This window comes from Candoia aspera, chromosome 1 (genome assembly GCF_035149785.1).
Source record: "Candoia aspera isolate rCanAsp1 chromosome 1, rCanAsp1.hap2, whole genome shotgun sequence".
NCBI lineage: Eukaryota > Metazoa > Chordata > Lepidosauria > Squamata > Boidae > Candoia > Candoia aspera.
In genome coordinates, this window is record NC_086153.1 from 312,898,732 (window position 1) to 312,970,820 (window position 72,089).

The 72,089-nt window shown below is 38.4% G+C and overlaps 3 protein-coding genes across 6 annotated transcripts in view; 1 reads left to right on the top strand and 2 right to left on the bottom strand.

The window, feature by feature from the left end:
* Positions 1–207: 207 nt before the first annotated feature.
* CINP (cyclin dependent kinase 2 interacting protein) lies at positions 208–7,225 on the bottom strand. Of its 2 annotated transcripts, none has more exons than XM_063290353.1 (5): positions 7,088–7,225; positions 4,458–4,617; positions 4,127–4,250; positions 3,595–3,721; positions 208–560 (listed from the first exon to the last, which is right to left on the bottom strand). In XM_063290353.1, the coding sequence occupies exons 1-5, from the start codon at positions 7,125–7,127 to the stop codon at positions 358–360; spliced, it is 654 nt and encodes a 217-aa protein (XP_063146423.1). In that variant the 5' UTR covers positions 7,128–7,225; the 3' UTR covers positions 208–357. The 2 variants fall into 2 exon arrangements, with proteins under 2 accessions (XP_063146423.1, XP_063146424.1); XM_063290354.1 differs by lacking the exon at positions 7,088–7,225 and adding an exon at positions 4,799–4,858.
* A 171-nt stretch (positions 7,226–7,396) lies between these two features.
* TECPR2 (tectonin beta-propeller repeat containing 2) lies at positions 7,397–56,752 on the top strand. The gene is made up of 20 exons (XM_063290351.1): positions 7,397–7,494; positions 10,761–11,005; positions 13,451–13,579; positions 13,923–14,054; positions 14,548–14,705; positions 17,751–18,063; positions 19,851–19,983; positions 21,168–21,647; positions 22,904–23,862; positions 25,131–25,314; positions 26,781–26,954; positions 28,894–29,074; positions 30,304–30,445; positions 32,979–33,219; positions 35,005–35,094; positions 36,126–36,359; positions 43,368–43,516; positions 51,089–51,230; positions 52,465–52,614; positions 53,289–56,752. The coding sequence occupies exons 2-20, from the start codon at positions 10,787–10,789 to the stop codon at positions 53,444–53,446; spliced, it is 4,368 nt and encodes a 1,455-aa protein (XP_063146421.1). The 5' UTR covers positions 7,397–7,494; positions 10,761–10,786; the 3' UTR covers positions 53,447–56,752.
* Positions 56,753–68,662: 11,910 nt separating this feature from the next.
* Positions 68,663–72,089, bottom strand: part of ANKRD9 (ankyrin repeat domain 9) — a 6,321-nt gene continuing 2,894 nt past the window's right edge. The window contains exons 1-2 of one of the 3 annotated variants that reach the window (XM_063290357.1): positions 70,963–71,714; positions 68,663–70,844 (exon numbers count right to left, since the gene is read on the bottom strand). In XM_063290357.1, the coding sequence (XP_063146427.1) occupies positions 69,879–70,766 (888 nt within the window). In that variant the 5' untranslated portion in view covers positions 70,767–70,844; positions 70,963–71,714 and the 3' untranslated portion in view covers positions 68,663–69,878. Of the gene's footprint in view, positions 71,715–72,089 lie in introns of those variants that run through there. The other 2 variants (XM_063290355.1, XM_063290356.1) reach the window with 2 other exon arrangements.

Below are 72,089 nucleotides of genomic sequence, written 5' to 3' on the forward strand. Positions count from 1 at the left end.
TTGACACATTAGAAATGTTAGGCAAGGATTAAACTAGTTAGTTATTACTAATATTCTGACAGCCCAGTTACACACCCAGAGAGACTATAAATATTAAAGAATCTTCTTCTGAAAATAACCATGTACTATGTTGCTCATAATATACTTCAAAACACAGTAAAAGGAAATTGTGCTTTATGCTATAATATGGAACAAAAATAAGCTGTATAAATCATAAAAATGCAAGAATTTTATTAAAAATAAGATGCAAGTAAATACAGAGTAATAAAAATCACAAATCTGTAACCTTATTAGGACTGTTTCTCTTGCTACTTAAAGGAAGGTTTAAGATTAAGATGATATTTCAAATAGGTAAGATTAGAGCTGCCTGTGCCCTGTTTCTAACAACATACTTTCTAACAGGACTATGTTGCTGTTGTCAATGTAGGGCTGATACAACCATGATGATAAATAGACCATCAGTAGATCCTGGTCAGCAGTATGAGCAATTTCTTCCACAATGGTTTGCTTGAGTTTTAGTTCTTGTGAATACATGTCTAAGAGCTTGACAGACACATCATCTGAAAAAGAAACCAAAACAAATCGTCCTGCATTCTCTTTTACATCCTATTTTTGCAAACATTTCTCAGCATGTTGCAACATACCACTTGCATAAAATTTGGCTGATCTTATACATCAGACCTGATTAGCACTTGAATCTTATTGCTGCCAGGAAAACAAAAGGGATATTCCTATGAAATCACTAGAAACTGAGCTCAGTTCAAAAAAGGCTTTAGTTTTAAATCTTTCAATATTGTTATTGGATAGAAAAATTGTAAATTTCAAAGTTTTGTGCAAGGTTTCATACAACTGATATTTTGGCTGAAGTTGTAAGATATATCTATCCTAATTTTTGAACTGAGCTCAGTTTCTAGTGATTTCATGGGTATATCCCTTTTGTTTTCTTTGCAGCAATAAGATTCAAGTGCTAATCAGGTCTGATGTATAAGATCAGCAGTTTTCAAAACTGCAATTATATATCAGGTGAAATATCCCACAGAGAACCATAATTCTCTTTACAGAACTGCAGTTCAACCAATCTGAGATGCATTTAATTGCTCAACAGAAGTTGGCAAATCGTTTAGCCTAGCCACAGTTGGGCTATTAGATAACTAAGAAGGGGAAGCTCAAGAAGGATGTGATGATAGCAGAAAAACTGAATGAATTCTTTGCCTTTAAGTGACTTTACTCCAAAAGGTGTAGGATAGATAACTGAGTCTGAATTGACTTTCTCAGTGAGGGAAAAAGAATGACTAAACAAATTGAGGTGACATGAGCAGACAAATCACTGAGTTCTGATAGCAACAACTAGGGAGTTCTTAATTCAAAAATGAAATTTCAGATCTCCAAGCAAGAATATGTAATTTGCCCCCTCAGATCAGACTTGGAGTAATAGGAGTAGAAAGTAGTCAATGGGTATCAGCCATTCAAAGTAGGCCAGGCAACAGAGTCCACAAGTTTCACTGGAACTGTATTTTATTGATATAGGCTACAGTAAAATTATCTCAAAAGCCTGACTGTGTTTTTCCTTCCAACCCTCTTATACCTAGGTGAACTAGCATGGAACCAGTCCAAGTTTCTCTCTCATGCTTTCTCTTTCCTGGGCTTAATGCATGCTTTTGTTTTCATACGTTTCTGCATATTTTCTCCAAGGTCCTCTCTGTGGCTGTCTACAGTGGGATACCAATTTTTAAAAAGGGACCCAAAGAACATCTGGAATAATATGCATTGGTCAGAAAATCAGCATGGATTCCATAGAGCTAAATCCTGCTTCACCACCACTCCAGAATTTTCTGAGTGTCAAAAAGTAGGTAGATGGAACCTGTTGATGCTGCTTACTTGGATTTTCAAAAACCTTTGGTGAAGTTCCTCATCAAAAGCTCTTAAATAAACTGAACAGTTATGGGATAAAACCTTTTTTAAAACAGATTGCTACCTAGTTAAAAAACAGAAGTAAAAATAAGAATAAATGGACAATTTTCTCAATGGATAGAAACAAGAATTATAACCCCTTGGTGAACTGTGCTGACACCAGTATTTCTTAACTTGATTATGGACAGTTTATGGTATAAGCTGTTTAGGGTGGTAAAAACTGAAAATGATTGTGAACAGTTCCAGAAGGAACAATAGTCAACCAAATAGTTAAATCTAAGTAAGCGTAAAGTGATGTGCACTGGGACAAAACACAGATGGATCTAAGCTGTCAGTAGTTGTAAAAAAATTAAATTCTACTCTAAGGATAATTAGAAAAGGAACTGAAATTTAAAATGCCAACGCTGTAAGGCTCTTATACAAATCCATGGTATGCCTGATTCTGGAATACAGAGCTGGTCAGCACAGTTGGAAAAAAAAGATATTCAACATCTTCATAAATGACTTGGATGAGAAAATAGAAGGGATACTCATAAAATGTGCAGATGACACAAAGCTGGGGGGATTGCTAATACTCTAGAAGACAGGCTGAAGATTCAAAAGGATCTTGATAGCTCTGAACACTAAGCCCTACCTAAGAAAATGTTGTTCAGTAGTGAGAAATGTAAGGTTCTGCACATTTACAAGACAGGCAGTACCTGGCTTATCAGTAGTAGTGTGCAAGAAGGATCTGTGAGTCTTGATAGACCACAGATTAAGCATGAGCCAGCAATGTGCCACAGCTGCCAAAAGAACCAGAGCAGTTTTGGGCTGCATCAACAAAGGTGTAGCGCCAAGATCATGGGAAGTGATAATACCACTCTATGCTGCACTTGTCAGACCATACCTGGAATTCTATGTCCAGTTCTGGTTGCCACAATATAAAAAGGATGCTGAGGAACTGGTAAGACTGCAAAGAACAAAGATGGTCCTACAAAGCACAATTAAAGGAACTGGATTTATTCTTCTTAGCACTTGAGGTAAGACAAGAGCCAATAGGCGGAACCTTAACAGAGAGTTCACCAGTTGAAATAAGGAGGAATTTCCTGATTGTGAGAGCTATAGTAGCAGAACAACCTGCTTCCTGAAGCCATGGGTGCTCCATCACTGGAGGCTTTCAAGAAAAGATTGAACAGCCATTTGTCTGGGATGGTGTAAGAATTCCTGCATTGGGCAGAGTGCTGGACTAGATGACCTCCAGGATCCCTTCCAACTCTATGATGATGATATATTAAAACCGAAAAAAGTGAAGAGAGCAAAATGAATAAGGTATAGAACATTTTTCCTAGGGAAAGGGCTAGAAAGTTTCAGACTCTTCAGCTTGGAACAAAGCAACTGAGAGGGAGGAGACATGATCAAGGGATATAAAATTGCCCATGATGTGAACAAGTCAGCAGGGAGAGATTTTTTTTCCACCTCTTCCAAAATACAACCAAGAATCATCCAATGAAGCTAACTGGGAGGAGATTTGGACAAGTAATTTTTTTGCATAGAGCATAAAGAATCTGTGGATTTCATTACTAGATGACTAAAGAGGACATTTGATAAATGTATGAAGGGCTATTAGTCTTGAAAACTCAGTTATCATGTAGTTATGTTCATTTTCAAATAAATCATCCTCAATGAAAAGACAGATTTACTTACAGAAATAGGAAACAGGCCACGTGTGAAATAATGGTCCCTTGTGTTCTCTTGCATTATGGTATGTTTCTAAGTCACAGACCCCTTTAGTTGTTGAACACAGTTTTTCCATTTTCTCATGTATTTTGGCCTAGCAAAGTTGAGAACAAATAAGATTCAACATTTAAGAAGCTAAAATTCAGTAAACATTTTGCACAAAATTGTTTGATCACTACTTTTAGCAGCCAAGACATTTTGAAAACTGGACCATAGACAAGATAAACAATACTGACAAAGCATAATGCTTCCCTAAGGACATTTTTAACAGCCAGAACTAAACATGGTTTAATAGTTTTGTTTGGTATTTCCGAGTTAATATGCATAGTACACATTCATTTGAAATCTGGCTTATATACTTATAAAGGTTGCTGTCTTGATTAGGCTTGTAAAATAATTACTTAAAGGGTAACATGACAATTGCTGCAAAGATATGCCTCTCTTGTCTGGTGAAGAGTAGAAACAAATGTTTTTCAGCACAGATGTTTTTAAGAAGTACCAAATTTTTAAAAGTCCCAAGTAGTTCTGTACAACGCTGCTCCAGTTCCATATTACAGTCATGTGGCAGTCTTTCACAGTCAGAGGGATCATCGTGTTCTATCTCCAATTTGCTGTCATTAAACCTAATAAATAATTTAAAAAATCATTTAGTCTTTAAGAAAAATGCCTTCACTACCTCATCTTGTTGTCTAACCGTAACAAATCATCTTCGTTTAACACAGTCTCTTTAAACGTCTATCATATGAATGTGTTTTTTAAAAGTCCAGTTTAAATGAAATAAAAATGAGCTTTGCATCAGGACTATTGACAAATTATTTCAATATATTTACCGTGTAGCATTTTTGATGTTCACAATCTTGGTGGCAATAGAAAATCCATTATCATTCAAGGTTTCCCATCTCATCATTAGGTTGTGCCAGTCTGCTGCATTATCTTTAATTTTTCTTGCACTTATGGACAGTACAGGTGTCCTCGGAGTAGAACTACTGGCTAATCGAAACACAACATTAAAATAATTTAAATCACAAATTCAGGTGTTTTTATTACTAATATGTTTTAAAGAATGACTCTTTCCTGTCATATATGGACCATGCCACACCAAGAGAGTGCCAATAGCATACATTGTCTGGACAAAATAAATATGTGAGACCTGGAGAAAGCAGATACCCACTTTTTCCACATTAGGCATGATTTCTATCTGATCCTCACCTATTACTTGTCCCCAAATGTAAGGCATAATTCTGGTTTAAGAAAGCACAATTGCTCCATTTACATAATGTTATACCTAAACAAACAGCCCATAGTGGTTCCCACAATTTAATACAATGGGTGGGCTCCCACCACAGGATGAGCTACAAACCCAAAAGATAAAAAATCTCCTTTAAGTTCTATTCTTGTGGATTTTAAGGATATATCCACTCAGTTTTCTCAGCAACGATATGCTAGTAGAGGCATTTTTCCAATGCTAGTATTTCTGGTGGTTTCCTATCCAAGTAATACTGTAAGCAAGTCCCGCCCAGCTTTGCCTTTCCAGGTATACATTTATATCTGTATAAATTAGAAACATCGGAGGTAAATTCCAGGCAACAATGAGTATGATCAAAAACAAAGATGGCAAGGACCTAAGAGAAGAAGAAGAGATCAAGAAAAGGTGGCAAGAATATACAGAAGACCTGTATAGGAAGGATAACAATATCGGGGATAATTTTGACGGTGTAGTCAGTGAGCTAGAGCCAGACATCCTGAAGAGTGAGGTTGAGTGGGCCTTAAGAAGCATTGCTAATAACAAGGCAGCAGGAGACGACGGCATCCCAGCTGAACTGTTCAAAATCTTGCGAGGTGATGCTGTCAAGGTAATGCATGCTATATGCCAGCAAATTTGGAAAACACAAGAATGGCCATCAGACTGGAAAAAATCAACTTAGATCCCCATACCAAAAAAGGGAAACACTAAAGAATGTTCAAACTATCGAACAGTGGCACTCATTTCACATGCCAGTAAGGTAATGCTCAAGATCCTGCAAGGTAGACTTCAGCAATTCATGGGGCGAGAATTGCCAGATGTACAAGCTGGGTTTAGAAAAGGCAGAGGAACTAGGGACCAAATTGCCAATATCTGCTGGATAATGGAACAAGCCAGGGAGTTTCAGAAAAACATCTATTTCTGTTTTATTGACTATTCTAAAGCCTTTGACTGTGTGGACCATAACAAATTGTGGCAAGTTCTTAGCGGTATGGGGATACCAAGTCATCTTGTCTGCCTCCTGAAGAATCTGTATAATGACCAAGTAGCAACAGTAAGAACAGACCATGGAATAATAGACTGGTTTAAGATTGGGAAAGGAGTACGGCAGGGCTGTATACTCTCACCCTACCTATTCAACTTGTACGCAGAACACATCATGCGACATGCTGGGCTTGAGGAATCCAAGGCTGGAGTTAAAAGCACTGGAAGAAACATGAACAATCTCAGATATGCAGATGATACCACTTTGATGGCTGAAAGCGAAGAGGAACTGAGGAGCCTTATGATGAAGGTGAAAGAAGAAAGTGCAAAAGCTGGCTTGCAGCTAAACCTCAAAAAAACCAAGATTATGGCAACCAGCCTGATTGATAACTGGCAAAGAGAGGGAGAAAATGTAGAAGCAGTGAAAGACTTTGTATTTCTAGGTGTGAAGATTACTGCAGATGCTGACTGCAGTCAGGAAACCAGAAGACGCTTAATCCTTGTGAGAAGAGCAATGACAAATCTCAATAAAATAGTTAAGAGCAGAGACATCACACTGACAAGAAAGGCCCGCATAGTTAAAGCAATGGGGAAGGCTGAGAGAAGGAAGATCGATGCTTTTGAACTGTGGTGTTGGAGGAAAATTCTGAGAGTGCCTTGGACTGCAAGAAGATCAAACCAATCCATCCTCCAGGAAAGAAAGCCAGACTGCTCCTTGGGGGAATGATATTAAAGGCAAAACTGAAATACTTTGGCCACATAATGAGCAGACAGGACAGCCTGGAGAAGATGCTGATGCTAGGGAGAGTGGAAGGCAAAGGGAAGAGGGGCCGACCAAGGGCAAGGTGGATGGATGATATTCTAGAGGTGACGGACTCATCCCTGGGGGAGCTGGGGGTGTTGACGACCGACAGGAAGCTCTGGCGTGGGCTGGTCCATGAAGTCACGAAGAGTCGGAAGCGACTAAACGAATAAACAACAAGTATTTCTGGTGGTTTCCTATCCAAGTAATACTGTAAGCAAGTCCCGTCCAGCTTTGCCTTTCCAGGTACCTTCAGTTACATGCTGCCGTGTAGCTGGGCAGCCACAAACGACACAACTTCATTTTAGTCTCGTCTGGCACGTTGTGAGAAACCATCCTAAGAATCTCCAGTGCTGGACCATGCCTTCCCTGCATGTTCATTCAACTGCCGTCGCATCACAAAGACAGACTGAAAGCGGCGCCTGACTCACTAGACTTTCTTTTCAGTGGATTACAGGCGGCAGTTTTCATCGCGCAGAAAGATCACCATCGGTACTCGCCATCCGGCCATTTGCCAGTCCGTTCAGCCGCCCGCCACCCGACAGCAGGAAGCACGCATTGCCCAAGAATACGGCGGCCTTAACCCCGGCCCAGCGAAAAGACTAGAAATCTCCAACCCCGCCCCCGCGAAAACTCACCAGCCATGCGCCCCTCTCCACGTCCAGCGACCGTCCTCCTACGCCCCTCCTCTCGGAAGTGCGCTCACGTCCGGCCCCGCCCGACTAAGATGCTTCGCCGCTGCCGCGGGCGCTGGGTTTGTTTTCCCAGCGTCGCCAGGCCTGGGAGGGAGCGGCCGCTGTTCCCCCGTTGATCATGAGGGTCTCTGGGGCCTACTGAGGTGAGGTAGGGAGCTTGCGGCCTAATCAGGCGAGGCGGTCAGAGGAGCGCTAGGTCTCCAAGGGCCGCGTTGCTGCGTTCTGGGGGCCAATGTCCCGAAAGAGCTGCTGCCTCGGCTCCCTTCTCTGCCCTCTTTAGTGGCGGAGGGGGGTGAGTTACCAGTCTCTTTCCCTCTCGGTATTTAACCTCCAACAAAAGAGGTGCTGGGGCCGAAGCTAGCTGGTGCAAGACTGCCTCCCCTTTAAATGGCTTGTATGCTTGCTGGGGGTGTTGATAGACGCCCTGCTCTTGCTCAACAGAACCTTTATGTGTTCGCCTGCTGTTAGAGGCTTGACACTGAAAATGCGTTGAAACCAGCTTTGGCTAAAACTAAAGTGTGTTTTACTATCCTTCTGTGGAAATGCCCCTCAAATGATATGCACAGGTGCTTGTGAAAATGGGGGGGTTTGAGTTTCAGTTTAAAAGGATGGATGGGGTTTCTCTTTCATTTTTAGTATAGCTCCTGCCTTTCAAAACAGACACTTCATCTATTTCTTATGTTTGCCAATACATTATTGTCTCCTTGTAGACCATTTTCCACTCACCTGAAGTTCTGGAAGGATACAGCTCCCTGTCATACTAAGATCTTGCACTCCAAATTATGTGAAAAATCTGTACAACCGAAGTACTGCTTGTATTAAAAGTAAATAGGAACTAAAATATTGAAAAACTCTATTGATAGTGTGTTCCTTTTTTACAAACTGGCCCTAACTTGTTATCAAAATTGCACTCTTAAATGTAAAAAAGCCCAAAGTATTAATATTAAAACTCCTCTTTTGCACAAAAAATGGACAAATTGTGTACGTCATTAGTGCTGTCCTCCTACATGTCTGCCTTGCTTGTGAATCAGTATTGTAATTTAATCAGTTCTCTGGGAAAACTACAGTTGTGGGCCTTCTTGTTCCTGAACACTCTGGCAAATACTTAAGGAGGGGGCACACTTAAATATTTTGGATCCATTAAAAACACTGTCTATTTGGGGGAAGCTGAATAGAGTGTCTCTGCTGGAGAGAAGTATTGTACATTAGAGTAAGGGACTGGACTTAGGAGATCAGAGTATATATTTATATGAGGCATGTAATAGATGCCTTATTTTATTTATTTATTTATTAGATTTTTCATCCTGCCTTTATTATTTTTTTATAAATAACTCAAGGCGGCAAACATATCAAATACTCCTTCTTCCTCCTATTTTCCCCACAACAACAACCCTGTGAGGTGAGTTGGGCTGAGAGAGAGTGACTGGCCCAAGGTCACCCAGCCGGCTTTCACACCTAAGGTGGGACTAGAACTCACAGTCTCTTGGTTTCTAGCCTTAACCACTAGACCAAACTGGCTCTCTAAAAACAAGAAAACAAAACTTACACAGTTTTAAGACTAGTAAGTTAACATAAAACATTCTAGAATTACATGTAAACAATCAATATAATTATAATGGATCTTTCTAAAAAAGATTCAAAGATGGAATAATCTTTTTTAAAAAAAAAGTGAAGTTGCTTTCTTTTGATACAGGATAAATATATGTCTCAGGAAAAATCATGATAAAAGCTTTAGTTACATTGAGTACAGTTGTTTGAAAGAAGACCTGTGTATAAACTACCAGAAATGTTAATTATATTGAAATGTGTCTTTAATTATTCCATCTTTGAATTTTTTTTAGAAAGATCCATTATAATTATATTGATTGTTATCTAGTCTTAAAACTGTATAAGGTAGCTCTATTAATTACAGTAGAGTCCTCTTAAATTCATCTGTTTTCATAATGATAAATACTGAAATACTTTTAATTCCTAAACCGGGAGAGGATTAAACCATCTTTTATTAAACCTTATGATCCATATTGCATAAAGTGACTGTCATATGAAAATGCATGACTTCCTGACTTATGTTAGCATGTAAATAAGTGGAATGAGATATGCCTTCTTTTCAGCAAGGGACAGAATTTAGAACTTTCACTTTCATATTTTTATAAATATATATCTGGCTCTAAAACATGCTGTCACTCTTTGAAAATGCAGCTGTTCCAGGAAGTGGGTTTGCAGTTTTCAGAAGTAAATCCGTTGAACCAAAAGCAGTTTGAACTGCCCCAAACATAATTTTCTGGATGAAGTTTTTCATACCTGGGATGGCATGGTCTAGAGGAAGTTCATCATGGTCCAAAGGACAAACATGACATTCTGGAGTTCTCCACAAAGTTTCATTCCCAAATTGATAGTTTTTCACATCCCTAGAATTCCATAGTATGAGTTCTACAAACAGAGGTACCTTTTTCCGTCTACCTCACTGCAAGCCATACACACAATGAAGTCTTTTGCCTAGATACTCATATTGTTCTGTGTAGGTAGAGTTGATAACTGTGGTTATTTCTTGAATAAACAGAATGGCTTATTTAGTACACAATTCATTAAATGTTCCATCTTTGTAATGGGGCAACAGTTTGGTCAACTCTGGACAAATATATTGTGCAGTTTTGTGCAGGAAAAGTTATGTCATTGTTTAAATTTGTTTACATACATGTACTTCAGGTCATACATTTCTTTCGTTGTGCTTCTGAGGTGAAATTCAAAAAACTTCTTCTGTTTCCAATTAATTTCAGTTTAGCATTACATTCAAATTATAAACTATGATAAATATCTATGGTTTACTGAAACAAGCCAGTCATAATAGTTATGATTAAATGTGCTTGACATAATAACTAAATGTGAAAGCATCTCATCTTCTCCTAGGGATTGTGCGAGGAGAAGAAAAGGCTGATCATTCATATAATGCTCAACAATATCCAAGTAGAACAACTATATATAAACCATATAGTTTATATAGTTAATAAGATTAATATTATACCAAAAACCAAGGTTTAAAAACTATAATGGTTGGTTTCATACATTTTACTCAGCAGTGATATAGTATGTCTGATGTATGAATAAATAAGCAAAGACAAACAATTATAATTTTGAATCTTCTGGACCATAAATTGTCCTACATTAAAAAGAAAGAAAAATATCTTAGTATTACTCTGTCTACACTATAGAAAACAAAATGTTGCATGAGCATTATGCTCTGCCAATTAGTTCCTAATCATTTATGTAGTAATTTACATTTTTAATTGGAAGGTGCATTCTATTTGTTTTTTTACTATGGCTGAATTTTGGAAACGGAATGTTGCCCTTAACAAAAAAATTGTCTGCTTTATTATGGGCTGCAGGAGTATATGAAATGTATCTTTTCTAGTCTATAGGTAGTGCATCGTGTTTGCTATGGCATCAGTGATACCATCATTTACTTTCAAGGAGTTTTGCCCCTTGTACTACCTTCTCAATGCCATTCCTACAAAAATCCAAAAAGGATTTCGTTCCATTGTCGTCTACTTGACTGCACTTGACACCAATGAGGACTACATAGCTGTAGGCAGCAGTATTGGCATGCTGTATTTATACTGCAGGCATTTGAATCAGATGAAAAAATACAATTTTGAGGTAAGGACAAATCTTAATGTTGGCATGGCTCTGTCTTGTAGGATATTTGGTTAACATAGCATCTCAAAAATAGGTAAACACATAAGGTTCAGAGTTCTTTTAAGAAAGTTGCTGTGGTTTTAAAATGAGATAAAAGTTATCTGTATTGTGGCTATTTAACTCAATCTCTTTTTAACTTACGTGTTTGATTTACATCCTGGCAAGTACTTAAGGCAAACTTTTTCTTTACAGTATAAATTTACTTTTTCATTCATAAGCTATATTGTTCATCACCATCACTTCACCCATATACTATTTTTCTCATAAGCAATTACGTCCAAAGTAAAATGCAATATATTAGAAAATGACAGCATTGGAGTATATTCTGTATTTGGCTTTCTAAACTCAACTGGAGGGGGATGATTGGAGGAGGGTGAGTTATATTTGTTCTCTTGTCCTGGATATGTGACATAATGGTGGCTGAGTCTTCCAGTGGTGTTACCCTTTTTGAGAGCTGTGGGGATATTAAAATGATTCCTTAGCCCATCAAGATTAATACATGTTCTGTGATTCTTTAGGACTCTGTAGCGTTTGCTGCCTGGGAAAGCTGATGCTCCCAGAAAATCCTACTTGCTCTTTTAAGTGGAAAGATAATTAAGGTGGTTTTCATGATTGTCTCAGAGCATTGTTGTATTGCTGTGCAGAGTATCTATAGCTGTCTATTACGTAGCTGAGGACAGTGAAGTATATTGAAAACAACTGGGAAAGTGGCTCTGTTTGTACACAAGTTGGAGACAGTCTTTGCCACTGTTGAAGGCAAAGACATATTTTTCCTTGTATTGCATCTTATCTTTGTAGGGTATGGGATTTCTCATAATGTAAGAATAAAATCTTCAGTAGCCCTAATAAATTTTCAAGACACTTAGAAGGTAACATTGTTTGCATTCATTCCGAGTTGTGCCAGGCAGTGAAAAAGGCACTCTTAGCAGAATATGTAACTGATCAAAACTTGTAAGATTTTTCATTACGTTATTAGAACCTGAAGTTGAAGATGACCAACTCCTTATGTACAGGTATTTGATACTTGATTACTGTGTCTTATTAAATCTAGGAATGAAAAGATTTACACGTAGGATCACAATATTGTAATTTTCTCCGTAAGAGAGGGAGGAGTCCCAGCTCTTTTGAAATACATGTAATCCAGCTTTTCCTCAAGAAGCCTAACATGATTGTAAAAAGTATAAGCTAATGTCCAAATATCCCTTTTTGAGTAAAATACTCAAAAAAAGTTAGTGACTGGTTGACTTTAAATGCTCTTTAATAAAACTGTTTCTAGATGATTACGTTTGCAAACCTGATTTAAGGAAAGACACTTCCTTGGTCACTCTAGAAGAAGACTTTTGTCACAGACACTTGTGGGAGAATGACCCTTTGGATTTTATGGAACTTTCAGCGGTGTTCTTTATAATCAACCATAGTATATTTCTAAATGATTCAGAAAGTTGTTTTGCCTCTGTTTTTACCAATTATCCTGCTTTTGTTTGGATGACCATTCTGAATGATAGAACTGGGGAATCTATATTTGACCTTTTAGTTGTAGTTTAGTTGTAGTCACAGGATTCTGACCTTTTCTCCCATGCTGTTCAGCATTAGCATGTAGATGCTGAGAGAACTCATTTAGAGATTTGGGTTGCACTGTCACCAATATGGAGATGAGTTTGTTAGAGTCTTCAAAATGTTATTGTAAATTGTAATAACTGTACAGGTTCATAACAAAGGAGATGCTTGCTTGTAAAACTGCATAAAGATTTAAAGATAAAAATCAACACCTGGAATTGAGTTGAGACAGCAGTTGGCAACAAAAACAATCCTTTCATTGTTGGTATAATATGCTCATAATACTGTGCTAATTGAAAACAGATGGTAATAGCAATAAGGCAAAGCAAAATCTATGTCAACATTCAACAGTAACACATTTCAAACTTAGTAATATTATAATAACTAATGCAATCATTCGTCTATAAGGTGTTAAAAAATACATCTATTGCTGCAGAAATGGAGGGCCTTTAAATAAATAAATGACTAACTAAACAAATCTCTTAGAAGCAGCAGTGTAATGCCTAAAAATTGCTGTGTAATATCCTACATATTTTCATCATCCACGATCTTCTTACCATCACCCAAACAAAAAAGTTGTGTCACAAAAGTTCTGAGTCACTAACGGAGTGACTGCAGTCCACTTTTGTAATGATGGTCTAGCTTCCTACCTCTTACCTAAAACAAGCTGCTCATTTCTCGGAACTGCATTTTGAGATCCACTTCTTAATTCTTACTTAATTCTTACATTGATAGTATTTAAACCACCCCTAAGTCCTGACTTAAAGCCTACTAGTATCTCGTGACCTGAAACAAGTAAACTTGAAGCTTCTTCATTCTGTAATCATTGTTTTGTTTTTGTTTTGTTAGGGGAAGAATGAGTCCATTACTGTTGTGAAACTCTTAAACTGCTTTGATGATCTTGTTGCAGTTGGAACAGTTTCAGGCAAGATTGCTATTTTTCAGCTTGTCTCTTCATTACCTGGGAGAAACAAACAAGTAAGGACCATATGTGAAGTCTGTGGTAGTCAAGACTTATTCCAATTAAATGTGTAATTCCTTAATTATGACATCCAAAAAAGTCTGATATTTAGTGATGCCACTAAAGTGTCACTTTTGAAATACCTTATACTTTCACAAAAGGATTTTGTGTTTTTTTCCCTTCCCTTTCCTTTCTTTTGTCCATTAGTATATTCAGTGTTAATTTCTGGTATGTGTTAAAATGAAATAGAGTGAGAAGTACCACCTCATAAACTGGACTAATGAATCAACCCACTATATATTTCCCCTTTTTTCCCCTCAGTCTGTTTTGTGTGTTGATACATGATGTCTTTATTTGCAGCTTCGGAGATTTAACGTGTCAGGTTTTCATAAAAGTAGCATTACAGCCTTGGCATGGAGTCCCAATGGAATGAAGTTATTTTCTGGGGATGACCGAGGGAAAATAGTTTATTCTGCTTTAGATTTAGATCAGGTAAGTAGATATTTGTCTAAAATATTATTTTCTAAACACTTGATTCCTGGAATATAGATTCCTGCTGGATCAGATCAAAGATTATATAGTTCAGCGGCATCTTTTCTCACAGTGGCTACCCAGCTGCCTCTGGGGAGCCCACAAGTGGGACATGCCTACTATCTATTATTGAGATACATTTCTTTTTTAAGTTGAGTAGTATCTGATGGTGGATCTGACAGACCCAAGCATGCATCTTCTTTAATAGGACAATAAGTAGTAAGTGGATATTGAATCTCCTGGGCAGGAGGGAACATTTGGCCACCTTCAGGATGGTGAGAGATCAATTATGTGAATTGAATTCCAGTGGGGGCCAGTCATGTGATTGAATTTTAGTTGAACCACCTTTAACACAAGCACTCATAGACCTTCAGGCTTGCTTCAAATACTGACAGGTTCTTTTTCTGAAACTATTCAAACAGAGGGCTTTATATCCATGTTTTCTTCTTTCTAGGGTCTTTGCAATTCCAGTTTGATATTGGAAGAACCATCTTCAGTTGTACAGCTAGATTATAGCCAGAAAGTATTGTTGATCTCCACTTCACAGCGAAGTATACTTTTTTATACTGAAGAAAAATCTGTCAAACAAGTTGGAACTCAGCCCAGAAAAAAGTAATTACTAAATTTTGGTTTGAAGAAAAGTTTGTATTTAAAACTCATAGACATAGGTTTGAACTGTCAGAGTGACCCATTTAATTTTCTTTAAAAATATCTAAAATTATTATTTTAAAAACATTGTGTGATTTCAAGTACTGTTTGCATTTAAAATAGTATGCTTAACTGAAAATGTAAGATACTTCCAGTTGTCAAGGATTAGGATGTGTCATTAGCCTTTTTGGGCTGATCGGCACATTTGAAATTTCAAGAATATGTTGTGCTCTTGTAAAATGGCTGTTGGGGAGCTTTTTAATTCACAAATTAATGGATGTAACCAGTTATGAAACTGATTTACCAGAATAATATCCCACCCCGCCTATGTAAGTTACCTGGCAAAGTGAACATTCATTTTTATTTTCTATGAATGTTTATAGAGTCCATTGAAAGATGATGCATATACTGGAGAACGGCACTTTGCATCACAATATGCTGGCTTTTAGGGACGCGGTGGCGCTGCGGGTTAAACCGCTGAGCTGTCGATCGGAAGGTCGGCGGTTCGAAACCGCGCGGCGGGGTGAGCTCCCGTTGTTAATCCCAGCTCCTGCTCACCTAGCAGTTCGAAAACATGCAAATGTGAGTAGATCAATAGGTACCGCTTCGGCGGGAAGGTAACGGCGTTCCGAGTCGTCATGACCCGGAAGTGTCTATGACAATGCCGGCTCCAAGGCCTAGAAACGGAGATGAGCACCGCCCCCTAGAGTCGGATTCGACTGGACTTTACGTCAAGGGAAACCTTTACCTTTACCTATGCTGGCTTTTAATTTTTTTTAAAATTTGTTTCATGTAAAAAGTCAGTACATTGACACCAAAAGCAACACACCGAAGGTCTGGTTAGCGCCTTAGTATCCTGAATTATATATATCCACTTTGGGTTTTTCTATTATTATATAAACTGGATTAAAATCTTTTTGGCTTCTCTTTTCAGTCCTTCTCCCCATTTTGGGAAATATTCAGCACCTGTATCTGAACAACTCTAAGCAATGGTTTCATTCCTCCCTAAAAATATTCTCATGATGGAGTTTCCAGTTTTCCTACAACACATTATACTACATTATACTATGGCCATGGGAGCAATATCTAGGAGGTCAAAGAGGGCTACAGGAGAGTAGAAGTAAAATATTTTTAGGACATGCATAAAGATCTTTGTATACCAGCCCTTGTCTTTCATTTTCATGTATTGCATATGAGGAACTGGACAGGGTTCTTCAGACTGTAAATGCGACCACTTGTCAGTTAGATCCCTGTCCCTCCTAGCTGGTGAAGGCAGCTTGGGAGGTGATGTTTGGGTGGGTCCAGGTGATGGTGAATACATCCTTGGGGGAGGGAGCTCTCCCAACTGCTTTTAAAGAGGTGCTGGTGCACCTTCTCCTCAAGAAACCATCACTGGATTCCACCGTGCTGGACAATTTTTGTCCAGTCTCCCACCTTCCCTTTTTAGGGGAGGTGGTTGAAAAAGTGGTGGTGTTGCAACTCCAGAGGATCCTGGATGAAACGGATTATCTGGACCTTTTTCAGTTGGGTTTCAGGCCCAGGTATGGGATGGAAACAGCTTTGGTCGCACTTTTGGATGATCTCTGGTGGGAGCGGGATGGGGGCAGTGCATCCATCCTTGCTCTTCTTGACCTCTCAGCAGCTTTCGATACCATTGATATCCTTTTGGGTTGGCTCAGGGAGTTGTGGGTGGGTGGCGCGGTTTTGCACTGGTTCACCTCCTTACTCTATGGCCGGTCCCAATCAATGTTGATAGGAAGCAAGAGATCCAGCCCACGGCCCCTCCTTGTGGGGTACCACAGGGTTCGGTATTCTCTCCGCTCCTCTTTAACATCTACATGAAACCACTGGGTGAGATATTTCATCACCGTGGGATGAAGTATCATCAATATGCTGATGATACCCAATTATACATCTCCATCCCGGTGACAAGTGATGCTGTGGCTACCCTCTCTCAGTGCCTGGAGGCTGTAGGGGTCTGGATGGGGAACAACAAGCTTCAGCTGAACCCTGATAGGATGGAGTGGCTGTTGGTTTGGGGCTCCTCTGCATCTGGGAACTTACCATCTTTAGTTCTGGATGGGTTGCACTGCCCCAGACAGACCCGGTGCAGAACCTGGGGGTTCTCCTGGACTCATGGCTCCTGCTTGAAGAGCAGGTGGCAGCTGTGGCCAGGGGAGCTTTTGCCCAACTTCGTGTTGTGCACCAGTTATGTCCCTCTGGTCAGTCACTCATGCCCTAGTCATCTCCAGTATAGACTGTTGCTTCCACGTCCAATTCAAGGTGTTGAATTATCACCTTTAAGGCCCTACATGGCATGGGTCCAGGTTACCTGAGGGACTGCCTTACCCCATCACATTGACCTGTCCCACCCGGTCAGGCAGAGAGGGCATGTTACAGACCCCGTCCATGAGAGAGTGTCGATTGGCAGGGTCCAGGAAGAGGGCCTTCTCTGCCATAGCCCCTGCCCTTTGGAATAAGCTACCCCCAGAGATAAGGCAAGCCCCCACTCTCCTGGCCTTCCGAATGGGGCTCAAGATGTGGTTGTGCCACCTTGCTTGGGGTGGGAAGGGGGATAGTTTGTCATGGGGATGGCTGGCACCTTGATGCGGCTTGGGGAATTTTATCAAGAGTGCGATCTCACCATCTTGGGTTTTAGATCTCATATTTTATATTACAGAGTTTTTAGTATATTTGTATATGTATATTTTATAATGTATCTTTTTTAAACCACATTTAATTTTTTACTGCTTTAAATTTGCTTGTAAGCCACCCAGAGTCATTGTTGAGATGGGCAGTGGAAAAATGTGATAAATAAATAATTTTACTGCAGATGTAGTACAAACAGTTATTTGTAATCCAAGAATCATTACTTTTCTTGGTGGTAGCTACTTGCAAAGCTTTTATCAGTTTAAATTTGGAGATTAACTATGTCCAGCATTGATTGCTGCTTCTCCATTCCCAGATATGATTGTCTGAACCAATAATTGTTTTGCTTTTACATTTTAGTACAGGCAAATTTGGCGCATGTTTTATACCTGGGCTGTGTAAGCAAAGTGACCTAATGCTCTTTGCTACAAGGCCTGGGATTCGCCTTTGGAAATCAGATGTTCACGGGACGGTTCAAGCAACGTATCTTCTGAAAGATGTATTTGCTGCTGGAATGAAGCCTTTTGAATTATATCCCCGAGTGGAATCCTTTAGTAAGAGCAACTGTAATTTCCCTGAAAGACAATTTGGACTCATTTCCTGCTTTTCCCAGGAAGGATGGGTGTTGAGCTGGAATGAATATAGCATCTATATATTAGATACAGTAAACCAGGTAAGAAAGCTGAGTCAGAATGTGATGAATTTGTAATTAATTTCTGAGATAGCTACATGATAGAAAGGAATAGTGTGAAGAATGTTTTCTGCAAAGTTTTTGGCTTGTAATTCACTGGAGGTTTTTTGCAACTTGATTTGAAGGTATGTGTTGCACTGAATAGTAGCATGCAAGGTGCATATGGTTCTCAAACTACTTTTTGCAGCTCCTAGAAATGGTCACAGAAAAGTGAATAGACAATTTTCAATTTTTACCCCCTCAGCAATTACATTATAAGCCTTTGTTTAGGCATTACATACTACTATGTGTCTGTTGCTGCCACAGACTTTTTGTTTAAAAAAAAAAAAATGCTTTATATACTTGGGGATATGAAAGTTGCTACCTTATTTTGGGAGGACACCAGTGCTTGAAAATAGAAGGAAAGATATTTTTGAATTAAAAAAATAAACTCCAACAATTGTAGTGAATTTCAAATAATGTGTATCAATTCCAGTTGCTCAGATCTGTATATTTCACGTATGTCTGAACTGCAATGCTTTAGTTGGCTTTAAAATGCTTAGAAGGAGCATGTGTAATGGTTGCCTATTCTAAAACACTATCAGACTCATGAGCAGGAATTCAAAGATATCTGATTTACTAAAGAACAGTAAGCAGGATCACAAAGAAAGCTGAGAATGATGAAAGTGCGCCAAATGCAAACTAAAAACCCTCGGTGCAAATGAAATCCCTCCCCCCGTAGAACTTTCTCAAGTTCACAATCCCAGGTGCTCCTAACGGTTTCTGATGGTCTGCGGGAAAAGGCCTTGAACAGATAACATAACCCAAACACATTCCACTGTAATGAATTCAGATACAGAGCTTGGTACAAGGTCTCACAGCAGCTCCCTCCCAAACAGAAACGTGCGTCAGCGCCATGGCATGTGAAACGTTACGATGTATAAACTACATTGAATCAGTGAACATGACAGCATGCTACTGATATGGAGAGTGCACTGCTATCTTTAATAATAACCATGTGATGTACCGTATGTACTCGTCTATAAGCCAAGAATTTTAGATGCCAGAATTCACCCCCAAAATAGGGTTCAGGTTATCTGTGAGTATATATGGTAATACTTTTTAAAAGTATCTGTATTTTCCATATATGCTCATGTATAAGCCCATCCACAGGTAAGTCGGCTTATCCGCAGGTAGCACATTTTTCATGGTACTTTGGTTAAAAATTTGAAGGTCAGTTTATTCACGAATGGGCTTATGTGCAAGTATATATGATAATTTATTAGTCCTGATGCTACTGTTGGAAATTATATTTGAAAACAGTTCATTATTGTTCATCGCTCACTCAGGAGCCAAACTAAAATTTGTACTGTGTTCCAACTCAGGATGGGACCCAGAATTAGTGTTGCACAAATATTTGGTTTAAGTTTAAAGTAAGTGATGGTATGGTAAATAATAATCCCTGTAGAGTGAACGTGTGTGAACGAAAATATTTTTTTGATACCTCAGTAAAGGACTTTACATGCATTTACATGCATTTAATAACTGTTTCATGTTTGAGTTTTCATAATTAATCTCTGTGCCATGCTTTTATGAAAGCTTCACATGAATCATCCTCATTCCATACCTGCATTATTTCCTTATTTTCGGTGTTACTGTTTTGTTCCTTTTCTTGATTGTATAACACTGCTTTCCAAAAAGTACTATACAATTAAAAATAAAAACTCTGAAGTAGAAACTGTATTCTTAATATAGTCATATCTTCTCTTTCATTTTCTTTGTTTTCACAGACCATGATTGGCAGTTTGGAAGGATGTGGTGATATAGTATCTGTGTCCTGTACCGAAAATGAGATATTTCTTTTAAAGGGAGACAGAGACGTCATTAGAATCTCAAGCAGACCTGAAGGACTGGTGTCACTAGGTTTGCATATTAAGTTTATAGTGTATATAAAACGATTGTGTCATGAAAATTCTTGTATTCTTTCATTAATTTATTTTTATTAAAATATGTCTAACTCTTCCCTGCTGTATCTGTATCACAGATTGGGACAAGGTACATACAAAAGAAGGAAAAAATTAAAATAACCATAATAAAGTAACCATCATATAAAAACACAAGCTATATTCAGTCAAACAACTAAAAATAGTCATTTCTTAAACTTAACATCATAGCAGTCAAATGTCAGAGGCAAGGGGCATTCATAAAGCTCCAAGTGGAGCTGCTTATTAGCAAACCTCCATTAACTATTGTTGCAGGTGACTAGAGATGGACATCACTGCCAGAGACATGCTATTATGCAGCACATCAGGGTGCATTTGAGAGCCAGGAACTCTCCACTGTTTATCTGATCTTCTCAGTAGTCAAATGACTTAGTGTCAAGTGACACAGAGCAGAAAGCCTTTCTTACGCTAAAGCATGAATAGATTTCATTTCATTTTTATATGGCTATCCATCTCATTGCAACTATTCCTTGATAATGCTGCCAGTTCATATTAAATGTCACTAAGAATTCATTCTGGCCTAGGCAGAACAGTTTTAAGAAAATAGAGGTTTTAACCTGATCTTTATATAAGATTGTATGTCACTAGAGAGAGTTTGCTTACTGTTCATAATATATTAGTCCTTTGGTCTTAGCTCTTTCTCTAGTCAGTTTCTCATTACTGTCATATTCATTGTACAGAAAACATACATATCAGATGTTACGCACATTATATAAATGATGCTCTCAGGTCCAGTATCCTTTTTTTGGCAGTAGCTAGATGGATATTTCTGGGAAATGTATAAGCAATTTACTTTCCCCCAGATTTGTTTATGTATGCTTGCTATTACCATGAGTAGCAAATTTGTGAAAGATTGGTTTATCCTTTTTTAAAACACATATATGCTAATGGAAGCAGCAAAATCTATGAGTAAACTATGTACTGTATGTTGGGTGAAGAAGCGCTAATTTGAATCTACTGCTTCAAGTTCACCCACCAAGTGCTTCGGGGGAGAGTAATATCTCTAGCCATTTGTGTCACACTGCTTGTATTTTATAAATCATCATTGTGTTTTCTTGCTCCTGTAAATTGCCATCTGATATTAATCAATTTGTCACATTTCAGATATAAATTCACAATTGACCAGCTTGGTATCTGATTTGAGCCCAAAATTAGAGAGGCCACATTCAGTAGTTGCATCTGTCTCATCTGATCCCTCTCCAGAAGCAAACCCAAAATTAAGTAACTTCTCTTCACCACAAACACCTGGTGATAAAAATGGCTTTGTAGGAAGAACTGACCTGGAAGATGCATTGATAGCAGAGAAAATTCGCTCACAGAGCTTAGACGGACTAGGGGATTTGAGCAATGACCCAAGAAGAAGAGGCTGCTCTGTAGTCAGTGAATCAAGAAGCAGGAGCAGCTCCATGAATTCTGTGGACAGTGGCTCCAGTTTCTTGACCAATGGGGATCAAACATCATCAGAAATACAGAGAACAGATCCACAAATTTCACAGAGGTTGAGCCTGATCAGCTCAGAAGATTTCAACCAGGAACTGATTATAAAACCAATCAAAGTGAAAAAGAAGAAAAAGAAAAAGCCAGGTAAACGCTTAGCTAGGAAAGCTAATTCTTGCCCTCTTCATTCTTTTTTTCTTTTCTTTTGTATGTAGCCTGTAAAATTCCACTTGGATCTAATGGTATATAACAGAAGTAATAGGCTGTAAAATTAAAACTCTTTTTGCCATTGTTAATCTTTGTATCTCAGAATGAATGAATTTATACATTTGTCATGAATAAGACAGAGTTTGGGTTTGTTTGGGTGGTTTAACAATATATTTATATTTTGGATCATGGCACATGTAGGTGAGGCTATTTTGATTCAGGCTGCACTTGTCATTTACACAGGTAATTCTGGCTTAATTGGTTAGTAAATGTTATAGCTGATTGGATTTTTTAAAGTCTTTAGCTAGCTTTCAGTGCCTTTTGGTCCGTGGGACCTACACAACAGAGTCAATATGCTTTTAAAGCAGAAGGATGAAATGTGTGACTCTGCCAGTTTCAAATGTGGAATCAAGTATTGGGTTTTATGTTTTATTCCTGCTGCTGGGAATGATCATAGCAGAAACTAGCCTTTTTGTAGCACTTCAGAGATTCCAAAATGCTTCACATGTGTTATCTTCTTCCAGTCTTAAAGCAGTCTTGGGAAGGTAGATCAGTGATGCCACCATTTTATAGTGCAGAGATGGACATGGAACTCAGGCTCAAAGTGAGACCATCCTAAAGCTTCCCACTGAATTTGTGGCAGAGGAAAGAGGCTTCCTGATTCAGGGCTCAGTCTCTTAGGTACTACAACATATTAGTTAAGCTTGTGCTAAAATTGCAATTGGAAGTATCATGTTTAGTGGTAAAATGTGTGTTCTCTCTATGAAAGAACCCTGATTTAATTTAATTAGTTTCTTCAGCTAAATAAGTTTTAAAAAGTAGAGTTGATGAGGACTTCTTTGGCTGAAACCCTGAGTAGCATTTTCACTTTAGAAAGTAGCCATAAAATACTCCATGACATCCTTCTCCAACTTGGAGCCTTCCAGATTTATTACAACCACAACCTCTAGTATTCTTATCCAGGGCACCGCTTGCATACTCAGAGTGCATGAAACTAGAGGAAATGTCTTTCTGTTATTGCTAGTGTTCAGGTAGGCAGTTTAATCTACTGGCACACTTGGGTAAAGTCAGAATGAGCTGCAACTTCAACAATTTAATTTTTGCTTTGTGGTTATTTGGCTCTTGATTAATAAACTTCTCCTTTCCTTCCTTTAACTTCTCTTACCTCCACCTTTTCCAACTGCATTTGAATTTAGAAAATGGCACCAGGAGAAATCCAAGCTCTCTAGAAAGCACACCATCTTATGAGCAGCAAGCCTTCACTGATAGTGTTTTGATATTAAATGTGAAATCATGCTCCATTAGTTCTAGCCTCCAAGGCAGCACCACAGACTGCTTAAGCATCAGTTCTGCAGAACAGGAAAGTGTGTTCAGTGTGGAAACACAGGATGATAGCGAGACATTCAGTGCACTTCAGTCTCTCGAGTCGGTAGTTGCTCTAACACCTGATGACAATAAGGAAGCACTGGAACTGCTGAAACTTTCTAATTGTAAGAATGAAGTAGATGCATCACCTACTACGGATTCCTTGAATTCCAGCTCCTGCTTGCTTGTTGTGGAAAACAAAACGGGTAGTGATGAAAGTGAACACAACTGGAACCCTCTGTCTGAACAAATAGAAACCAGCCCAAAGCAGATATCCCCAGATGAAGAGCATTTGCTTCTTGTATGTAAAACAGAGTGCACTTTAAATGAATTAAGTCTGCCAGGTACTTTGACTTCCCTAGAAGAGACCAGCTCTGGGAAAGGGATATCTGTAAATAGAGACACATCTTTTTGTGCTGAGGAAACATTTATTCAGAGTGATGTTGTTGAAATAATGAAGCAGCAACCATCTTTGCCACCCACAGTCCCTGGAAACCTTACTGAGCATCATCCTGCTGTTTCTGAAAAAGAAATAAATCCTCAAGAGAGGATGCTACCTGGACAGGATGTCAAAGAAGGAGTTGTCACTGGCTATGCCAGTGAATGGATGAGTAACACTCACAGTGCTAGAGCTGAGAGATGTGCATCAAGTGATGAAGAGGACATCTATGGGCATGGCTTGCTTTATTCAACTTCAGAGACAAGTGTGACAGAAATGGGGGCTTGCCATCTTCCCCAGGATAAAGTCAGGTCAAGTGTTGAGAAAGGGGTGCTTTCAAAATCTGATCAGGTATGTTCTTAGAAACACCACTGTGACATGTTTCTCTAATCTGACTGGAACACAGCTGCATTTACATCAACCTTCAGTTTCCCCACTGTTGCTGTATACCCTTCTACGGTCATATTGTTCCCTAGAGACCTCTGCAGCCACAAGTGTTGCTTTTGGAAAGAATCTGAAATGTTGCAGGAGAAATAGGAAAGCCTTTCTTTTTGAATTGAGTTCTGCATGCATTTTTAAAGTTTAACTAGTGACTATTTTCTTACATCTTTTCATTCAACAATCACTAAGATTGTTTAGCTGATAGGCACATTTGAAATGTTGAAAGCATGTTGTGAAAGACCCATTTTTACTTGAAGGCAAGCTGGCAAGGTTGTACCTTATATTCCCCCCAGAGTTACACTTGCCTTTTTTTTTCTGAGTAGGTATGCATATGTCCAAACAAAGCACTATGCTGCAGACAGTCATCATTTTTATTTCCTAAGAGTTCTAGAGAGAACAAGCTTTGGAAATGATGATGCTGGAGGCTGGTGCTTTACTTTCAGCATGCTAGATTACCATTTAATTATTTGAATTAAAACAGTATTAAAATTAAATTAGGTGGAGCAAGGGCCCTGAAGACAGGTTTCCATGGGCATGCTGTTTCCCATGGACATAACATCATCTCTGTTTAAAATACTGGAGCTAGTCTTCAGAGTATTGCTGAGTGGTTTACTGGTAAAATAGTTGAGTGTTGACTCACAAAAAACTGCACTTAAAAAAAAATCTGCAATCAGAATCTCAAATCCAGGAACAGGAGCATATTTTGCTTGCTTTTGTTAAGCAACAGGAAAGAATGAGAGACCATCATGAAGATGGTGACAATTTGGTGACAAACAATTCTCCTCTTCTTTTGGCTACTTAAATGAATTAACCTAATCCATTATTGTATCATAACTTTGCTAGAATATCTATTTTTCTGTCTCACTATTTGAGATTTTCAGAATATTCTTGCAATCATCAAACTGTATTTCAGAACTTAGGATATTGTACAAGCTATGACTTTCTCTAGGGGGTTGATGATAAACCTGGGAAATTCACACTGAATAAATAGTTAATCCCCATTGCCAGAGACTTTTAAACTGCCTGTTTTGCAACCATCACGCAAGAATCTTTATTAGACATTAAAACATACATTTGTCAAATGCGCTAAAAACACAGCCCTTCTATAATTTCAAGATTGGGCAGCTTTCATATGCCATGAAGATACATCATGCTTATTCTAACCCTTCAGTCTTTAGTTTGCAGAAAGCTGGATGGGCTATGCAGGTCCTGGCTATGGAATACTGAGTCTAGTTGTCTCCGATAAATACATTTGGTGCTTGGATTACAAAGGCGGCCTGTACTGTAGTGCATTACCTAGTGCTGGGTTGCGTTGGCAGAAGTTTGAAGATAATGTCCAGCAGATGGCAGTCTCTCCTTCAGGTTAGTTAGATTTGCATTTTTAGCCTTTTGTCCTTGGGTAGAAGAATGAGTTGAGTGCATTTATTTATTTGTTCAATTTATATGGGTACTTCAAAATATTGTAGGATCAATAAGGAATTTCAAACTATCTTTTGTAGAAATGCCATTCTAGACTGTATTAGCTCAGATTGCAGATATTTGAATGTCCTCTCAGAAGCCCACAAAAATAAGTGAAGTGAAGGAAATATATGTTCTAGTGTTTTTATCAACAAAACATCCTGCAGTTGTAGACTGATTCCTGGTCCTGAAAATAGTGAAGTTATATATTCAGCTGTTAGCTGCCTTTACACCTCCTTTTATACCAGATTATTGTGGCTTTGACCTTGAGGTTTTTCCATCCCTTAAATCCATAAAGCTAGGATACTATGTATGCCAACAGTGTTTCTCTGCCTATCCCATGATCAATTTAGAAATAAAGTCTTTAGTGTTATCTTTACTCAGGAGCAATCATTATAACCTTTTATATTCTGTTCCTTTCCTTTGTCCTCTCTAAGCAAATATATTATGTCCATGTCCCACCATTTTCTTCAGCTTTCAAGCTTTCCCTAATGAACATTAGGCATTTCCATATGTCTACTCTGTACAAAGTATATGACAAACATCACCTTCTCTAATCATCAGTGTCAGTGCCATTAGATGGATATACTAATTAAACCTCTTTTTCTCTTTTACAAGAGGTGTGTTTATTACCAATGAAACTCTGTAACTGTCCTAAGTGATTGCTTGAACAAATTATTCCCCATTAGAAGTAGCTATTCTTCATCTAATTAAAGCACACTGAATCTATTGTATGACTACTGCATTTCTGTACAAGACTGCTTGTTTCTAATTTGTACATTTTATTTGCATGCAAAAAAGAACCAACAGCAATGCTTCAGGCTTACAGTTTAAAGGGCATGGCATAAATAAAAAACGTTTAGGAGAAAGAAGGAATAATACATGTTTTCTATATCATTTCCTTGTACTTATTATATCTGTACTTTCTTTGTAATGTGGAATTGTGGAAATAAGAATGATCAGCAAGAAGTCTTATTTGCAGAGCTTGCCTTGCAATTCAGTGCATGGTTTTATTCATTGGCTGGACACTTGAGAAGAAAGCTTACTTTGAGTTAGTATTTTTTTCATGTTTTGAGTTGTATTTACTGCCTTGTGGCTGTTCTCTACAACTCTACAACTGCCTTGTGGCTGTTCTGAAGAACCTAACCTTGTGTGTGTTCATTCATAATTGCTGCATTCTACATGTATTGGGGTATAATTTCCATACTTCCACCCCCTTGTCCCCACTGCCCTGGTGGCCAGTCTGTCACCAGGTTAGTGAAGACTGTCTTAGACTTTAAAATAGTTGCTGCTAGCAAATAAGAGAAATTCATTAGATTTAAAGGTGTTCTCTTGTGAATAATTTTATTTATGTGAGGTTTTTTCCACAGGGACTCTTCTGTGGAAGGTTGAGCAAAAAAGCAATAAAGCTTTTGCCTGTGGCAAAGTAACTATCAGAGGAAAACGTCATTGGTATGAAGCTTTACCTCAAGCAGCATTTGTATCCTTGAGTGATGACACAGCCTGGATTATCCGAACAAATGGTGATCTGTATTTACAGACAGGTATATGAGCTAGTCTTTGTTTTTCTTTGGAGTTACGTTTTTATTAAACTACATTCTGGGAGAATCCTCTGATGCTTCAGAAATTACTGGAGGTTTTTCAATAAAAAGTTCTGAGCAAGCAAGGCGGACAGTTTTTCCTGAAAGACGTTTTGTTTTCATCATTAGTCTTTCCTACAATGGGTTGATTATACTGTGGAGTCCAGTTGCAGTTCTGTTATGAAGTGATGGCAAAGCTTTGCTCGTTTGTACTGCAACCTAAAATGCTCTACACAACTTTGTTACATATTAATGCAAAAAATATTAATAGTAATGAAAATGTTCCCTGAAAGTAGAGAGTTTTTGAAAACCAAAACCAAACACAGATTATTAATTGCCTGCTACTGTTTGATTTCAACCATGTTAAATAGTTTTAGTCAAAAGTCCCTCATGGGCTTGTTGACTTGAAATTCAGACTTGCTGGTCTACAACGCCTTAGTTTAAACAACTCTAGGCAATGCATAATAATCAATGGCAATGAGTCAACCTACTTGTTACATGGTGCTATAGGATTCCCTCATCTAGTAGACTGGCTTTTCAGACACAAACAAGGCTGCACAGATGAAGGGGAATCAGCATATTTCTCTCCCCTGCTTGCAGAAGCATGCAGTTAGCAGGGTTTCATTCTTACTAAGTCTGGAACCAGCCCATTGTGTTCATGCTGCTGTGTGATACTAATGAGCAAGCAAATACATGGAAGCATCTATTTGTGTTCACAGTTTTCAGGCTTGGTGCTAAGTAATTCAGCAGTGGAAGGGATTTGTGTCTGAGTGGGCAGCCATAGAAATAGAAATTATAAATAAATAAATAGCCTCAGCATCAATAGGGAAAGTCATTTCTGTGTTAGAGAGCTTTGTATCTAACACCAGGATGACTTTTCCTTTATTGATTAGGAAAAAATATTCTGGCATTTCTAGAATTTCAAAACAGGAGTTGATTATTCTTTTGCCTTTGCTTGTGTACTTCATTATAATGAAGAAATATGTTTGTGATGATTGAACAGCCAGCTTTTTTCTGTGAGCTACTACTGGTTCTCACAGCAAGTATTTTGGTTTGTAATACAGTATGTTTTTGTTCTGCAGGAATTCTCAGATGTCTAGCCAACTGTGCCTCCCCTCTCCCTGAGAAATTTTATTTCACTCTTGGAAGCTCTACCAAAGATTGCAGTGAAACTTAGGGTGGGGAGATTATATATTTTGCCCCTGCTGTGGCAGCACATATGTGCTCCAGCAACTGTACAGGGTCTGATATTTGCTTACATGCAGTGGCCAACTTCAGTGGCAAAATATTTCCAAATCCCAGCCCCCCAAAATATAAAAACCTTTTAATCCTGTTGTTGAGAGGGTTTGTAATCCTGCTAATGGGAGCAGTGCCTGTTGCTTTGTTGCTGTCTATATACTGTTTTAAAATTCTGATACAGATACAGTGTGTGTATGTGTTTGTATATAAATGCATTTGGTAAGTGTACTTTTAGCAACCCATAATATATCCAGATCTGGGAAAAGAACACTTTGAAGAGGAAGTTAGGAATTAGGGTTATAGATTAGGGCTATATAAATATAGACAGTGCATTTTAACTCTGGTCAAAACTATGGTTCTTTGCTTGTATATGGTAATTATAAAGGCATGAATTTTATCCTGCAGTACTTTGCTGTTGGCTTGACTAAGTAAATATGAATGGGACTGGAAAACAATTGAAAAGAACCAGCATTGCACAGAGCAGAGAAATATATTAAAGGAACATACTCTGGGGATGGATATAATAATGTCATAAAGAAAGGTAGATCTGTTTTCCAAATAGATTATAAATTACATAGAAAGGAAATAAAAAACTGGGAAGGCAAACATTGTAAATATAAAAACGAAGTGATGCACTTACTGCTCTTCTGTATTTTACCTGAAGGACTCAGTGTGGATCGTCCCTGTGCCAGGGCAGTAAAGGTAGACTGTCCATACCAACTATCACAAGTTACAGCGAGAAATAATGTAATTTGGGCACTAACTGAGCAGCGTGTACTTCTCTTTCGTGAGGGAGTAAGCAGTTTCTGTCCTGAAGGAGAACAGTGGAAATGTGACATTGTAAGGTAAACAGTTTTTAATCAGTAGGCATGTCCTGTAACAGTTCTTGATTTTGCAAGGACCGGCATTTTCATCATCTTAGTTTGGACTTGCATGTGTTTAGACAACATATTGCATCACGGGAGAAGACAGTTTCCCAACTAGGACATCAGGTTTTATTGGTTTTTTGTTAGATGGTAGAAAAAGTATTGTTTTGAAACTCGGCAGAAGACAATGGAATAAAAACAGAGCAAACCTTCCCACCAGATGCCAGACCAACCAAACTCTCGACCGCATCTGCAACCCCGATGCTTGGGGGAAGAGCCAGGTTTTCAGGGCCTTTTGTGAACAATGAATTCTGACCCAAGGAAAACCAAACTCTGTTACCTGTCTCAATTTTGCAGATTGTTCATGACTGGCTGCTAACAGTTGTGTAGTTTGTTATGCTAGTAGCTCTTTCAAGACTTGAGCAGATTGATTAACTCTTTAGATTATATAGATTATATTTAAATTTAGCAGTATTTAATTTGCACTAAGTAACGTTTGGATATCTTTAAGATGAGCAATGGCATGATCAAGTAATCATTGTTATAATCGGTGGAATGTAAGTTTCAGTTTCCTTCAATAAAATTTATCTGCAAATATTAAGTTGTGCCCATTGGCTAAAATAATACATTATATCAGACCATTTTGATTTTAGTATATTGAACTGTAAATAAATAGAATGGGAATGCACACAGATTCCACTGTGGGTGGTATTTTTTTTGAGAAGAAGGAACACTTTCTGTAAGCATATTAGTAAGCCTTGGCAACAGTCATCTGTGCTTTAATCACCTCTAGAATTGACAATTGCAATGTATTTTATGTCAGGCTGCCTTAGAAAATTGTCTGGCATCTGCAATTGCTGCAGGCTGCAGTGGTCCATTTACTGCTGAGATCCACCAGTGCCATATAACATTAGCCTTATAGTCAACATGGTGGCTTCCAGTAGGCTTCTGGGTACTGTTCAGAATTATATTGAGAGACACCCCCTCCTTCACCGAGATCCAGATGGCACTCTCCCTAAAGAGATTCAGAAAGGCTGTTAAAATTTAGCTTTTCTAATGAACTTTTAATTAGCATTAAATATTTATGATTTTAAAACTGAGCATGGTAGTATTAATGATTTTATGTTCAGTCTTGTAAACTGACAGAAGTCCTTAAGGAATTGGTTGTATAAATATTGTAAATAAATAAATGTTGCTTGTTTTTGCAGTGAAATGCAAGGTCTAGAGCCGGTGTGTATTACTCTTGGAGACCAACAGACCATATGGATTTTAGATATCCATGGGAATCTGTGGTTTAGAACTGGCGTTGTTTCAAAGAAACCACAAGGGGATGACAACCACTGGTGGCAAGTAGGCATTTCCTATTCTATTTCCAGTACAAAGGGGGCTTACTTGGTGGTGAAGCTCAGATTTCTTACTTGCATTCATGATATTCTGGATTCAATCCCAGTCAAAAGATCTCAGGAAGTAGATTTGGGAAGATCCATACAATGAAACCTATCAGAGCTTGCCTTCCTAAGATAGTGATGAAATCATGCTTCATTTGCTAATTAAACGTAGATATCCATTGGTTATCTTGTTTCTTTGTTTTGTAGGAATACTACTCATAAATCTGTATTATGTTTATAATCAGATTCTGGATCTAGAGCTCCAGCCCTGATAAGATAGTTACCAAAAATGAGGGAAGGGAGTCTTGATATTCTACCAAGAAAAAAGTGGTAACATTCAACCAATCAATAAGCTTTATTACTTTCATTGAACAATTCAAAAAGAAAAAGAAAAAAAGGAAAGAAAACAATTCTGAGATAGAAAATAAAAATATTAACAAAACTAATAATTATAAAACATATTTTACAAATTGTAAAGCAAAACTTAGCCACATTCAGAATAGTAACAGATGGCTATACAAATCTGATCAGTAAACAAGCAAACAAACAAACATTCATTTAACAGTACAGAGGAATACATATGTTAGAAAGTTGTAAGGACATGGAAGGTACAACAACAACAATCACTGTAATAAGGTATTTATATTCTATCTTTCTATTCTGGCAAGCAGTTAAGGTACTACATAACAAAATGTAAAACCAAAACAGAACATAAAAATGTAGAAATACAAATTAAAAATAATAAAATACTAAAATTATCTTAAAAAATCTGATGAAAGAGGTGCAGCTTTACTGATTTACTAAATTTAAGATAGTGGGGACCAAACCATCTTTCAAGGGAATGAATAACAGCTTGGCAGCTACACAGGAGAAGGCCTTTTCCCGTGGTTCCAGAAAAAATAAGCCTTGAATGCAAGGCATCTTCAAAAGGCTGTTTCCTGCTGATTTTACTAACCACAAGTTTGTAATTGGACTTTAGTAAAAGGAAGATAAGAGCCAGCTTGGTGTAATGGTGAAGGCATCAGGCTAGAAACTGGGAACCATGAGTTCTAGTCCCGCCTTAGGCACAAAGCCAGCTGGGAGACCTTGGGCCAGTTGCTCTCTAGGAAGCAGGCAATAGCAGACCACTTCTGAAAACTTGCCAAGAAAACTGCAGGGACTTGTCCAGGCATTCACCAGGAGTCAAGACTGACTTGAAGGCACCCCTGCCAGGAAGATATTTAAATATTTAATTTCACAATGTAGCATTCCCTTAGAATAGCCTTTACCAATCTGGTGTCTTCCAGTTGAATTGAACTTCATCTTCTGCCAGGACTGCAAACTGTGACATGTGATGGTGCCAGATTGAGAAATGCTTCCTAAACTTAGTTTCTCTCAATCATTCACTTTTTTGGTGGCTTCCATGGCTTAAGATGGCTGTATCTTTTTGAGACATTACATCTTGTTTTGGCTGGACTAGCAGGCTATCAGAGAGTTCTTGTCAAATACAGGATTTTTGTCCCCTCGTCTGTCTTGCATATTCCTTTTTTAAAAAGGGTATGCTGTACTGCTGCTGTTAATACAGCATCCAGTTTGTTGAGCATGACTCTTTTTAACAGTCTCTAAAGGGACTGTTAAATCTGCTGGGATATTTCCAAGCTATTGAATGTTCTTGTTAACACACCACACAGCTCACTGTAGTACTCTCAGCAGTTTTTACTGTCCTACTTCCAAAGTGTGAAATTGAAATAAGTCACATGCAAGGCATCCAGAACTCTGAATGATACAATTTGCATGCCAGTTCTTCCCCCCATCAAAGTCAGAATAATTGCAAATTTGAGATATATTCCAGCCAAAAAGAAATACTTTAAGTCTTCCAAGTCCACCTGAAGAAGTAGATTGACGCATACATTTTCATATTAAATTCAGTGAGCCTTGAAGGGCTGGATACCAATTGGGGTCATGTGTAAGATTTTTTTAAATGTTTGTTTGTTTGTTTATTTATTTATCTAATTTGTCCCCACCCATCTCCTCCCGTCGCGGGACTCTGGGCGGTTTACAACAATTGATTAAAACAATAAAATACACAGAATAAAATGCAATAATAAATAATATAAATAAAGGTAAAAATAAAGAATCCAGGTGGTGAAGAATCTAAAACAGTCCAAGTGTGGGAGGAGTGGTCTATAGCAACCATCCCCACGTAGATCTATTCCCCTCTCCACCCCAAGCAAGGCGGCAGAACCAAGTTTTCAGACTCTGCTGAAAGGCCAGGAGCGATGGGTCCAATCTCACCTCCAGGGGCATCATGTTCCACAGGGCGGGAGCTACTGCAGAGAAGGCCCGCTTCCTGGACCCCGCCAGATGAAATGTTCCTAAAAATGTGAATAATGAAAGGCTGTATGCTGTTGGAAGGAGAGTTGTTGTTCTTGATGGAGTCTTCCTGTGATGTAACAAGAGAGGTCTTAATGTTCTCTGAAAATGAATTAGTCCTTTTGTGTATTTAACTCCCCCAGGTAAGCATTACAGATTATGTTGTGTTTGACCAGAGCAGCCTTTTCCAGACAATAATCCATGCAACCCAAACAGTAGCAACAGCAGCCCAGACTCCTGTTGAGAAGGTGGCAGACAAACTGCGCACAACTTTCTGGTCACAGCAGCTTCAGTGTCAACCAAGCCTACTTGCAGTCAACAGCAGTGGTGTCTGGATTTCCTCTGGGAAAAATGAATTCCATGTTGCAAAGGGAAGCCTCATTGGTAAGTGCATTTTTGTTGCTGAGGTTTCTTTTAAACTTAACCAGTTAGTATATGCACATTTAACAATGCAGTGATATGTTCTATTCCTACCAATTATTTAAATGTAGAAGATGTCCAGACACATTTATTTTGAGCAGTAGTGATCAATATCTTGTCCATTGTGCCATTCCTGGGCATAGTGCATACTGTCCAACCCATACATCACTTTGTGAGTGGAAGAGGCATGTGAGAATCAGCAAACAGATAGAACTTGGCTGTATCATAGCCAAGCATGCAGAGCCTGATGCTTCTTTCCTGGCATATATTCCTGTGGCCTAGTGTGTTTTGCCATCTCTGTTTTAAATTATTACATTTATATTACTCCATTCCTCCAGAGATCTTCTAAATAGCTCACAAAGGATTTCCAGGCAGACTTATTTTTTCTGGGTGCTGGCCTGACCCAGTCTTGCTTAGATTTAATGAGGTTGCTGCATCATGTGCCTTTAAGCCAAGAACAAATACAATGTATGCATGTTGTGTTGAATTGCCAGATTTTAAATTTTAAAAAATGTAAAAGATGTTAGTGGTGGAGGTATGAGAATGAGTCCTATCTAGACATTTTCAATTCACCTGAGACCTGTTCTACGTTTTTATTTCAATTATGTGTAGTTCAATTAATTTTCAGAAACTCTTTGTATGTAAAAATGAAAAAAAAGAGAAGAAATCTGCCTTGTTTATAGTACCTTAAAACTGAATGAGAGGATTGTGGAATGGTTTATATATCAAGCAAAATCCAACAGTTATGAACACTGACATTCTAATATTCTACATTGGTTTGGTACTGATAACGGCAAAAGAAACTGAAATGCTTGAAGTTTCAAAATATATTTCAGATACATCAGTAGGACTGGGTGTTGGATATCAGGGTTCAAGATCCATACGTACGTGTATTAGAGTATGAATTAATTTACTCAACATTCCCACACCAGAGTAGGCAACCTCATTTCCTCCATATGATTTGGCCAGTACAGCCAATAACAAGAAATTGGGGTGTATAGAAGGACAGACTGCCTGAGCAGATTAAAAGTACCTGTGCTTCTTCCTCCTGTCCCTTCTTGGCCCTCCCTATCATCAGGACAACCCATCTGCCAAACAAACAGAAGTGTCTTATAATCCAAACTTTTGGGAGAAAAAGTAGTCTGCTCCTGCTTTAGATTATCTAAGATCTTAAATAGGCTAGATTGGAATAGGAAACATCAGAGAAGGAAAGATTGCATAGCTTATTATACAGAAGAAAGTAATAGGTCAAACTGGATTGTAAAGAATATCTTGTTAGGGTGTAGAGGACAGAGGGAATGGCCTTGAAGGGCAGGAGGAAGAGCTGCTACCAAGGCAATGGTCAGATAAGAAGGACTTGACCCTGGGCCAAGAAAATGTCTCAGACAAGCCCCTCCCTAGTTCACATGAAGATAAGGTGAGGGAGGGGAAAGCACATTCAGACCTGCAAGATTCTGTTACTATAGCTGTTAGAATAAAAGTAATCCTAATTTATATGGCATTGGTTTCTTTGTGTGGTCTACCTTGTTGGGCTGACATAGGGCTACCACGCTTTGAATGGAATCTTGTCTCTGAATTCATAGTAATTTTCATTATTTGGTCAAAATGAAAATTGAAATCCAGCAATATAGAATATGTTCTTTAAAATGAAAACCTAAAGAACAAAAATGGAGTTTAGACATTACTCACTGCACATGGGGCAGGGTTTTTTTTTTTAATTATTCATGGTCTTCCTGCTTTCTTTTGCAGGTACATATTGGAATAATGTTATACCTCGTGGCACTGCTTCAGCTACAAAATGGGCTTTTGTGTTGGCTTCTGCAGCTCCAACAAAAGAAGGTTAAAAACTAGTCTCTCTCTCTCCCTCTCTCTCTCTCTCTCTCTCTCTCTCTCTCTCTCTGTGTTTGTATGTTTCTGCTAGGCTAAAGAAGCATGTAAACTGACCTTTGACACCATTTTGTTTAAACATAAAATATTCTTGGAACTGGATAATTTAAGAAAATGTTTAGTTCTAAGTTAAGGTCATTAATACATAGCAAAAAGAAAGGGAATAAAAAATTGGAAATTCCTGCTCTTACTAAACCTTTAATTTGCACTGTGATTTAAGAACTTATAGGGTTCTTGCCAATCCCTTTAAACCATTGATTCACTGGGAATCCATGTATTACATTTTATAAATGATTAAGTAAAACTATAGCTTTAAAATTTGTCATTTATTTTTTATATGTCTCATCCCCTCCACATTTTGCATAATCTCCAGTCTAATGTTTTATAGATATACCAAGTTGTCATATTACTATATTTTTCTCAGTGCTGTACAGTTTAAGATTCTTCTGTTCATATTCTTCTGTTAACAGTTTTATTTTAGAACAGTGCCAACATATTATGATAATTAACTAATTTTATGTTTATCTCCTGAGTGGATGAAACATTTGTATATATTTTTATTAATTTAAAATAAATCCTCCCTTATGTGAACGACATCAGCAATTTGTATTGACTCATGCTCTGCTTGTTGGTTTCCCAGAAACATCTAGTTATTGTGGAAGACAGGATGCTAGGGTAAAACAGCCAGTGATTTGAAAGAGTAGGGTTCTTGTACAATTCTTAAAGAACTGTTTCTTAGCCTCAGTTTTTTTAAAGTCTGGAATACAGGAATAACTTTGTAAAATCTTATAGGGTGTTTTACGGTTTCCAGAGATTATGCCTGTGAGATGTATTGACTGCCTTATGAAAATATTAATACTAATTATATTGGTATTATCTTAGAACACATATTTTGCTTTATGTACAGGTACTGAATTATTTTTTAATGTTGAAGGTTTCTACAAAAAAATGAGTTTACAATGAAAACTTTGTCCTTCCTTCAGGAAGTTTCTTATGGTTGTCCCAAAGTAGCAAAGACCTGTTTTGTGTTAGTGATCAGAATCCTCAGTTCCATCCTTCAACTGTTCAGCTACCTCCTGATGGTGAAATGGTATATTATTCAGCCTGCCAGGATGCAATATGGAGCTTGAATAGTCTGGGACAGGTCTTCATAAGGACACTTTCACCAAATTGCCCAACTGGCATGCATTGGACCAAACTGGACCTTACTCAGTTAGGTAAATCTAATTGTGTATTCTTAGAAAATTCTTAGCTGAAATGCAAATAATCAGACTGTATGCTCTGTATAATCGATAAGTGTTTACACACAGAATTGTTCTGATGTTTGAAATGTAATGATAATAATTAAATATGGATAAATTGTTATAACAGTTTTTGAAACTCCTGCCGTACTAGCCACAGAGAAAAGATTTGACAAAGAGTTAGATAACCAGTTGTGTTTATAGAAGAGAATGATCAATATTTTCAGGAAAAGGGATAATGATGTCAAGGCAGTAAGTTTTGATGTGCTGTTTTGAATATGAGTATTCTACATTATGTTCAGAAAGCTTTTTACTAAGTAAAATATGCAACTGAAATCTGATTATAATCTAGGCATTGGATGTCAGTTCTGGGGGCTGGCGGGGTGGAGTTCATGTGCATACACATTTTCATTTTTGTACCTTTTTTCATGCTAGCTGACTCTTCTCCTTGTCTCCCTCTCTTTCCCTGCCACTAGTAGCCATTGGGCTTTTTAAAAACACCCGTTGGTGTCAGTAGAGATGTTTTAAAATCCCAGTTGCAGGCTAGAGTGGAAGTCTGTGAGCCAGAGGAGAAGCCCTGAAATGTAGAGATCCCCTTGTTCTCTGCGACCTAAAGGAGTAGGGAGATAATGCAGGAAATAAGACTGTCAAGGCAAATAAAAGTGCTGGATATCAGTCGTTTGCCTGGGACTCCATCTCTAGCACAGCAGGACATTTAACCATTATCCCTGACTTAAGTGGGGAGATCAAGCAACATCGTTACTTTTAATGTTAATATTCACTGCCCAGCATTGTCTCTATGGTTCCCTATCATTTCATAGAAAAGATGAATTTTTATCTTCTTTTCTGAAAAAAGGTTTTGTAGTTTAAAATCAAGAAAACCATTTCTGATTAAATCCCATTAAGCATTAGAGAATTAGCATAATGCACCAATGGATTTTGAAATTTCAACTCTGCTCAGTCGTTTTTTCGTGTACTTGAATAGTCATCATAGCTTGTGACTTAATTAGGCTTGCTGTGTTAAATTCAGAATTTCTACAATAAAGTCAAATGGAATTTGGCAGTGTGCTAGCTGACAGAAATATATGATTATCTGGGTGAACAATTCACATCAGTGAAACACCCAAAATTGGAGTGGGAATAGAATCTGAAAATACTATGCAATAAGTGTATATTTGAACTTCAGATTGTGCTGCACATGTAAATAAGTGTCCAACAATGCAGAGCAGATGATTTGTGACTCCTTGTTCCTGGTGCTTATTTAGATCAACCAACAGCTGAGCCATCAAGCACTGGAGTCAATGTGATCAAAAACGTTTTATGCTGAGGAGTGATTTTTAATAGCTCTACTGAAAGTTAAATCAATAGAAAAATAATCCTAATGTTTTCTTCCCTTCAAACTACTTTTGGTTGGTTAGATGTTGTATAACAATATTGAAATAAAGGCAGAATTTAAGAGATTATAAAGGAATAAGCGGCGATTAATACTTTCATTTCGTTTTGATTTTATTCCAGTTTTGATGAATTCATTTTAAGGTTTTATCTTTAGCCACGTAGTTAAAATATTTCATTCATCCACTTAATTGTTTGATGTGGCATTCTTCTTTGCTTGGTCCATATTATATCTATATATTTAAGACTGATGGAGTGGAACTACCAGTGGGCCACATAGCAGACATACAGACCAGCTATAAGTACCTTGGTATCCCACAGTCACATGGGAACCACCATGAGGAAGCAAGGAAGACAGCAACATCCCAGTACCACCAAAGGATAAGACAGGTCCTGAAGAGCCAGCTCAACGGGAAAAACAAGATCCACACCATCAACACATACGTCCTGCCAGTCATCAGTCACCCTGCCGATGATAGTGAGCTGGCCAAAGGAGGACATGGAGGCTGCCGATGTGAAGACCCAGAAGCTCCTCACAGTGTACAGAGGTTTCCACCCCAACTCCAACACCCAGAGAGTGTACATCAGGCGGAAAGAGGGTGGATGGGGTCTGGAAACTGTCAAAGCCACTGTCCTGGATGAAACCCAGAGCATCCAAGATGGCACCCAAAGATGAGCTGCTGAGAGAATGCCTGAGGCAGCAGCAGACATGGGAGGAAGATCAAGTGGAGGAAGTGCTCTGCATGGGACATACAGATAGCTGAGGTGGCTGACATTGGGAAATCCTACCAGTGTCTGGAAAGGGCTGGACTAAAAGACAGCACTGAAGCACTAATTATAGCAGCACAAGAACAGGCACTAAGCACCAAATCCATAGAAGCAGGGGTCTACCACACTAGACAGGACCCAAGGTGCAGACTGTGCAGAGAAGCCTCAGAGACAGTCCAACACATAGTGGCAGGGTGTAAGATGCAGGCAGGAACAGCATACACTGAACTGCACAACCAAGTAGCTGGCATTGTGCACAGAAACATCTGCACAGTGTATGGGCTAGACCCTCCCAAGTCCAGATGGGAGATTCCACAGAAGGTCGTGGAGAATGACAGGGCTAAGATGTTGGACGTCCAGATCCAGACAGGCAGGCAGGTACTGGCCTATCAACTGGACATCGTGGTAGTAGACAAGGACCAGAAGACAGCAGTGGTGATAGCTGTAGCGGTGCCAAGTGACAGCAACATCAGGAAGGAGTATGAGAAGCTGGCGAAGTACCAGAGCCTGAAAAAGGAACTAGAGAGGATATGGAAAGTGAAGGCCAAAGTGGTCCCAGTGGTGGTAGGAGCACTCAGGGCTGTGACTCCTAAGCTGGGAGAGTGGCTCCAACAGATCCCAGGAACAACATCAGAACTCTCTGTCCAGAAGAGTGCAGTGCTAGGAACAGCTAAGATACTGCACAGAACCCTCAAACTCCCAGGCCTCTGGTAGAGGACCTGCGGTTGAGGAAGAACACTTCACCCATAGGGGTGAGAAGGGAATGTTTATATACACAGACAGACACACACCACAAGAATAAGCAAGTTATTTACAAGTTTTTTTTCATGATTAGTCTGTTTTGAGGCTTTCTTTCCAGCTTGGGTGACCTTTTTATTTTCTCTTTCAGAGGTTTTCTTTCATTATACTCTGTGTGTGTGTGTGTGTGTGTGTAATATAGGTGTATACTTTTTTTACCTATTTAAGTACAATACACTGTCTTTCATTTAAAAAGTGCTATGATTGTCTCAGAAACAAGGGCAGGTTTTGTGCCACAATCTCAAAATTCTGAAGTGAACAGCCATTTGGCACCTATCCTTAAGATGTATAGAAGAACTTTGGGAAATTATGCAGCAGGGAACCTGCAAATGGCATAGCTTTGCTCATGTTGCCAAATCAGATCATTTTGGTTGTTTTTTACAAACTCATTGGTAGATAGAAATGGTAGATTGTCTGTTTACGTGCTGAAGATTTTGTGGTCTCTTCTGTTCACATTCACCTATAGCAATTCTTGCCATTTATTTTAGTAGAGCTTATTTAGTTTCATAGTTGATAGGTTTCTTTTGTAAGGAACTGAACATCTTCAAAATTTCCATTCAGAAACTTGTCTCCTTTTGCATTTTGATGCTTTTTTTCACATAATACATAAAACACACAGTCAGACATAAAGCAACATTTGACAGCACTTTTTAAAAAAAACTTTCAAGATGGTCTTTTGGATGGCCCTTTCAGGTGGTCTGTGTCTTCATGCATATGATGGAAGATACTATACTCAGATTTAAACATTGGGGAATTGCTCAGTAGGCCCTGGTCCATAAATACACTTTTTTTCTTATTTACCATGTGGTCTCTGATCTTATTTTTTGGCTGATAAAATACAGTATAAAGGTCTTGATGCCAATATGAGAAGGCATCTTGTGCCAATCCTATGTCACCCTGCAGATTTTCCATAATAAGTGTTACTATAAGAGATACTAAAACGTTTATTTGAGGGTAAATATAGGCCAAGGCATTGTAAATAAGGAAACAGTTATTATAAAGGGTGGCTTTGTGTCCTTTGGATTCCACTCAGAGTATTCTATAGCAAAAAAGCATTTCAGTACTTCTTATTGGCAAAGGAATACAACTTTTCATGTGTTTATCACTGTTGCTTACAAGAGTGTTTCCCCATTTGCACCTAATCTGCTCTGGCAATATCTTTCCTCAGTCTTGTCCCCTTAATGTTGCCTTCATCTTGTCCCCAGCTGATGAATGAATCAATTTTAATTCACCTGTTGTGTGCCAGTGTTAAAATAGTGTTTTATTCCATAAGCTAACAGCATCCAGCAACAGCCACAAGATAGATAAAATCTGTTATACCTGTCATCCATTAAGTTGGAGGCAATGTCAAGCGATTGGAATTGGATGGACCAAAACAGCTTATTGGCCATTTTAGGCTGACGTGAACATGCCCCTCCTGTCTAGTCCCTCTGCCCTCATTCTGATTTACCTCCCTAAAGAGCTGTACTCTGCTAGATGGTCTAAACAGAATTGCACAATAGCACTAGAATGCTTACCCTGTAGTTCTGTTAATTTTATCTCTGTGGCCCTTACTGGTTTAGCTCAAGGTTGAAACAGAAAAAAGTGGAACAGTGCAATCAAACCACCCTTCATTACCTGCTGAATAAAGCATGGCAGAATTTGAAAGTTAGCATTTGTAGCCTGCAAGAAAAGAAGATAAACCTTAAATAAAAGTGCTGCTTGTGACTCAGTTTCATTTGCAACTCTTTTTATTTTCTCCAAAAAATTTCATTCAGCTCAGAATGGAATGTAGGAGGAAGGACTTGGGAAGCAGCCTAGGAATGACAGACAGAAGCCTGCAGTAAGGGCCATTGCATACCTAGAACAGGCTGTGATTGGCAGGTGGTTTTTTTGCTGGCTGGTGACATGCAGAAAATGAAGAATGGGAAAGCCAGAAGAATCAGCTAGTGTCTTTGCCTGCTATGCAAGACGGCTCCATTGAGCATTGAGTCAGAACGGACATAGTAGAGGCAAGTTAGGGATCATCTCTGGCAGTCACACATTTCTGTCAGCTCAAACATAGGTGGGTAGCATTTAACTCAGTTGGGGAAGGCCCTTAATGTGGGATTTCATTTCCTGCATTCTGCCATATTTGAAAAGATTATGTGATTTTCTGCTTAAGTTTCTAAACAATGAACAGTTGCAGTAGTGATGGCTATTAGAGCATTTTGCTTTAAATGGTTCCTTTCTTAATAGGAACATTACATCTGATAATGGGATATTCCAATCACATTTCAGAATATTTTACTAATCAGTTTGAAATGTAAATATTTCTTTTTGTTTTCGTTTTGCAAAATGCTGCCACGCCTTCCTGCACATTTGCATTATTTCCCATTGTAGCTATTTATTTATTCATTTTCTATCCTGCCTTTATTATTTTTATAAATAACTCAGGGCAGCAAACATACCTAATACTCCTTCCTCCTCCTATTTTCCCCACAACAACCCTGTGAGGTGAGTTGGGCTGAGACAGAGGGACTGGCCCAAGGTCACCCAGCCGGCTTTTGTGCCTAAGGCGGGACTAGAACTCGTAGCCTCCTGGTTTCTAGCCCATTGCCTTAACCACTAGACCAAACTGGCTGTGCTTTTTCTTCTGTATTTCTAAGATGGTATATACAAATTCTAGACCCAGTAATATCACATCTCAGTCAAATACCTGTAGCCTTCTTTCCTTGCATCCTTCTAAAATCCAAGAACATAGCTGAAAATTCTAGGAACAATACTCTGTTGTTGGAACATTGATGAACAACTTGGGAGAGTTATTTCATACCTTTATCTTTCTATTTCAATCTTAGAAAAAGCAGCAAAATGTTGATGCTGTTTTACTGAAAATAAAAATACATGCCCTGTGAATTATACAGCTCTTTAAGATAAGAGCTTCTTATTACCATTGCATACTGGAAATGAAAAAGTAACTAATCTTGAGATATTTATCTCATAGACCTCATCAGCAGCCATTATTTGCTAGTAACATTTGGAATGTTAAACATTAAAATGTATTTATAGACTTGGTCTGCAAGCTTGGCTGTCTCCCAGGGAGAGTTCACTTGAGTTCATGTGAAAACCTTCATCTCTTAATTATACAACAAATTGTGTTCCGTTACACTGCATGGAGAGTTCCTTTCCCTATTCTTAATTTAGCGGCATACTATTTTAGTAGCAGTACATATATAATATATTGTGCTCTGTTATCCTAGGATGCTTCAATAAACAGGAGTTGCTAAATGAAAAAAAGACATTTTTCTTTCCTTTGGTTTTAGCATCAACCTTCTGTTGTAGATGTAATCTATAGTCCACTGTTCCTTGCATATTCTGTGAATATGTGATTTTGTGTAATAAATTCAGGTGATCTTTCTAAGATGAGGCAGGGAACTGATGGTAGCACTTTCGTCATGTGTGCTTGTAAAGAATTATATATTTATATGTGAAGTCTTCAGTCAATAGGCCTGAAAGGAACATACTTTCTGATTAGACTCTACCCTACTCACTGTAGAGGTAACCTGAACTGGAACATCAGCTTCTCTATTCTTGACAGTAAAGTGAGAATTTCATGTGCGAATTCCTCTGCAAGTATAGAAACCTCTTTAGTGAAGAAAATAGTAAAGCAGCCCCTCCCAAGATCTGTATGTGCAAAGAATGCCCAAAGAGGGCAGAGGGGTACACTCTAGATAATCTAGTGTAAGAGTGTCCAACATTGGGCCTGGTAGGCACATTTGGTATTTTGAGAGCATATTTGGGGCACTGTAGTTATTGGTGGTGGGACGTATCTGCTTAATAAGTCTGAAGTCCAAATTACTTTTGATGAAATATGTGCTTAGATCTCCCTTTTTATTGTATATTAAAATGGTTGTGGAATACTGGAGAAGAGTATTTAATTCCCCACCCACCTGAAACCAATATTAGTCGGGTGGAGGGAATACAATAACTGTGTAGATTAAGCCTAACTGGTGTCATAAATCACAGTTGAAAAGGCTAACTAACTGAAAGTCTCCCACTTCTGATTAGGTGCTGTGAAACTTACAAGTTTAGCATGTGGAAATCAGCACATCTGGGCCTGTGACAGCTGTGGTGGGATTTATTTCCGGGTTGGAACTCAGCCTCTGAACCCAAATTTGATGCTGCCTGCATGGATAATGATTGAGCCACCCATCCAGGTAAAACAACCATTCTTTCAACTAGTCACTTATCTGTATGTTGTTGACATGAAAGGATCTTGCATTTCTCCAGTTATGGATATAAAGATTTCAAGCTGTAGACTTAGAAATATTTGACAAGCTTTCTCAACCCTAAAAAGTAAATTGGATAAGAGAAGGGAGTGGCTAAAACATTTCTGGGGTGAGGTGGATGAAAGTGTTCTATAATAAAATCTGTACTGCTAGGTGTTGTCCTATTCCTTTTGTTTTGTTTAACTCCTCCTCTTCCTTCCATAAAAAATAGTTCTGTAGCAAAGTTATCAATATTCTTTAAATAGAGAAGTTTCTATTAAGTGCTAAACTAGCTAAACCTATTTCATCTGCTCCTCTGTATGTTTTCTGGCCAACAAAGCAAGGCTTCTAGTTTCACTCATTTATTCAACATTCTGCTCATAAATAAATCTTTTTTGTTGCTTGATCTGGTCATTCTGTTGAATAGTACACTGTCAAATTGAACTTGGGTCAATATGTTCAGTGCGATACAATGCTTGATTTCCACATGTGCTTTCAAGAAGTCCAAGTATATTCATACACATGTGATTTCTGTGTTGAAGGATGAGATACCATCCTTCAAGGATGTGAAATGTGGTTTGTTCATGCTCAGGTTTGCATATGAAAACTTGATGAATCTTTGCACTTGTTTTTGATGTAGCCTGGTGATGGGAATGCAACACGGATTTTGACATTAACAACTGAGGTTAAATGTCTTGAAATCTGTCCATCATTAGTTAGTTTCTGTTTAAAGAAAGGCCACGTAAAAGCCATGGAAAAAAAATACCAAACAGGCCTGCTGATATTACTGACACTGATTAAAGCACTTGAAACATCCAGTACCCTGAAGCCTGAGTTTTTCCTTAATGCCTGTATCACCAGTAACACTGCTTTTCTTTGGCATGGCTCCTCATACCAGCTGCAGGGATAATGATTCTCCTCTCCTTTCCCCTGCCTCTGGGCCCCTTAGAGCTTTCTCATAACAAAATCAAGATACACTCTGAAAGCAGTTTTAGTCATATGATCTCTTATATCATCAGTTACTATGTTCTGCATATGTCAGGACCAGGAGCTGCTATTCACTGCTGAGGTAAGCAGAGAGGAAGCAGAAGGGAAGGGTGAGAATGCTAATTATGACTTTCTGTCTGACTCCAGTGATCACTGTCCTGCTCTCCCCGCTACCGAAGAAGGGAGACAGGCAGTGACCAAAACAACCAAGTTGTGACTTGAAGATACAACTTGTTTAAAAGTTGTTTTATTTGTTTTATCTTGCTAGCCACCATGAGTTGATTCAGTGGCATGAAAACCCAATAAATAGATGAATGAATGAATGAATGATAATGAATGAATGAATGAATGAATGAAGCTTTTGCTTTCTTGACAAACACCAATACAAAGCAAATAAATCCTGGTGAGCAAGCAATGGTTTTATCTTCCAGAGTTAATTAATTACTTGTTTATGTAATAACTCCTGATGTCCAATGTATATGAATGTTTTCCATGCAAATTTGAAAATGCAACCTTACCTTGCCTAAATAAATAAGTAATGCCTCCTAAATTTGCTAGCTGTAATCTACTGTTTGATCTGCAAGAACTTTGCACTGAGACATTTGGGGAACATTGAAAAAATCCATTATTTTGACCAAGGAAATTATGCTGCCTCATATTCACAGCAATGGGGATGAAGTGCAGGAAAAAACTAGGATTTCTTTGCTTAAGGTATAAGGCTCTGAAAATATATTTTTCCCATTTGCTGTACTTCCTAACTTACAAACCATGACATTTGCCAATGAGCTGGTACATTTTCTTATTCATTATAACACTCTAAAATTCTGAGGTTAAGCTCTGCTGGCCATACTGATAGGAATCATAGATTTGAAACGTAAAGATAGTGTCATCTTGCTTAAGTTTTCTCAAGCTTCTTAGAGTAATTTAGCCTTACCTCTGCTGGTGAGCCTCAGCTTGGGGAATAATTGCTATCATTAAACACTGACTACTTAACTGAGAAATTTGATCTATTCCTTTTGTTTGTTCTTTTGGTGGTTAAGGGATAGCTCTGGCTTTCTCTCATATGTAAACAAATACAGCTCTTTTCCATCCTGCTGCTTTTGTCTCATGAACTGAGAACAGTAGATGACATGTGGGGAGTAGCTAGGATATTGAAGAGTTTTTTATGACAACATAAGCCTGTTCCGTTTTTCTTAAAGTTACAAGCAAGCTGACCAACTTCCTTTTATTTTATGAGAATTGCATATTTTAAAATCACTGATATATTTGATTGAAAGTTTTATTTTCTGCTCTGGCTTTCAGGAATCTCAAAAATGAGATTCTTGTACTATACCATTTATGTAATTCAGCATTATGTAGGTTTACAGAAGTTCTTGGGATTTATAAATTAAGTTTGTTTTATTTATTTATTTCCTTTTAGAAATGCAAGTACTCTATGGCTATAATAGCAAAGGAAATTTTATTTCATTAATATTTACTATATGACACTGTTTAGAACCATAGAGTTCTAAACCCAGTCAGTGTCATTTGTAAAGTATCAAATCATTATTGATCAATTTATCTTGTGCCTAAAGCACTTCAATCATATAGATACTTTATATTTTTAATAAATATAGTCTTCTATTCTAAAATGATAGAAAAGTTTATCAAAATAAAGTTTACTATCCTTTCCTTCCCCTTCCCTTCCCATACCTTCAGTCCCCAAAAAGCTTTCCAGAGTTTGGAGGGGCCTTCCTGTACTATATGAAATAGAGATGCTGAGGAAACTATTTCTTTTCTCAATTTAAGTTAACTGATCTTAAAATCCAAGACCAATTTGAATAATTTCTGAGCTCCTTCAGCAATATGTTGTTGTTAGTAGCCGTCAAGTTGTTTACGACTCATGGCGACCTTATGCATAACAGAATGAAATGCTGCTTGGTCTTGCGCCATATGCCTGACTGTTCCAATGTTTGCATCCATTGTTGCGGTAATAGACCATGCCATATTACACTGGAGATCAGGGAGCATTTTTGGACAGGCAGGTTTTTCAAGGGATGCAGAGATTAGTTTAACTTAATTTAGAATCTAAGCTCTTTTTATCTTTCAGTGTTGGCTAAATCAGAAAACGATACAAAATTGAATACTGCATTATAGTATTATTTTATGATCTCCACTGCTTTATGAAGGAGTTAATTGGATAGCCTTAAGCAAGAGAAGCCTTCAGCATTTTATTGCCTGGGGCTAAAAATTTAAATATAATCTCTCATCATTGCAGAAATATAACAATTAACAAATGAATTGATAAATTATAGTGGTTAAGGCATCAGTCTAGAAACTGGGAGCCATGAGTCCCACCTTAGGCACAGAGCGAGCTGGGTGACCTTGGGCCAGTCACTCACTATCAGCCCTAGGAAGGAGGCAATGGCAAACCATTTCTGAAATCTTGCCAAGAAAACTGCAGGGACTTGTCCTGGGGCTAAAAATTTAAATATAATATCTCATTGTTGTAGAACTATAATAATTAACAAATGGGCCGATAATTATAGCCACTGAGATGGAGCACCTTCTCCTTGCTTGAAAGCTAGGGCAGCCCCAGCATTAAAGAAGAGAAAAGCAATACTTAATAAAACACCTGTTGCGTTGTTTATGGAGAAGGGATAAATTATGCTGTTTTCAGTGTAGGATTTCCCTCCCTCTGCATGCGCCTCAGTATGTGCACATGAAGACCATGTGTTTGTTTGAACAGGCAAGAAAACTTTAAAGAGGGAGAGCTGAAGTATGATCGGCTGCTCCTGGGCCTTGGAGTTTCTGATCTCTATCAAAGAGATGGCATTTATACTCTGGGAATAAACTTAAACAGTCTGGAACCAAAATCCAGAGAATGCTAAGTAAATGGGAGTATTCAGGGGAGCAGGGGAAGTGTCCAAGAAGTCCGGCATTTTTATCTTTCACATCTGGGATTTTTAAAGACCTGATGAAGTCTCTGTTAACAGTTCTGTCGCTGAAGCATGAAGCCTACCATCACTGTGCTGTAAGCAGATACTAATTGTGCTTTACCTTCCCACTCCCTCCTAAAATAACTATCTGCCTAAAAGGGGCAAATACACTAACCTATGATTTTGGAAGAACTCCACTCACTTTTTAAAAATAAATATATGAATAAAATGGAGAGGGTAGACCAAAACCTTCATGCCACAGAACAGAGCATGGATCTATAAAAAGGTTTTAAGGTGACATGCATGTGTCAGTGGGAGCACATGTTCAGAATAAATTTTCATTAGGGCACCCAAGTTCTACTTTGGAAATGAAGTATGTAAAATGAGATTGCAGGATAAGGTCAGTGAGGGATATTCTCATTATAGCAGTGGTGGGGCAGTACTATCCTTGAAGTTCGATGGAGTTGCAATTTGTATTTTTATGAAGGGAAACCTTACTACCTTTAGCAGCTGCTTTTTCTCTTACCCATTTCCTCTTTTGCTTAATTGCCTCCTTATTATAATTATGTATGTCAGTGATTCCTACAACTAATTTTTTATTAAAACAATTTTTACCTTGCTTTTCATTAAAAGTAATCCCAAACTGTGGTATCATAAAACCAACCAATAAAACCACTGCAGATTTAAAACAATACAACAGTTTGAAACCTAAAATCATAAAACAAGATCAAAACAACAATAGAAATACACTAAGTGATACTATAGTGTTAAGTTCAGCCAAAAGGCTAGGTGAATCAATAGGTCTTCAGTTGTGCTAAAAGCTAACTAACTGTGCCAGCCATAACTAAACAGAGAGAGAGAATTTCATCATTGGTGTGCTTGTGTCAAGAATGTCCTTCGTTGCCACATAGCAAATGGATGATAAATGCAGGCATGAATTCATCTCCTCAATGCTGTAATCATACTGTTATGCCATAAAAAGAGTCCTGCGTTTTCTTTCTAAGACATTTTTGCCTAGTAGAGTTAAAACGCTTTGTCCGGGTACATCAACATTTACACACAGACGCGCACACACACACGCACTCCAGTGCTTCTCTAGGTCAGACTTCAATCTCTGCAGTATTGATATACATAATGTAATCAAATATGTATATGTATATGTATATGTATATGTATATGTATAGATTGTCTGTGATTTTTATGCAACTAAGGCCTTATTTCAGCATGGCTATGGTTAAATATAGAACACTTTAAGGACCTGTAGTTCAGAGCTGTTCATGCACCCCATAAACAGCAACCCTCCCCCAGCTTCTCAGTAGCAGAAAGGCGTGTCTCTGAGTGGCAGATCTCCCCCTCAGTAGTCCAAAATTGCACGACTAAAATCTGGCTATTCTGTTACTGAATGTTGGGCACAATTTTGAGCTAATTGAGGGGGAGGGGTTTTTTAGGTATGGAAATGTGAGAGGTACTTCCCAGGAGGTTACAGTTCCTATTCCTGCTCTTCATGCTGTTCTCAAAACTGGTCAAAAATTGCCCCTCACCCAGCCATTCTCCAGCGATACTACATGCATTGCAGCCTCTATTTAGAAAACTGCTTACCTCTGTTCTGGGGTGTGTTTTGTATATTTAAAGGATGAAATAATAATGTATTTCTGTATTAATGTATTTCTGAATTACCAATTTTTTCCCCTTCAGTAATAATGTCTATTGAAGAGGAGAAAATTGGGATGGACAGGAACAAGTAGAATTCTTTTTAAGAATCAATCAAATATTGATTCTTAAAAAGAATATGCAAGAAGGGACACTATATTCTTGGCAACCTTCAGTTGGATACCCTGTAAACATGTTGAACTTCTGCTCATGTGGTTTTCATCCATGTTCTCAGATATAAAAGAGAGATTAGGTTGTTTTGTGATTAAGAGAAAGGATTAAATAGGCTGTCTACTTTTCTTCCCCTTTAAAGCTCTTTTGCATTTAAAAAGCAGGGATTAGCTATTTGGAAATATAATTTAAGTGATAATGTAAAGTTAATCAGAAGTTGAACTGAAGAGTGGCTAGAATAGCAGGTACCATTTAAGAACTCTGCTTTTTAAAGTCAGTCCCTTTATTATCCTAAGGTTTAGCAGAGTTTCATGGTTCACAGCAAAAGCAAAAACACTGAATGATGATGGTGAGTGATGAAGGATACTGGAAATACATACTTGTATTTGGCCTATCAGATCAGCTATATATTTTATCTCTGCTAGAATATAATTAGAGAGCCAGTTTGGTATAGTGGTTAAAGGCACCAGGCTAGAACCTGGGAGAATGTGAGTCCTAGTCCTGCCTTGGGTACAAAGTTAGCTGGGTGACCTTGGGCCAGTCGCGTACTCGTCCCTTGGAAAAAGGCAGAAAATGGTGTCAGGGGTTGCCTGTAGCTTTGAAGTCTCAGATGTCTAGAGTTCAGGAAAGCCTGCATCTCATTTCAGGTTTGCTGTGCGGAGTAATAGTGCAGAAATAAAAAAGCTATGGAGACTACCAAATCTGATGGAACTCTGTATGCCATTGAAGGAATTATAAATATAATTTTATCAATTAAATACATAGAATCTTCTAGAGAAATTTCCCTAGTTAGGTGATTTCCAGATAAGGTGGACATCCTGGTAAAAATTGTGGTCCAACAATGATGGACTATAACAGATGGAAGGTATTCATAACTCTGAAAGGTGGTTTATACAACAGTATGCATCAAATAATTTTTTGAAGTTACAAAGCAACAGCTTAAAAATAGAGATCAAAACATTCCATAAATTGTGGTATAAAACAGTTTAATTGGCCTTACATAAATGGGTAATATTAATGCCTTAGAAAAACATTCTAAATTTGGAGAGATTTTGAAGACTGTTTGAAGGGACTACTTATAATTCAAGCAATATCTTCTTTAAAGATAGATAGGTAGATAGGTAACAACTGTGGATTGGCAAGATAGAGCAATAGATGGTCTATATAAGTAGATTTAATAATACGTTAAAGGACTGAGCTAGTTTTATATTAACATTTTAGGGATATGTTCTTAGTTTATACAAATGTTATCCACTTATTATCCTGTATCTATATATATTTATTTTACTAGCACTACTATATTTTGGGTTGTACTTCATGGTTGTTATACTCATTGATACACACACACACGTGCGCACGCGCATGCGCACACATATATATATGGTATATATCTTCCTCCCTCCCTCCCTCCCTCCCTCCCTCTCTGGTTTAGAAAAGCACCCTACATAATACAGCTCCCACAAGATTGGCAATGGATATTCTTTGCTCCTGGTTTCTATGAACATAGGGGCAGTTATATTTTGTACCAGTTGAAATTTCTAATAATTTTCTTCTCTTTTACCATTTCTGCATGCTTATCAGTGGAGGGGTGAAATTGAATTGATAGTCAATTCATAGTGAATATGTAGAAATATCACTACTTACTTCATTTTGGAGAAAGTGATGTTGAGATTTTCTTTTTCCAGAGCTGGCTAATTTGACCAGTGTCTTGTCCATTTTTTTTTTCTCCCTTCAGTTAGTTGACTGTTCATAAAATAGGATCTGTATCATCAAACAGTATGTTTTACTTTTGTAGGCAGCAGGAGTCTACTTGATCAGTGTGTACTCAAGTCCTAATGATCAGAGTCTGTGGGCCATTGACAACAAATGGAATGTTCATGTGCGTACTGGGATTACGGAGGAGATGCCTGTAGGCACAGATTGGGAGCAGGTTCCAGGTAAGATTACTTAACAAATACATGGTTGGGTTGTAACTTGATTTTTGCCGATGCTTGGCCCCAGCCTGATTTATTAGCTAAATCTTTGTAACACATCTTATATGACCATGCAACAAAACTTCCTTCCTCTCCCAACATCCTAAATTGTGGCATTCATCACAAGATGTTGTGAGGCCCAGTAGATTAAATGAAGGTTTAAAAAGGAATAAGAGGACTCAAAAGTTTCATGGAGTGTTCATATAGTATCCAAAGGGTTATTAGTTGTGGTGGTTGTATGAAACTGCCAGTTACCGAAGCAACATGTCATGATAGACAAACAGGAATAATAGCAGGCTGATTCTTCCATAGCCTGTTTGTGGACCTTCTGGAAGTATGTTACTGATTAGTGATGGAAAAGAAAACTAGATTGAAAGAATCAAATCGATCAGTGCACATTCTTAGGCTTAAAATGCCTTGAGAAATAATAAATAATTTGTCCTTCCCTTGCCTATACTTTGGCAATCCAGCATATCTTGAGTCAAGTCCATCTGTAGCTTCAGGTTTGTCTCCTTCCTGCTGTCTTGCTCCTCACGGCGTGGTCTTCAAGTTATTTGCCCAGGTTTTTTGTTTATAGCCTGCTTCTTAGGAAATCTTTAAAACAAGTCTCTATTCCATTAATCACTTGGCATATTATATGCCTTGGCCAAACTAGTGCACTGCTGATGTATCGGGCTGCAGCTCTCATCCTCTTCAGTCAGTGGGAATAATCAGGGAAGGCTGGTTCAGAGTGCTTCATATTTTTTTCCCTTTTTCTTTGGTGTCCGAGTCAGTCTTGACTCCTAGCGCCTGCCAAGACAAGTCCCTGCAGTTTTCATGCTAAGATTTTAGAAGTGGTTTGCCATTGCCTCCTTCCTAGGGCTGAGAGGGTGACTGGCCCAAGGTCACCCAGCCAGCTTTGTGCCTAAGGCAGGACTAGAACTCATGGTCTTCTGGTTTCTAGGCTGGTGCCTTAACCACTACACCAAACTGGTGTAGTACTTCAGAGTGCTTCATTTTTCCTCTCAATAATTCATATTTCCTCTCAATAATTCTTAACTGTGAAGATACAAAAATATGTGAAGCTACCCTTAAGGCATTTGTTTTTTGTTTTGTTTTGTTTTCATAAGTGTTTACTATTTCTTCTGAATATAGTATGCATAGTATCCATTTCAGAGTTCTTTCACTAGTTTTGTACTTCACATGTCTTGGCTTTTAGGGCTTCAGGCAAGTGAGCTGGTAATAAGCATGAAGACAGTTTGGGCACGTTGTCCAAATGGAGATGTAGCACGCCGATATGGCATCACAGATAAAAATCCTGCAGGTGATTACTGGAAGAAAATTCCAGGGAATGTTTCTTGTTTGGCAGGTAAGAGTGTTACTGTGTGTGTGTGTGTGTGTTAACATGTTATGTAGTCTTTGGAGGATTGTAGCAGGAATCCTGTTTATTCAGGACCAGAAAGCTGAAATATACTGGCTGTTTTCATCAAACAGTTCAGTTTGACCTTGAACTTCACACAGCTCCTCTCTACATCTAGGTTTTAAGTCTCCCCAGGCAGCCTTGAAGAGATCTTACTTAATTGTTCTGATCTCCATTTGGAATAACAAACTGCCACTGGCTCACCTCCCTACCAGAATACACAAGAGCCATTCTCTACTAAAACAAGCGCAGACCATGCAAGCAGATACCAGTACGCAGGCAAAGTAATATCAAGCAAATTCTATTCTAGTAACTACTTTCAACTGAATAATTGGACTTTTTCTATCTTCAGATTATTTTCTTAAATGAGGTGAAATTGGAAAGAAAATGAGACAATGAGTTTCTTTCTCTGAACTTAGTTAACGATGATGGTGATGATGATGAAAGCCATTAAATCAGTGAGAAAAGTTAATGCTGATCTTGAATCCCACTGATTTCAGTGGCTATAATTCAGCCTTAAATTTTTTGGGGTGGAGTTGAGCTAGATTACTTGAGCCATTCCTTCTTCTGACTTGCATACTGAATCTAATTTGTTGTTTTGTTTTTGTTGTTGCTGTTCCCAGTTACCCCCGTAGATGAACTATGGGCAATTGGTTCTTCAGGATATCTCCTTCAGCGGCTCACAAAGACATTCCAGCATTCTCATAACTTGCAGAAACACAGTGATGCTTCTGTATCATTTCACTCTGATGATTTTGAGGATGAGTGGGAAGTGATATAAAGTGAATAACAGTAAATAAGTAACAAAACATTCTTGGGAATCCTGTTACATGGCAAATGCCAGGCTTTTGAAGCCAGAAACATTTCATAACATTACCTTTTTGAAATATAGAAGACTAATTTATACAGTAGTCCTCAAACTGTGTAGTGAAATGTCTTGTTCAATATATCTCAGGTGAGGCAGGCAATGCGGCTTAAAGAAATTGTGAACTTGTCTTTATTCTAGAAGTTGTACTTTGACTATAAAGTTTAAATTTAACCTCATTAACAGCAAAATGAATTTGCTGTAGCATGCAAGCTAATATCTGTACTATGTGGGAAGAACTTCTGTTAAATCACCTATTTCTCAACTGCTGAAAAAATGCTGTTTAGTTTTTCTCTTGGACGTTAATCTCTTAGTAGGAAAAAATGAGTATGCCTTTAATAGAAGAGAACAAAATACTGTACTTTTTTTTTCAGTGGAAAGAGATGCACAGTTGGTGATCAGCTTAAAGTTTCATTGTAACTTTCAGAAATTTACTACTGAATTTTTGCTCTGATTAATCAGGCTAAAAGCATTAGTTCCCCTTATTCTTTCCTAACTTGGAGTCTTTTGTGGATTAAGATTATAATGGTCTAAATTCCCAGCCATTTTAACATGTTGACGGGGAATTGTGGACATTTTAGTTCCAATGTATCATGGAGGGTTTTTGGTTAGGAAAGATTGCCTTACATGTTTATCCAAGACAATTTAGGCTTTTGTTCCACAAATGCCTGTAAGAGCTAAACAGAACATTATAAGTCATTTCAATAAAATGAGGGTGGCTCTATGAGTGATATTCAGTACCATATTTAGCCTGACAGAATTAAGCCTGTGTTCAGAGCAGATTCTGTATTTCCGTTTTGTACCATAATTTATAATGAAATCTAGATATGGTACTAAAGAAGCTTATCCCAAAAGAAAGGTTGTAATACTTATCAGGATTTGCCTTTATAATAGGAAATTTTTAGCTACATTAGCTAAATCTTGCAATGTCTTACATTGGAAATGTTTACAGCAGAGGTGCTTAAATCTATAATTTACAGATCACTGCAGCTTATGTGTCATAATTACTGAGTTTCTTAAGAATACTGTAAGAAAAAACGTAATCCCAATGGTTTACACTAACAGTACTTTTTAAAATATATATTTATTTGAGACCTGAATGTTTTAAGCAACTATTACTGAATCTGCACATGAGCTAACTGATGAGGGATAGTGTGTGAACTTGGGGGGGAAATAATCGATTTTTCTTTCTTTCTTAAGCTGCCTGATACAACCTTGTATTGGTGAATTTTCTGCATAAGAACTAATTTTGGCATCATAGACATACCTATTAGCAGCAGCACTTGTATGATTTGTGCTCTGTTCTTGGTCAATTTTTTTATTTTGGGGTGACCAGGAGGTCATATTTGTTTTGTTCTGAGACCTCATCCACTTGGAGTCAGTGTTTTTGTAACCAACTAGCTGTCGATATATCCCTAGTTCAATTGGCAGGCTATTTTGAGAAGTCCTTTGGCAAGTTGGATTCCAATGTTGTAGTTCCTCTGAAGTTCAGAATTTCTGAGGAAATGGGTTGGCCCTGTGGTGCACTTCTGGCCAAATGTTCATATTCTAATAATGAAAAAAATGACACACTTGAGCACACTCAAAAATATGTATGAATGTTTGCATCTATATACACTAACACTTTTAAAAATGCCCCCCTCTCCCAGTAATGGCTTAGTTTGCTAGATGTTTATACAGTGCATAATAGTGTTATTGGCTTGATTCATAAATATGAACTGGTGTTGACAGCTCTTCTAAGCTCAGTGAGTTCTTTTGTATCTCCTAACAATCTGAAATATTTACCATCGATAATTTCACTTCAGTAAACTTGTGTTTTTTTCCCATAAGCTTTCAGATAAGTGCAATAAACTAGACTTTTTCTTAAAAGTGTTTTTGTTTTGATATCTAATTTTGGTATATTTATTTATGAAATGTATAGGCTGCCCCAATCTATAATGACTCTGAGTATAACTATCCTAAGTTGGTTTTATGGAGCTATATAATGAAGATTTTGATCGAATCTAATGAAACTTCTAAGAAAACCTTACAGTTGCTTTTTCTAGGTTCTGAAGATTATCAGTTTTCTGTTTTTAAAAACTTGTTATTGCATCCAACGGATTTAAATATAAAAACTATTATGAATTTTGATCAAATTATCCAGTAAAAAAGAAAACAGTTTTATATCATCTGATAGTCTTAAGGGTATTTGTACTATATTTTTGCCATGATTTTCACTGAACAAGAAATAGGCTCTTCAGGTTTATTCTGGATTAGTTATTATACATTACTACATTTTTAGCCTAAGATGGCTAGAATGTTTACCTGTCAAATGTAAGAATGGCTAGAATCCTTGAGAAGCTTATATCTCCACTTCCTTCATAGTTTCTGTTCAAAGATAGTTCTCAAGCTAGCTAACAGTAATAAAACTCAGATAGAAACAAAACTGTAATTAAAAATAAGTGAATTAAAAACCCAACTGTTTTATGGCATCTTAAAAACTTAACATACTTATTATAGTAAAAGCTTTCATGGATCATAGTCCACTGGTTAAACATTTATGTGTTAATAAATGGCTGTACGTATTCAAGGTGTCACACTTTTGTTTTGCTACAAAAGGTTAACACAACTATATCTTTGGAAATTAAAAAAGTTATGATAAATTTAGAAATTATTTTCTCACACCAATTAGTTTAAATGGCCCAAACCAGTTTTGAAAACAGTTACTTGCCTCATTATAGACTTTTAAAAGGTTGGAAGGTATCTCCTCCATATACCTCTGCTTGCAGCAGGAAAACTCATGTTTAGACTAAAGAATAAGGAAAGTTTATGAACCGTTTAGAAGAATCCATAATCCTGCAGCATCAGAAACTACAATCGGAGCAGAATTTATCTAAGTCTTATTAATAAATAGATGTTGAATAAACACACAAAGCAGTGTTGTTATGCCATGTTGTTTTTTTGAACGTATTTGAGCTAATATTTGCTGTTTGGTTGGGAAAAGTATGTGAAGCCCTAAGATATTTCTCATATTTGGGGAAATTATTTCTTAGTTCATCAAACACTCAGCTACACTTGATTGGTTGCAGGTAATCACCTCTGTTTGTATATTTATGTATCTACATATTTGTATAATTGATTTTTAGATAATAGAGGGTTTTTTGGCTGGTTTTTACATTGTTGTAAAGCACCCAGAATCATTTGATTGGGGCAGTTAACAAAATAAATGTTCAGCTCTCTTAAGGAGCTAAGTTGACTCAGATTTTCAGTCAAAGAGATGACAATCAGGTCTAGGTTTGAAAGATCCTTCCTTATGAAAGCATGCTCATGAGCTTATGGAAGTGAATCATGCCTCGATCAGAATCTCTGCCAACCTCAGAAAAAGGGTGATTGCTTATCAGAATTATAGGGGCTGTAGAAGTACTGCCATTTTAAATTATTTATTCATGTTATATCCTACCTTTTGTTCAGAAACTCAAGATATCATACATAGTTTTCCCATCAAGAACACCCCAGTGAGGTAGATTGGGCTGAGAGTGTGACGCAAAGTCACAATGTGAACTTTCATGGCTGATGGTGGACTTGATTCTGAGTTTCTCTGGTATGTCCAGCACCTTAATCACTATGCCACACTTTGGCTCCCATCAGTCCGTAGTCAGAAATACAGTATAGAAATTCAGAAAATTAAACACTATTGTTAAGTCTTTGCAGGAACAGTCCTCCTACAAAAATCACCCCAGGAGCAAAGCATGCAATTCTCCTGGAGGTTGCAAAGAAGACCAGGGTAATGGCAAAAAAACTGAGGCTACAGTTGCACTGAACAATTAATGAGAAACACAGAATTCAAAGAAAAGAACCTTATTTCAACCATGAAGCGTGGTGGGATCATTCATTCATTCATTCATTCATTCATTCATTCATTCATTCATTCATTCTATCCCGCCTTTATTATTTTTATAAATAACTCAAGGTGGGGAACATACCTAATACTCCTTCCTTCTCCTATTTTCCCCACAACAGCAACCCTGTGAGGTGAGTTGGGCTGAGAGAGAGGGACTGGCCCAAGGTCACCCAACTGGCTTTCATGTCTTAAGGTGGGACTAGAACTCACAGTCTCCTGGTTTTTAGCCCTTGAGTGTATGTTCACTGACTTGAGTTATTTATAAAAATAATAAAGGGATAGAAAATAACTGGTAGAACAGTTGCAAAAAAGCAAAATACCTCTTGAGAAATAGCTACAATAGGGAGAGATTGGCTGATTTATACAATAGGGACAATAGATGACCTCACATATCTCCTCAGTTCAAGTTCTGTAGGATTCTGCCTACATTACTTTGCAGAGCAAAGAATTGGCAATTTGGCCTTCCATTATATTACCAATTCAATTACAGTACCACATCAAGAATAATTGCCCTTTTAAGTTCAGGTAAGATTCTTTTTCAGGCTGAGAAATTACTGATGTAAACCTTTTGAGATTGCTTTGGCTATATAATGTTCTAATATCGAAGAAAGGATCTCTTCACACAGTTTTATTAATGTTGGAATATATAACAGCTACTTTTTTATATCAGTTCCTGAAACCATTGGAAAAAGTGTGTAATGGATTAAATGGCAAGATCTTTCCATGGTCTGCAGCAGGAGTGCAAAAAGTTCCTCCTCTTACTGTAGATCAAGCTAGATTGTCTGCACAAATGGGTAGTTCAAACTTTGAGGTCACACTTGATACTAGATATGGCTAGTGATGGCACAGTAGCACTAGACAAAGAAAAATCACAGTACTGAGAACTTGTTTGAAAGTTGGGGAGTACAATGGATAGAATTGACCACAAAGGAATAACACGTTGAATAGGCCAGGGCAGCCCTAATATAATTGTATTTCATGTTTTGTATAAGAGATGTTTTGAGAATATTGGGTACATTTAATGATTTATTTGGAAAATTTATGTGGCTGCCCATCTTAAACAAGTAACTGGGAGATTAACAAACGATACATTAAAAGCATATTAATAAAAAATAAAATGGTACAGAATACAGTTCACACTATAACCAAGGCACTTCAAAACAGCTCACAACACCAACAGACATACTGGGCTCCACTAATGCCTGGCCCTAATGCCTGAAGAAAGAGCATGTTTTCATGGCCTTCCTGAAGCCCAATAAAGTCGGGGCTCAGGAGAGAGGCTGTTCCAAAGGGCAACAGTGGTTCTTCCAGGTCACATTTTCCCACAAAAAAGGGAAAATGTTAATTAAAAAGTTCAGATTCCCCTTGATATTAGGGCTGTGCATGTTTGAAAATGATTTGGAAGAAGAACTTCAGATCTTGTGCTAGCAGAGCATTGCTGTGGCAGATAGTCTTTCTTCTGCCTTCTGCATGAACTACCTTATCTTTTCTGAATAATCAAAACCATATCAACATGACTTCATGTACAAAGCTTCAGAAATGTTACCATGAGAGTTAGAAGCGAGGGAAAATTAAAAATCTTAGATATAGTTTACTATGAGCACCAAATAGTACCCCACCAGGTGGTGCCTTCAGCTTATTTGAAGTGTTCAACTTTTGAATTTTTCCATATTTATTTAAAAAATATAGATGCAGCCTATTCCCTTTAACATACTCATAACCTGTAAACAGGATTTTGATGCTCAGTCTGCATTAATCATTTTTCTTGCTATATAGAGGTAGGACAGTCTCTTTTGGTCAAGGGCTGAACTGGCTCCAGGCGAGTATAGCAGGAACCCCATAGCAGCAATAGCCAAAGCTAGAGGGTGGCTCATAAACCCATAAATGTTCTTCATTCAGACGTTCAGACCCTGGGTTACTAACTATGATTGACTGAATTGGCTGGTTTCACACAATACACTGACCCATAAACTAAGTTAATTGGTGTGGTCACAGCACATGGAGCCATAAAGTAGCTAACCACATTTTGGCCTAATGTGTTCTGCAGACTGAGTTACTTTCCCCATCTCATTAGACTTTGATATAGAACATGAACTGTTTTTCTCTGGGTTCATAGGAAACGAGGAAAAAGAAAGTTGGGTGTCATCATAAGCCTACATACTCTTACCTAGTAGTCAGCCTTACTATGCGCGCTTGGACTTGCGTCCAAATAAACATGCATCAGATTGTTCTGAGAGATTTCTCTCATCAGGAAACAGTCCTAATTGTCAGAAGAGTCTTGCATTCATCATGATTAAAGAAGAATGTGGAAAGAAGATGGGCAACCACATCTTACTGATGCAAAGCACTACCACTATGCTATGAAAGGTTACGTAGGGTTTTCAGTTTCCCTTGTTTGGGTCTGGCCATTTCACCAGTGCTTTCTAAAAACAGCAGTCCTGATGAGATCCCACTTGAATACTGTTGTCAAGAGCCTTTTTTCTATTATAATAGAGTCCTCTTTGAAAGAAAAAGGAAGCAAGACTTCCGAGTCATCACTCATACATTTTGATTGCTTCTTTCGATTGGTCCTTTGGAGCTGATCTGAGAAGAAAGAATGATCACCCGCCAAAGAGAAAAGCAGATCCTCCCCTTCCTTTCTTTCATATAGCAACACTGCACAAGATTTTGTAGGTATCTGGGCAACTGTTTCTAATGCTTTGGTGCCGAAGTGGGAGGCAAGGAAAGACTTTTTTGACTGCTGAACAAAAGGCCACCAATTACATGCTTAAGATTTCTCACAGCTGTTGCGCTATCTCCTCCTGCCCAGCAGAACTGCATAATTCAAAATAAGACTGTAGTGCCACTTACAAGAATGCCACCCTTGCACCTTGAATCCCAGCCAGGAAAGTCTCTATTGATGCACCCTGAATATCTTGCTTAGTTGCTTAATTGTGAACCTGGTTATGAAAGCACACCTTGCAAGATCAAATACGTGATAAATGCTGGCGTAACTTTTGGATAAAGAAAAACTTTGAAGCTAAATTTTCTCCAAGGCCTAGCAAAACTCTACATGCTGTTTTCAGTATTATGGCTCAGCCTTGCCACATATTAACAACAACAATAACGATCAGCAAAAGCTTTTGAGCATAATCAGAGTGTTGTTTTTTTTTAATCTGATTCTGTTGAAACTCTGCTCACCTTAGCCCTAGCAGGTACTTCTCACAGAGGAAGCCTAGATCCAGAGGAATCAGGAAGAGCCTTATTACCGGGATGCCTCCCCTGAACTCCCCAGCTGCTCATTATTCTCTCCTCTTGTACTTGGCTTTCAGTTTAAAAGGCAACGGTGGACTCCAAGGGCAGTTCAGATTTGTCATTAAGAATGCCTTTTTGCTGCCTGAGGATCTGCTTGAGAGGATACAGCCTTGAATGGTGGCAGGAAAAACAGCTGCAAGGATTAATTCACTCGATAAAGAGTTGACAGGGAATATATAAAGCTCACAGATTCTTATAGGTTTTTGCTGACTGAAAAGCTGCTTTGTCTATTATCATGTTTCCATAAAGCATTTTCTTTACCCAACCTAGTCTTCTGGCTCTGAGTTATCAACAAAGCTATAAACTAACTGCACAAGCTGGGTTCACATAACATGCTAGACTACCATGAGGTTGGCTAATGTGCGGCACAATGTGTTGTATGAACTCAGCTGATCAGATATGGGTGGCGGGCAGTTAACAAACATGTTATTTGCCTGATCTAAAATTGTGTTTTTTACCACAGGTGGTTAGAAAGTCAATATTGCAATTCTCCAGGTGAATTGTGAAAAATTGGCAATGGTATCTGAGTCATTCTTGTTAAAAAGAGGCAATAACCATTTTCTTTCTCCATTTCAGAAATGGAGGCAGGAATAGACTTATGGGAAAGCCGTATGAGTAATGTTGGTACTGAAAAGCTAGCATCACAATCCTAACAGTGATGAACACAACTGGGAAGGGTTATGGAAGTGCCCATCAGAGGCACCACTGTCAATTCTAGCCAAATACTTTGTCCTCATTAAAAACTTTCCTTTTTACACCATCTTGTATATAAAACCGGGAAACATTCTGAGAAGCTGACTAAAATGGTGGGTGGGTGGGTGGGTGGGGGTGTTTGAAAAATAATAAGCCATTGTACAAGAGTTATTACAAACAATGTTGACAACTGAGGAGAGTCAAGTGCATTTAGTCACTATGCTGGATTATGGTTAACATCTCCTGTCCAATCTGCCTCTGCAGTGATCTCAGTGCTTTACTGCATTTTTCTTTCTTTTGTTTTGTGGAAGAAGAGTAATATGTGGCCTCTTGTCCTAGAAAGACAACAACTTTGGGGTCATCCCTGCTATTGGGCAGAGCATGATGATTACCTCAGAGAGTAGTTGGAAAGGATGGGAAGTCACAGCAAATGTTGAAGGACAGATCTCAGTATGCTTGCCCTATGCCTCTTAAACTAGCCTGTTGATCTCATGTGTCTGGAGGATTATTTGCTTGCTTGCATGCATGCTTGCCCCAGAGTTACCTTCAGTTTCTGCATGTCGATTTGGGTAGGGGACACACTGCTGTCTTTTATCTGAGTCAGCCCTATATCTTCATAGAATCATGCTATATAAGGATTAGACGGGATCACATAGTCCAACTTCCTCCTTAGTGCAGGAATCCATTGCTACAGCATTCTGACAGATGGCCACCCAGCCTCTCCTCAGATATTTCCAATGTAGGAGATCCTACCTTCTCCTTAGGCAGTATGTTTCATTACTGAACAGCTCTTACTGTTAGGACATTTTCTGATGTCCAACCAAAATCTGCTTCCTTGTAATTTAAATCCATTGTTTCTTGTTCCTCTTCTGGAATAAGTCTGAACAATTCCACCCCATCTTCTGCATTACAACCTTTCAGATATCTGAAAACAAATATCATACGTCCCCTCAGCCCTCCCTTCTCCAGGCTAAACATAGTCAGATCCTCCAACTATTCCTCACAGGTTTTTCCCTCCAGGTTCCTTATCATCTTGTTGCTGTCCTCCATAATGGTCCAGTTTGTCAATGTTTTTCTTAAACTGTGGTAACCAAACTGGATGCAAAATTCTACGTGTAGCAATAGAAACCAATGAAGAATAGAGTGGAATGATTATTTCTCTTCATCTTGAAACTATATTTTTTGTTGAAGCAGCCTACAACTTCATTTCCTTTTTTTAGCAGCTGCATCACACTGTTGAATTCATGTTCAGCTTTTGATCTGTCAAAACCCTAAGATTGTTTTGCATATGGTGCTGCTAGGTATGGCCCTTCCTGCATCTTATTCTCATATGTTTGATTTTCATTATCCAAATAAAGGACTTGCATTTATCCTAATTGAAATTCACCTTGCAGGTTTCTGATCGTTTTTTCTCCTGAATCTTGATGGTATCCTCTAAAATGTTTGCTACTCCCCCGCACAAATCTTTGTGTCAACCACAAATTTGATAATCATATTTTTTTAACCCCTCATTCATGTATTGATAAAGATGTTGAACAGTGCAGTGCCTAGAATGGCACCTTGCAGTACACCACGCATCACTTCTTCCAGATCAATGCAGAGCCACTGATGTACACACCTTGGGTACAATTGTTCAACTAACTTTATATCCACCTAACAGTAGCACAACCTAAGGTCAACTAAACTGGTCACTCTGTCAAAAATGGAGATCAGGTTGATTTAGCATGACTCCTGCCAAATAGTTTATCATTTTCTACATGCTCACAAAATGATTGCTTAATAATATGTTTCAAAGTTTTCCCCCCACTGTTGATAGCAAGGTCTGTTGTTAGTGAGGTCCTCTTTTCCCCCTTTTCTGGAGATAGGAATAATATTTCCCCTTTTTCAGTCTTCTGGCACTAGGCTTGTCTCAAATTTCACAGAAGAGGGCAATTTGCATTCCCAAACTGACTGCCATGGAAAGTGTGGCCAATCACAACACTACCAGAAAACAAACTGCTGAATTTCTTCCTAGCATGCCTTCTAGCCCTCCAGAATATTCCCTACAACTTCCTTCCTTCCTTCCTTCCTTCCTTCCTTCCTTCCTTCCTTCCTTCCTTCCTTCCTTCCTTCCTTCCTTCCTTCCTTCCTTCCTTCCTTTAGGGTCTTAGGGTTATAACTCCCATTGTCTGCTCAGAAATTGAATGGAAAGGGATGTGAAAGATACAATGAAATCTGCACCTGATGCAGAACCATCTGCTGAAATCCTCCATGCAATCTGACCATGACTGCTGAGTGATGAAGGAAAAACACTCTTTATGTGGTCCTCTTCTTAATATCTAATCTTTATCTTGATGGTTCTGATCCAAACAAAATTTTACCTTTTTATACTTGAAGCCTAAAAAGAAAATGTTCATTTATGTCTACTACTACTGCCCATAATGGAATTCCATGCTGCTTTATAAAGCATGATTACACTTTTATAATAGGCATTCATTGGCTTTTAAATATTCCACTGCAGAAATGCCTTCACAGTGATGATGTTTGCAATGGCATGGTTACTGATCTTGATGAAAGACCTTTCCTGGGCATGTTTTCAAGTCTTAGGAAACAAAATAGTTGCTTGTGTGGTAACACCAAAAAACTAAACAGTAGGCCTCTTGTTCCATCTGGCACTTTTTACAAATAATGGTATATCCAAACATATTAACAAAAATTTTAAAAATTGGTTATGTTTCTGATTCAGCTATGATTTAAACCACTTGTGGTAAAACAGTAATTTGTTACTTCCAAACCAAGTTACACAGGAAATATGGATAAAAATTATCAAAAGAGGCTGGCTTTAGATCATTCTCAGTGAGAAGTGAGGGTTGTTGCTGATGTAGGGTTTGTAGAAGTGCAAAAATGTTGGGTGTGCAAATGGTAGAAACCCTACCCATCCCACAGCTTGATACTTGGTAGCTCAAGAATGTTGAGTGTTGAGAGGAAAAGTGGGAAATTGGATGTTTGGAAATTGGGTGTTTGGATTGTATTTTGTATTGACTAATGTTGGGAAAAATAAAAGGCAAACATTTTGTTGCTTGTGACACTTGTTATTTTCAAGTGGCTTGACATATTTCATACTATATTCGCAACTGTTTTTCAAGGGTGCCTTCTGTGCAACTCCTTCCAAAAAGGACGGGTATGCTTCTCATTTGTTTTCCTTTCATGCAGGAATGACAATACCAAGTTAGCATAAATGGATGGAGCAGAGCCATTTAAACTATCTTAAAAGGTGCCCCCTTTGAGACAAGTCTTCAGTTAGCACAGATTAAACAGAGCTGGAAACTCAGAGGGAAGATACGAGTTGCCAAAAGGGATCATTATATCTTTAATGCTTGTGTAGAAAAGATTATTTCAGCAGATGCCTTTTGTCATGCAAGAGTTCAGAAACCTCCTCTGGTGAAACAGGTTGCTCCCTCAAAGATATTACTCATACACAAGCTGAATCCTCTTTTGCAACCAGCCTTCCACGTCCAGTTTGCTGGTGATAGTAAGCTGAGGTGGGGGAGAGCTGCTGGACTTTTTGGCATATGTGATGGTTTTGGTGGGGAATAATGGGAAAAGGGTGAGCAGTGTAAACTGCCCTTAATTCCTAAATGAAAGGAGGATGTAAATCAAATAAACAACACATAAATAACCAATATCCAGAGTCCCCATGTGCTGGCTGAACTGGTTCAAGGAATGACGGGTCCTGTACAAAGTGCTATTGGGTGGGTTCTCCCAGTGCAGCCTTTCTCAACCTTTTGACCCTGGAGGAACCCTTGAAATATTTTTCAGGCTTCGGGGAATCCCTGCACATTCAGGCTCAAATATAGGCCAGAAGTTACAAAATTATTATATTTCTTTCATGTGTAGACCTGTATATATGTATTAACAGAGTTCTTAACTAAAAATAAATGAAACTTACCTCTTTAATGTGAAGTTGCCTGAATTTGAAATAATTTTTTACATAAATCATGATCTCCCAGGGAACCCCTAGTGACCTCTCATAGAACTCTATGTTTCCATGGAAACCTTAATCCTAGGAATCCCTGTCCTAGTGGGTTTACCAGGAGGCAAGAGGGTTCCAGATAGTAGTGGGAGAATGGTTCTACCTACAGTGCCACTTGCTGTGTTCTGGAGAATTTATTGCTCTGAACACTAAAAGCTACAAAAATTGTAATCAAGGGACCCAGAGGAGGCATCAGTGGTGGCTCTACTGTGACAAGAAGGCCCAGAGTCTGAGAAGAAAATAGCCTTGTAGTTATTGCAATTGTGCCCATTTTCTCTTTGTCTGAACATTTATTTCTTCTACTAACACTTCTAGGACATTATTAGTGAATATCTTGTGGATCAGTTATTTTCATTCTGAGATATTGGTTTGGTGAAGGATCATGGACCTCTACTGTTAGGTTAGTTTCATGATGAAATCAGTAGATTCCCCTGGCTTTAAAAAAAAGGATTCTACATGTGGTAAAAATTCTTTTCAGAAAAAATCCAACTAGTCAACAAATTTCTCTTAGTGAGTTTCATGACAAGCTCCAATCACATCTAGGCAGAAACAGGGGCATAGTATCTAAAGCCTAATAGCGGAGGCTAGAATTATTAGCTGCTTAGCTTGCTCCTTGGTGTACACATGTGGTTGCTACACAATTTCCCCTCTCTGCAAAAGAAACCCCTGTGAATTTGGCAGAAGAGGGAATCAAAGTAAGGAGCTGCATAGGAACATAAGAATACAGATAGTCCTCATTTAGCAACTGCCTTGTTTAGTGACTATTCACAGTTATAATGGTGATGAAAAAGTAACTTTGCAATCAATCATCACATTTACAACCTTTGCGGATCTGTAAAGCAAACGAAAGCTGAAGTAAGATCATAAGCACAGTTGTGGTTTCACTTAATGAGGACTACCTGTAGTTATTCCTGGATAAGGTCAAGTCCTATTCTAATCTAGCATTTTGCTTCTCACACTGGACATCATGGTATATATGTCCCTTTCTAAGATGGCATTTTCAGGACCTCAAAATAAAAAAAACATGTGGTTGATATCTTTCCAGGTGGCCAAATTGCATGAAGCGTTGGTATCCATACTCAAAGTTTTGACTATTACTTTGTTTTTATTTAGTTTTTGATCCATACCAAGAATGATTTGCAGTATCCTCCCAGATCAATAGTGATTCTAGATTACAGTTTTGGCATCATTACACCAGGCTAAAATCTAGTTGGCTAGTTGTGGCTGAATGTGTTGGGCAAACACAGCCTTTTATTGTAACCTTGACAGTGTCGAATGACACTTCAGCACAGGCAGGAAAATAGGAAGTTTACCATCCTCCTAGCGAACCACTACTCCACGATCAAGTGTGGCCCTTGTCTTTGAAAATCTCAAAATTGATTAAGAACCTGAGCATTCAGAAGGCATTCTCATTCATCCTTCCAGTCCATGGAAGAAGACTGGAAAAGGTAGGAAGACTACTGCAATCTGATGATTATGATAGAAAATATCTGGTTTCTGTAACCCTTGTCTGATGTATCAAGATAATGGACCACTGGAACAAGAAGAAGGGTTGCACTTCACAAGGACAGGTAATAATGTGTTTGGCCAAAACATGTAAAGATTTATTAGAAAGGTTTAACTTCAGTCCTGTGAGATGTGGCATATAAACCCTGAAATAAGTCCCTCAGATAAAGACATGTAAATTGTAGAATGTTATTAAAATGTATTGTTAAAATGGAGCCTCTACAATCATTCAAAGTCAAATAAAAAAGAACATTAACTCATAAACATAATGGCCTTCATTGTCTGTACACTTATACTCAGAGAATGGGAAATAAACAAGATCAGCTTGAGCTCTTAATCCAGAAGGGCAGATATGATTTAATAAGTACCAGAGAGACCCGGTGGGATGTCTTCCATGACTGAAATACAGCAATTAAAGGATAGTATTTATTCAAAGGGAACAGAAGACACAGAGAGAATGCATTGCATTGTAAATTAAAAGCATCCTTTCTTGCTCAGAAATCCAAGTGAATAAATTTGAAATGCTGTACTCAGCATTTGGGTTAATTTCTGAATAAGGGTTTAAGTGTCTGGAAAGCTGAGACTGATTGGTATATCTTGATGTGAAGCTTGACAGAGCGAATGTTTATTAAACTTGCAGATGATATTGGGTGGGATAGCTAATACCCTTTAAGGAAGAAAGAACATTCAACATGATTTTGATAGGTTATTGCAATTATGGCCTTACAGCTGGAAGATAGTTAATAGTTAAATACCAGAATAAAATTTAAGACACAAGTGCAGAGTTCTTCACTTACAAAAATCAGTTCTGCAGGTATAGGATGGGGATATCTGGCTTGATGATAGTACTCAAGAAAAGTATCTTGGCTGTCAAGAAGGCAAATGCAATCCTAGATTGTATCAACAGAAGTATGGAGTTTTTGGTGCTCTCTGAGCTTGGTTGTTTGCTTGCAGACATTTCATTACTCAACTAGGTAACATCATCAGTGCACTTGTTGGGTAATGAAATGTCTGCAAACAAACAACCAAGCTCAGAGAGCACCAAGGACTCCACAGTTCAATCCTGAGCTACATATATTCTCTTCTATTGCAACAGAAGTATGCTTTTTAAATCACAGGAAATTATTTTTCCACTCTATTCTGCTTCAGTCAAATCCCATCTTGAGTACTGTGCCCAGTTCTGATCACCACACTTTAAGAAGGATTCAGAAAAATTGGAGCAGGTTCAGAAAAGGACTACAAAGATGACCAAAGGATTAGAAACTAAATCCTGAGAAGACAGATTGAAGGAGCAGGGTATATTTAGCCTTGAGAAAAGTTGATTGAGGAGGGATATGATAGGACTTTTCAAATATCTGTAAGAATTTATACAGAAGAAGTCTAGACCTGTTCTTCATCATTCTCGAGTGTAGGACATGGAATAATGGACATAATTTACAGGACAGCAGATTCCTCCAACTAAATATTGTGTGTATGTGCATGCATGGGGCAATTCCAATTATAAAAGAAATGTAACAGTGAAACAAAATGCCCAGACAGGAGGTGGACTTGGTTATATTGGTTATATTCAGGCAGATGCTACACAGCCATCTATCTGGGGTGCAGTGGGCAGGAGCCTGGAACTGATGGCCTAAATGCAGTCTTCCATCCTGAGGTATCCAAGCTAAGCAGGACAGCAGATTCTGAGAGAGAGCAGTGGCACTCCTCCCCACTCCACCCCCCACATTCCCCTTTGCTTCTTTCCCTTAGAGGTCAGATTTGCATGTCTGCCATTCTCAGTATTTATTAATTGCCTTAATATCCCATCTTTTCTCTGGGAGCTCAGGATGATGGGTCTCCTCTCATTTTATCCCTACCACAGTCATAAGAAGCAGATTGAGCTGAATGAGAGTAGATTACAATTGCCCAGGGAATGAGTGGGAACTTAGCCCTGTGTCTCCCCAGACTAGGTCTCATCACCGTAACCACCACAGTATAGTGGCACAGAGCCACTGGTACTGAAGTACAGCTGTTTTTGCATTTCAACCAGCAACTGTGTATGGAGGGGAGGGACTCTTCTAATCCTTTGCTTTTGGTATAAAAAGGTTCTGGGCTAATCCTGCTAGATTTGGTATGGATATGGATCTTGGATATGTCAGGTCCCATATTTTTAAAATAAAAGTTGAACTATTGGTGGCAGAGAAAATAGTAATTCCTTTAAGAAATTGACTCCTGTAATATATTGCCATGAGAAAACAAAGAAAGAGCGAGAGGGGGGAGAGGTGGTCTGCAGTTCAATTCTTTCTAATATCTAATGGCTGTTTTATAAGAAATCAGATTTTTTTTTTCTACCTGAAGCCTTCCACATTAGTTGGACTACAACTTTTATAATTCTCAGCAAGCACAGGCAATAGCTTAAACCAACATTTCAAACTCTGGTTGTTCTGTGTTTGTTTAAATTATATATAATCCTGTGGCAGGTACTTAGATGCTGACAAAGATAAGGTTTGAAAAACTGAACTTACTCTAAACCTATTTTGCTAGAATAAATTGCAGTAAAGTCAGCATCCAGTTGGTGCCCTATTGAAAGTTGATCTACTGAGTGTAGACTGCAGAAGATACTCTCTGTTACATTGCTTAGTTTTAACTTCTGGCCTAAGCTGCTAATTCATTTGGGTCAGTCTGCAATTCGGCATGCCCAAGTTAAGCTTTAAGCTGTGGATCCTACTATAAAATGAAATGTATTTTTAAGAATGCACTCTAGGTGTTCCGTTCTCTCTGATTGAGCAATGAATAAAACACAGCATACAAAAATCTTTGGAAAAAAAGTCTCTAATTAAAACAAGTGCTTCTCCTTCTCCCACACAGATTTCATATTCAGCACATGGGTTCTCCACACCACCTATTTTCATCACACAAACAGGAATTGAAGGGTGAGGGAGAGAGGGAGTGAAAGTGAGAGAGGCAGTCTCTGGTTTATACTCTTAGCCCTTCAATTTCAGGTCCAAAGGCTTCAGAAAGTGTGGCAAAGGCAGGCCATCCAGTGCCTCAGGGAAATGTTTGGGTGAAATGCTCCCAATTAAAACTTGCATGGATCTAACAAAGAGAGAAAAAGGGGCTAAACCAGCCAACCATTGATAACGGCGGTTACCCAGAAGGTCCTGCCATGGTTGCTGGTCTTCCCGCAGCTGCTGTTTCATGGCAAAATGGAAGCCTGGAGGCATGAAGAGGAAGAGTGAGTCCAGGAGGAGGAGCTTGGTGCACAGATTTGATGCTGGGCTCTCCCAAATTTGTTGCAGAAGTAGGTCTAGAGGTGTGTTCCCAGCACAGTCACTAAGGCAAGGTGAGGCTCCGTGGCCCAGCAACAAAAGCAAACACTCTGGCCTTGCCAGTTCACAGGCCACATGAAGGGCAGTTTTGCCACCTTCTACTTGACTGCAACCTTGGCGGTCCAAGTAGGTAGCTCGGTCACTTACTGGGAAGTCTTTGATGGCCTTCAGAATCTCTACAAGGATATGGATTCTGTTGTACCGGACAGCCATGGCTAAGTGAGGAGCTGAAGAGTGGCAGCAGCTAAAGTGAAGGCTTGGTATTGCCAGGGCACTCTTAGGAAATTGGCTCAGTAAATATCGGGCATAAGGCTGGTGGTTGTGTACTAGGGCATACAGCAATGCCTCTGAAGGTGAATATGTGCTGACCTTGCCTCCTTCTTGCCAGTGGAAAACCTCCATACGCCTCATGTCCTCCAAGAGCCATACTGGTAGCTGGTCTCTCACAGCTTGATAGAAAGCAAAAGAGGATTTCTTGCATTGTTTCTGGGACTGGGAGCTGTGGCTGTTGCAGCCATTCAACCATTTGACGTTCCAGGGCATCCTTGAGGTTGGGTTCACAGGGAAGGGCTCCCTTCCTGGCTATCAGATGTTCTTCTCATGAAGATCCAAGAGGGATTGCTTTAAGAGAAAAGCAATTGTTCAGAAACTATCACTCCAAAAAGCAACATAAAGAGCCACATGGGCAGGTGTCCTTCTGGGTCTTTGCACATCATGCAAGACTCATCAAAGCACTTACTTTAGTAACCTGAAGTTCCAGAGAGCTGTTTCACATAGATAGCTTTTCTCCTTCTCTCTCTCTCTCTGCTGAAATCCCTCCATCCATGGTACAGGTCTTAATAATGCTAACTTATCTTCTAAGGCTATTGGAGAAATGACAGCTAGATAATGCATGTGAAACACTTGAACCCTTTACTTTTCTCACTAAGTTCACAGAAGTTAATAGCCTACCAAAATTTTACTAGTTTATACAGGGCTGGCAGAAGAGAAATGAAGACTCAGTCTGTATTCCAGAAATTTACCATAGAGGAGGGAAGGAACCAAATTCATGCCCGACTTAGCTGGATGCAACTCCTCATAATCTATGGCAATGCTTTTCAGCAGTACTGCTGTTTGAGGAAAGTCTAATAAGGGACTCACTTGACAAGGTATCGAAACTTCGGTTTTAAGGCCAAATGTCGCACCTTTTAGTTCTTGGCTACTATTACAGTCAGCTTCATCCTGATGCCATTCAGCCCATATCCTTAACCTTTATCCTTTGTAATGGAGAAGGAAACTATTCAGCATTCAAAACACTTAGCAACCTTGAGTCCTGAAGAAAACTTCATGAGACCTAAATTTGTACTGCAGCAGTGGTAAAAGTATTGTGGGCCACTTGACAAAAGCTTTCGAAGATGTTGGGAAGGACTCTGCCTGCAGCACAGCCTCCCCATATTTATGGGAATTACAGGCATTGCCACCCCAGGATTCTGCAGCATTTTGAAAACAGTTCCTGATCTCTCTGTTCCAACAACATCAAATTATTGATGTGTAGTTAAGTGTAGTTAAAACTATCATGAAGTGAGGTGTTTTGTTTTGAAACTCTGTGGCTCCATTTTCCCACTGGAAGGAATTCTGCTAGTTACTGAATGTCAGATTCTATGAGGGAAATGGTAGTTTGAAGGCTTTGCATTTCCCCTTCAGTAGCCCAGACAAAAACACTAGTGGGGAGTGGGGGGGCTGACAAGCTTGTGGCATTGTTATTCTTGTCAGTTGCCCCCTCTCCAATATCAGCTCTTATATGAAAAGTGTCAGGCTTCTGATGTTTTTGTTTTCCTTCTATCCCTTTTGGGGTGGGGGGGATGATGGGATTTTTGCTGCTGCATA

Coding starts and splice junctions, on each gene's coding strand:
- TECPR2 (XM_063290351.1), top strand. CDS start 10,787: ATGGCATCAGTGATACCATCATTTACTTTCAAGGAGTTTTGCCCCTTG. Junction 14,706..17,750: donor GGAACTCAGCCCAGAAAAAA/GTAATTACTAAA, acceptor TTTACATTTTAG/TACAGGCAAATTTGGCGCAT. Junction 18,064..19,850: donor TATTAGATACAGTAAACCAG/GTAAGAAAGCTG, acceptor TTGTTTTCACAG/ACCATGATTGGCAGTTTGGA.
- CINP (XM_063290353.1), bottom strand. CDS start 7,127: ATGAAAACTGCCGCCTGTAATCCACTGAAAAGAAAGTCTA. Junction 4,618..7,087: donor TCCACTGAAAAGAAAGTCTA/GTGAGTCAGGCG, acceptor TGTTTCGATTAG/CCAGTAGTTCTACTCCGAGG. Junction 4,251..4,457: donor AACATCAAAAATGCTACACG/GTAAATATATTG, acceptor ATTATTTATTAG/GTTTAATGACAGCAAATTGG.